Source organism: Triturus cristatus, chromosome 1_2, assembly GCF_964204655.1.
Source record: "Triturus cristatus chromosome 1_2, aTriCri1.1, whole genome shotgun sequence".
NCBI lineage: Eukaryota > Metazoa > Chordata > Amphibia > Caudata > Salamandridae > Triturus > Triturus cristatus.
In genome coordinates this window covers 240,387,347-240,457,904 of record NC_140580.1, presented here as the reverse complement: position 1 = coordinate 240,457,904, position 70,558 = coordinate 240,387,347, and positions in this window count along the sequence as shown.

The window sequence follows — 70,558 nt, the reverse complement described above, 5'->3', positions numbered from 1 at the left end:
TACTCCCCTTCATCATCTCTCTTCCCTCCACGGCATTCTATTTTCCCAATTGTTCTTCTCCTTCCTACGTATTACCTAGTTCCTATAACCTTAATTCTACATTTCTCCACCCCTCTATCATTACTGACTTCATCACGTACCTGCTCACTAACATCCTCTTTTTCCTTCATCAAAAAAGAATTCTCCATTTCTCTTTCTCTATGTGGGTGCTAACTCCATTAAGGCCGTTTTTTATTAACATCAAATAGTTGCGGGTTGCGACACCATATTTTATTTAATTTCTCCAAGTTTTAAAAAGGTCCTGTTTTTCATAGCGTGTTCAGTAGTATCGTGACAGGCACAGCTAAAGTTAGAACCTTCAACCCTGATATTAAAACAAGCCTTTGTACTGGCACATTGACTCATTGAATCATAAGAAGGCACAACCTGTAAATATAGATCAAACCTAAACGTATGCATTTACTGAAGTCTGAGACACTTTAAAAAGTACTCTGAATGGAAGAAAATGCAGTTCAAACAGTGTTTTCTACCCAAATTCGACTTTCATTCTTTTGGCATTAAAAAATGAATATCCTACAATTTTTTTGCATAATATGCATTACCAGAATGTTTATTACATAACCCATGAGTCAGGCATTGGAAATATTAACTTATACTTTATAGAAATGGGCTTGTTTGCGCCTGCGCCAAGGGAAAATTGTACACGCGAATGCTTGTCATTTTAGTGATGCAACACAACTTAAATCAAATTTTAATGCTAGGAGGTCATAGTATGAGTATTAAGCTTTATAAATATTAAAAAACGATTTTGAAAAGCACTTATTTTTTTTAAAAATAATTTTTCCATGATTAATAATTTTCTTTTTTTTAAAAAATCCCAATTATTCGTTTTTGTGATAAATCCATGTATAAAAAACAAGCTGCATCCCTTGCCTATCATTTTGGACACATTAACTCACACGCCTAAGCGCATAAGCCCAACTTGAAACGCGTCACATTTTTTCGCCACTTTCATTTAAAAGGACGGTTCTGCAAAATTCCACCCGTGTTCAACTGGGAAGGTGCTGGCTGAATGAACATTTCTATCAAATATACTTCAGCTGAAAAGTTTGCCTGTGAACATCTAATCTAAGGAAAATGCTGTAAATTTATTTACTTTTGCAAAAATAGATAATTTCGTTTTTGGGGCCTGATTTATATCTAATGAATGTGTTTCTTTTATCCTTTAAGCATTTAACGGCAGTTTTGTATATGTGCACAATTGCTCATTCTATAAATTAAAGAGCACCATATAGCTATTTTAGCACGTCACATTGTTCGTTTCTGGATTTCTTTTTTAAGTTTCTACTTGATATTAATTAACCAGCAATTTACTTAACAGACTGGAAACATCAGAAGACCCACAAACACATATTGAGCTCATTTCAGACATAAACAGAAAGGGGTTAAACAGACAATACAGCGCGCTTTAGCCATTTTTCATAAATAGCGCCGTCGCAATTTACTTACAGAAGTTGCACTAATGAAAAAAAAAACCACAGACATTTAAACACACAGTTGACTTACAAATCAATACGCATGACAGAAAGAAAGAACAGCTCACAGACTATACTTGAAACAAACCATTTGCAAATACTAGTTGTAGGTCATATTTACAAGCAACGCTTTTCAATAGTGTTCCAAAAGGCTGCATAAACAGCCCCACAGACAGATACATGTCCAAGAAGTAGTGAATGCGCTCAATTCACTAGCTTTGCCTAGCAGAACACCACACAAAATCGTTCTGCATATCTTCATTCATGAAACTGCGCAGAACGAAGGATCCTTGTTTTGTATTATGTCATATTTTAATTCCCTGGGGATACAAAATCACCAAGGAAGAAATATGTTTTTAAATTTAACCTATTTAGATATTTCCCACACTATGGTCCCTTTCAAAACAAAAAGCAACGCATTTTTCCATGTGAGCTTACAAACAGGCATGCCAAAAATACTGCGGAAAACGCAAGTATTATAATCAAAACCAAATGGAGAAATATCTCCTCATTACCTGCCTACACAAATTGCAATTCGCATATCCAAACCTATACAAACCAAAAGCTACATTTCCAAATTTGCTAAGATCAGGCATCTTATAGCTCACCAATCTAGCTTCAAACTTCAAGGGGTTATCTCTACCAATACACTCGCAAATATGCGAGACCCTCGGTTTTGGTAAGTGCAATGACCATATCAGAAACCAAGAAACCAACCCCTCGGCTTTGGTAATTGCGATAACCAAAGTAAAGACCCAAAGAACCAAAGGACTGGGAGCGACCCACTTATACTTAATTCTTATTCTTAATAATCAAAAGGTTATCCAAATTCTAATTGTCAAGTTCTACATGACCAAACGTCTTCTATAATACTCGCGCCAAAAGGGTTCTTTTTCTCACCTTTTGAGTGACATCATGTGGAGGATCAAAATCAGGAAGAGCAGAAATATACCGGGCTACATAATCAAAGAATCTCCAGAATCCCTGTGCACAGAGTACCTTCTTGGTAGAATCCCGTTCTGTCCTCCTCAGTAGATTTCAGTCTCCTGACAAGATCACTCCCACAGAAAGTCACTTCTCTGATGAGGCGGCGCTGGTGGGCGCCAACTGAAGTACTCCAATTTTTGAGACCCCAGAGGTGCTAGGGATAGCACCCTATGACTTCGAGTACTTCCTGATGTGGTATTATAAATTCTGCATATCTTGATAATATAACAAAGAACTTGGCAACAGAAGTTGAAATATGAAAAGACATCTTTATTAAACTCAAATGAGTGAGACTACGTCTCACAGAAGCCTTAGCAACTGAATGAGGCAGTCTGCAGAACAGAAACCAGTCTCCTCTTTTATGGAGAATGTTACGCTCTGGGCAACACCGCCCTTCTCTTGCAGTTGGTCATTCACATGTATACATTGCAAACGAAAAGGCAGAGTCATGATGACCATCCCACATTCCAGTTAAGCCAGCCCATAATTATTTACCCAGCAAGGCTCAGATCCCACATCAGATATCGATAGGCCCCAATAAACATGAGCATCTCCTGTTTTGGGAAACAAGCCATAAAGCAGGAACAGTCAGGTGTGAAAGAGATTAGCCGGAGGCTTGTGTAGGATGAAAAGACTCTATGGTGTGTCAAGCCCTGATGCTAATCACAGGTGGCCAGAGGACGGGGAACTCGTGAGACCAGTTTGACCTGGGGTGGCGGAGCCAAGCTGCCCAGGTCACAGAAAAGTCAAAGAAAGGCACATGTGCTCTAAAAGGCCCGTTTTCGCTTCATGCTATATAGCCTATGTGAGGGCAACCATAAGATGGCCACCGCTACAAAATGGAACACACGGAGTCAATGTATAATAACGTATACATAGTGCATTCATAGCTAAAACGTTACACAAAGCACTTGTACATACCGCATTGACCATTCGCGGTTCGCTAATACCGGGATAGACAGGGGTAGGGCCCTGCCTCCTACGCGGTCCCAAATTTTAAAGTACAACAAGTTAATACCTTAACCTGTAGGCCATAGTACGAGTCTAAGACCTTAGCTATTAGGCCAGAGTAAGAGTTAAGACCTTAACAATTAGGCGAGAGTACGAGTATAAGACCTTAGCTATTAGGCCAGAGTAAGAGTTAAGACATTAACCAGTAGGCCAGAGTAAGAGTTAAGACCTTAACCAGTAGGCCAGAGTACGAGTCTAAGACCTTAGCTATTAGGCCAGAGTAAGGGTTAAGACCTTAACAATTAGGCCAGAGTACGAGTCTAAGACCTTAGCTATTAGGCCAGAGTAAGAGTTAAGACATTAACCAATAGGCCAGAGTAAGAGTTAAGACCTTAACCAGTAGGCCAGAGTACGAGTCTAAGACCTTAGCTGTTAGGCCAGAGTAAGAGTTAAGACCTTAACCAGTAGGCCAGAGTAAGAGTTAAGACCTTAACCATTAGGCCAGAGTAAGAGTCTCAGACCTTAGCTATTAGGCCAGAGTAAGAGTTAAGACCTTAGCTATTAGGCCAGAGTAAGAGTTAAGACCTTAACCAGTAGGCCAGAGTACGAGTCTAAGACCTTAGGTATTAGGCCAGAGTAAGAGTTAAGACCTTAACCCGTAGGCCACAGTACGAGTCTAAGACCTTAGCTATTAGGCCAGAGTAAGAGTTAAGACCTTAACTATTAGGCCAGAGTAAGAGATACGACCTTAACCTGTAGGCCAGGGTACGAGTCTAAGACCTTCGCTATTAGGCCAGAGTAAGAGTTAAGACCTTAACCATTAAGCCAGAGTACGAGTCTAAGACCTTAGCTATTAGGCCAGAGTAAGAGTTAGGACCTTAAGCAGTAGGCCAGAGTAAGAGTTAAGACCTTAACCAATAGGCCAGAGTAAGAGTTAAGACCTTAACCAGTAGGCCAGAGTACGAGTCTAAGACCTTGGCTGTTAGGCCAGAGAAAGAGTTAAGACCTTAACCAGTAGGCCAGAGTAAGAGTTAAGACCTTAACCAATAGGCCAGAGTAAGAGTTAAGACCTTAACCAGTAGGCCAGAGTACGAGTCTAAGACCTTATCTATTAGGCCAGAGTAAGGGTTAAGACATTAACCAATAGGCCAGAGTAAGAGTTAAGACCTTAACCAGTAGGCCAGAGTACGAGTCTAAGACCTTAGCTGTTAGGCCAGAGTAAGAGTTAAGACTTTAACCAGTAGGCCAGAGTAAGAGTTAAGACCTTAACCATTAGGCCACACTACGAGTCTAAGACCTTAGCTATTAGGCCAGGGTAAGAGTTAAGACCTTAGCTATTAGGCCAGAGTGAGAGTTAAGACCTTAACCATTAGGCCAGAGTATGAGTCTAAGACCTTAGCTATTAGGCCAGAGTAAGAGTTAAGACCTTAGCTATTATGTCAGAGTAAGAGTTAAGACCTTAACCAGTAGGCAAGAGTAAGAGTTAAGACCTTAACCAGTAGGCCAGAGTAAGAGTTAAGACCTTAACCATTAGGCCAGAGTACGAGTCTAAGACCTTATCTATTAGGCCAGAGTAAGAGTTAAGACCTTAGCTATTAGGCCAGAGTAAGAGTTAAGACCTTAACATTAGGCCAGTGTACGAGTTTAAGACCTTAGCTATTAGGCTAGAGTTAGAGTTAAGACCTTAGCTATTAGGCCAGAGTAAGAGTTAAGACCTTAACCAGTAGGCCAGAGTAAGAGTTAAGACCTTAACCAGTAGGCCAGAGTACGAGTCTAAGACCTTAGCTATTAGGCCAGAGTAAGAGTTAAGACATTAACCAGTAGGCCAGAGTACGAGTCTAAGACCTTAGCAATTAGGCCAGAGTACGAGTCTAAGACCTTAGTTATTAGCCAGAGTAAGAGTTAAGACCTTAACCAGTAGGCCAGAGTACGAGTCTAAGACCTTAGCTATTAGGCAAGAGTACGAGTCTAAGACCTTAGCTATTAGGCCAGAGTAAGAGTTAAGACCTTAGCTATTAGGCCAGAGTAAGAGTTAAGACCTTAACCAGTAGGCCAGAGTACGAGTCTAAGACCTTAGCTATTAGGCCAGAGTAAGAGTTAAGACCTTAACCCGTAGGCCATAGTACGAGTCTAAGACCTTAGCTATTAGGCCAGAGTAAGAGTTAAGACCTTAACTATTAGGCCAGAGTAAGAGTTACGACCTTAACCTGTAGGCCAGAGTACGAGTCTAAGACCTCAGCTATTAGGCCAGAGTAAGAGTTAGGACCTTAAGCAGTAGGCCAGAGTAAGAGTTAAGACCTTAACCAATAGGCCAGAGTAAGAGTTAAGACCTTAACCAGTAGGCCAGAGTACGAGTCTAAGACCTTAGCTGTTAGGCCAGAGTAAGAGTTAAGACCTTAACCAGTAGGCCAGAGTAAGAGTTAAGACCTTAACCATTAGGCCAGAGTAAGAGTCTAAGACCTTAGCTATTAGGCCAGAGTAAGAGTTAAGACCTTAGCTATTAGGCCAGAGTAAGAGTTAAGACCTTAACCAGTAGGCCAGAGTACGAGTCTAAGACCTTAGCTATTAGGCCAGAGTAAGAGTTAAGACCTTAACCCGTAGGCCATAGTACGAGTCTAAGACCTTAGCTATTAGGCCAGAGTAAGAGTTAAGACCTTAACCAGTAGGCCAGAGTAAGAGGTAAGACCTTAACCATTAGGCCAAACTACGAGTCTAAGACCTTAGCTATTAGGCCAGGGTAAGAGTTAAGACCTTAGCTATTAGGCCAGAGTAAGAGTTAAGACCTTAATCATTAGGCCAGAGTATGAGTCTAAGACCTTAGCTATTAGGCCAGAGTAAGAGTTAAGACCTTAGCTATTAGGTCAGAGTAAGAGTTAAGACCTTAACCAGTAGGCCAGAGTAAGAGTTAAGACCTTAACCAGTAGGCCAGAGTAAGAGTTAAGACCTTAACCATTAGGCCAGAGTACGAGTCTAAGACCTTAGCTATTAGGCCAGAGTAAGAGTTAAGACCTTAGCTGTTAGGCCAGAGTAAGAGTTAAGACCTTACCATTAGGCCAGTGTACGAGTTTAAGACCTTAGCTATTAGGCTAGAGTTAGAGTTAAGACCTTAGCTATTAGGCCAGAGTAAGAGTTAAGACCTTAACCAGTAGGCCAGAGTAAGAGTTAAGACCTTAACCAGTAGGCCAGAGTACGAGTCTAAGACCTTAGCTATTAGGCCAGAGTAAGAGTTAAGACATTAACCAGTAGGCCAGAGTACGAGTCTAAGACCTTAGCAATTAGGCCAGAGTACGAGTCTAAGACCTTAGTTATTAGCCAGAGTAAGAGTTAAGACCTTAACCAGTAGGCCAGAGTACGAGTCTAAGACCTTAGCTATTAGGCAAGAGTACGAGTCTAAGACCTTAGCTATTAGGCCAGAGTAAGAGTTAAGACCTTAGCTATTAGGCCAAAGTAAGAGTTAAGACCTTAACCAGTAGGCCAGAGTACGAGTCTAAGACCTTAGCTATTAGGCCAGAGTAAGAGTTAAGACCTTAACCCGTAGGCCATAGTACGAGTCTAAGACCTTAGCTATTAGGCCAGAGTAAGAGTTAAGACCTTAACTATTAGGCCAGAGTAAGAGTTACGACCTTAACCTGTAGGCCAGGGTACGAGTCTAAGACCTTCGCTATTAGGCCAGAGTAAGAGTTAAGACCTTAACCATTAAGCCAGAGTACGAGTCTAAGACCTTAGCTATTAGGCCAGAGTAAGAGTTAGGACCTTAAGCAGTAGGCCAGAGTAAGAGTTAAGACCTTAACCAATAGGCCAGAGTAAGAGTTAAGACCTTAACCAGTAGGCCAGAGTACGAGTCTAAGACCTTAGCTGTTAGGCCAGAGTAAGAGTTAAGACCTTAACCAGTAGGCCAGAGTAAGAGTTAAGACCTTAACCATTAGGCCAGAGTACGGGTCTAAGACCTTAGCTATTAGGCCAGAGTAAGAGTTAAGACCTTAGCTATTAGGCAGAGTAAGAGTTAAGACCTTAACCAGTAGGCCAGAGTACGAGTCTAATACCTTAGCTATTAGGCCAGAGTACGAGTCTAAGACCTTAGCTATTAGGCCAGAGTAAGAGTTAAGACCTTAACCATTAGGCCAGAGTATGAGTCTAAGACCTTAGCTATTAGGCCAGAGTAAGAGTTAAGACCTTAGCTATTTGGCCAGAGTAAGAGTTAAGACCTTAGCTATTAGGTCAGAGTAAGAGTTAAGACCTTAACCAGTAGGCCAGAGTAAGAGTTAAGACCTTAACCAGTAGGCCAGAGTAAGAGTTAAGACCTTAACCATTAGGCCAGAGTACGAGTCTAAGACCTTAGCTATTAGGCCAGAGTAAGAGTTAAGACCTTAGCTATTAGGCCAGAGTAAGAGTTAAGACCTTACCATTAGGCCAGTGTACGAGTTTAAGACCTTAGCTATTAGGCTAGAGTTAGAGTTAAGACCTTAGCTATTAGGCCAGAGTAAGAGTTAAGACCTTAACCAGTAGGCCAGAGTAAGAGTTAAGACCTTAACCAGTAGGCCAGAGTACGAGTCTAAGACCTTAGCTATTAGGCCAGAGTACGAGTCTAAGACCTTAGTTATTAGGCCAGAGTAAGAGTTAAGACCTTAACCAGTAGGCCAGAGTACGAGTCTAAGACCTTAGCTATTAGGCAAGAGTACGGGTCTAAGACCTTAGCTATTAGGCCAGAGTAAGAGTTAAGACCTTAGCTATTAGGCCAGAGTAAGAGTTAAGACCTTAACCAGTAGGCCAGAGTACGAGTTTAAGACCTTAGCTATTAGGCCAGAGTAAGAGTTAAGACCTTAACCCGTAGGCCATAGTACGAGTCTAAGACCTTAGCTATTAGGCCAGAGTAAGAGTTAAGACCTTAACTATTAGGCCAGAGTAAGAGTTACGACCTTAACCTGTAGGCCAGGGTACGAGTCTAAGACCTTCGCTATTAGGCCAGAGTAAGAGTTAAGACCTTAACCATTAAGCCAGAGTACGAGTCTAAGACCTTAGCTATTAGGCCAGAGTAAGAGTTAGGACCTTAAGCAGTAGGCCAGAGTAAGAGTTAAGACCTTAACCAATAGGCCAGAGTAAGAGTTAAGACCTTAACCAGTAGGCCAGAGTACGAGTCTAAGACCTTAGCTGTTAGGCCAGAGTAAGAGTTAAGACCTTAACCAGTAGGCCAGAGTAAGAGTTAAGACCTTAACCATTAGGCCAGAGTAAGAGTCTAAGACCTTAGCTATTAGGCCAGAGTAAGAGTTAAGACCTTAGCTATTAGGCCAGAGTAAGAGTTAAGACCTTAACCAGTAGGCCAGAGTACGAGTCTAAGACCTTAGCTATTAGGCCAGAGTAAGAGTTAAGACCTTAACCCGTAGGCCATAGTACAAGTCTGAGACCTTAGCTATTAGGCCAGAGTAAGAGTTAAGACCTTAACTATTAGGCCAGAGTAAGAGTTACGACCTTAACCTGTAGGCCAGGGTACGAGTATAAGACCTTCGCTATTAGGCCAGAGTAAGAGTTAAGACCTTAACCATTAAGCCAGAGTACGAGTCTAAGACCTTAGCTATTAGGCCAGAGTATGAGTTAGGACCTTAAGCAGTAGGCCAGAGTAAGAGTTAAGACCTTAACCAATAGGCCAGAGTAAGAGTTAAGACCTTAACCAGTAGACCAGAGTACGAGTCTAAGACCTTAGCTGTTAGGCCAGAGTAAGAGTTAAGACATTAACCAATAGGCCAGAGTAAGAGTTAAGACCTTAACCAGTAGGCCAGAGTACGAGTCTAAGACCTTAGCTGTTAGGCCAGAGTAAGAGTTAAGACCTTAACCAGTAGGCCAGAGTAAGAGTTAAGACCTTAACCAATAGGCCAGAGTAAGAGTTAAGACCTTAACCAGTAGGCCAGAGTACGAGTCTAAGACCTTAGCTATTAGGCCAGAGTAAGGGTTAAGACATTAACCAATAGGCCAGAGTAAGAGTTAAGACCTTAACCAGTAGGCCAGAGTACGAGTCTAAGACCTTAGCTGTTAGGCCAGAGTAACAGTTAAGACCTTAACCAGTAGGCCAGAGTAAGAGTTAAGACCTTAACCATTAGGCCAGAGTACGAGTCTAAGACCTTAACCATTAGGCCAGAGTAAGAGTCTAAGACCTTAGCTATTAGGCCAGAGTAAGAGTTAAGACCTTAGCTATTAGGCCAGAGTAAGAGTTAAGACCTTAACTAGTAGGCCAGAGTACGAGTCTAAGACCTTCGCTATTAGGCCAGAGTAAGAGTTAAGACCTTAACCATTAAGCCAGAGTACGAGTCTAAGACCTTAGCTATTAGGCCAGAGTAAGAGTTAGGACCTTAAGCAGTAGGCCAGAGTAAGAGTTAAGACCTTAACCAATAGGCCAGAGTAAGAGTTAAGACCTTAACCAGTAGGCCAGAGTACGAGTCTAAGACCTTAGCTGTTAGGCCAGAGTAAGAGTTAAGACCTTAACCAGTAGGCCAGAGTAAGAGTTAAGACCTTAACCATTAGGCCAGAGTAAGAGTCTAAGACCTTAGCTATTAGGCCAGAGTAACAGTTAAGACCTTAGCTATTAGGCCAGAGTAAGAGTTAAGACCTTAACCAGTAGGCCAGAGTACGAGTCTAAGACCTTAGCTATTAGGCCAGAGTAAGAGTTAAGACCTTAACCCGTAGGCCATAGTACGAGTCTAAGACCTTAGCTATTAGGCCAGAGTAAGAGCTAAGACCTTAACTATTAGGCCAGAGTAAGAGTTACGACCTTAACCTGTAGGCCAGGGTACGAGTATAAGACCTTCGCTATTAGGCCAGAGTAAGAGTTAAGACCTTAACCATTAAGCCAGAGTACGAGTCTAAGACCTTAGCTATTAGGCCAGAGTATGAGTTAGGACCTTAAGCAGTAGGCCAGAGTAAGAGTTAAGAACTTAACCAATAGGCCAGAGTAAGAGTTAAGACCTTAACCAGTTGACCAGAGTACGAGTCTAAGACCTTAGCTGTTAGGCCAGAGTAAGAGTTAAGACATTAACCAATAGGCCAGAGTAAGAGTTAAGACCTTAACCAGTAGGCCAGAGTACGAGTCTAAGACCTTAGCTGTTAGGCCAGAGTAAGAGTTAAGACCTTAACCAGTAGGCCAGAGTAAGAGTTAAGACCTTAACCAATAGGCCAGAGTAAGAGTTAAGACCTTAACCAGTAGGCCAGAGTACGAGTCTAAGACCTTAGCTATTAGGCCAGAGTAAGGGTTAAGACATTAACCAATAGGCCAGAGTAAGAGTTAAGACCTTAACCAGTAGGCCAGAGTACGAGTCTAAGACCTTAGCTGTTAGGCCAGAGTAAGAGTTAAGACCTTAACCAGTAGGCCAGAGTAAGAGTTAAGACCTTAACCATTAGGCCAGAGTAAGAGTCTAAGACCTTAGCTATTAGGCCAGAGTAAGAGTTAAGACCTTAGCTATTAGGCCAGAGTAAGAGTTAAGACCTTAACTAGTAGGCCAGAGTACGAGTCTAAGACCTTAGCTATTAGGCCAGAGTAAGAGTTAAGACCTTAACCCGTAGGCCATAGTACGAGTCTAAGACCTTAGCTATTAGACCAGAGTAAGAGTTAAGACCTTAACTATTAGGCCAGAGTAAGAGTTACAACCTTAACCTGTAGGCCAGGGTACGAGTCTAAGACCTTCGCTATTAGGCCAGAGTATGAGTCTAATACCTTAGCTATTAGGCCAGAGTACGAGTCTAAGACCTTAGCTATTAGGCCAGAGTACGAGTCAAGACCTTACCTACTAGGCCAGAGTACGAGTCTAAGACCTTAGCTATTAGGCCAGTGTAAGAGTTAAGACCTTAACCAGTAGGCCAGAGTAAGAGTTAAGACCTTAACAATTAGGCCAGAGTACGAGTCTAAGACCTTAGCTATTAGGCCAGGGTAAGAGTTAAGACCTTAGCTATTAGGCCAGTGTAAGAGTTAAGACCTTAACCATTGGGCCAGAGTACGAGTCTAAGATCTTAGCTATTAGTCCAGAGTAAGAGTTAAGACTTTAACCAGTAGGCCAGAGTAAGAGTTAAGACCTTAACCATTAGGCCAGAGTACGAGTCTAAGACCTTAGCTATTAGGCCAGGGTAAGAGTTAAGACCTTAGCTATTAGGCCAGAGTAAGAGTTAAGACCTTAACCATTAGGCCAGAGTATGAGTCTAAGACCTTAGCTATTAGGCCAGAGTAAGAGTTAAGACCTTAGCTATTAGGCCAGAGTAAGAGTTAAGACCTTAGCTATTAGGTCAGAGTAAGAGTTAAGACCTTAACCAGTAGGGCAGAGTAAGAGTTAAGACCTTAACCATTAGGCCAGAGTACGAGTCTAAGACCTTAGCTATTAGGCCAGAGTAAGAGTTAAGACCTTAGCTATTAGGCTAGAGTAAGAGTTAAGACCTTACCATTAGGCCAGCTTACGAGTTTAAGACCTTAGCTATTAGGCTAGAGTGAGAGTTAAGACCTTAGCTATTAGGCCAGAGTAAGAGTTAAGACCTTAACCAGTAGGCCAGAGTAAGAGTTAAGACCTTAACCAGTAGGCCAGAGTACGAGTCTAAGACCTTAGCTATTAGGCCAGAGTAAGAGTTAATACATTAACCAGTAGGCCAGAGTACGAGTCTAAGACCTTAGCTATTAGGCCAGAGTACGAGTCTAGACCTTAGTTATTAGGCCAAAGTAAGAGTTAAGACCTTAACCAGTAGGCCAGAGTACGAGTCTAAGACCTTAGCTATTAGGCCAGAGTAAGAGTTAAGACCTTAACCCGTAGGCCATAGTACGAGTCTAAGACCTTAGCTATTAGGCCAGAGTTAGAGTTAAGACCTTAACTATTAGGCCAGAGTAAGAGTTACGACCTTAACCTGTAGGCCAGGGTACGAGTCTAAGACCTTCGCTATTAGGCCAGAGTAAGAGTTAAGACCTTAACCATTAAGCCAGAGTACGAGTCTAAGACCTTAGCTATTAGGCCAGAGTAAGAGTTAGGACCTTAAGCAGTAGGCCAGAGTAAGAGTTAAGACCTTAACCAATAGGCCAGAGTAAGAGTTAAGACCTTAACCAGTAGGCCAGAGTACGAGTCTAAGACCTTAGCTGTTAGGCCAGAGTAAGAGTTAAGACATTAACCAATAGGCCAGAGTAAGAGTTAAGACCTTAACCAGTAGGCCAGAGTACGAGTCTAAGACCTTAGCTGTTAGGCCAGAGTAAGAGTTAAGACCTTAACCAGTAGGCCAGAGTAAGAGTTAAGACCTTAACCAATAGGCCAGAGTAAGAGTTAAGACCTTAACCAGTAGGCCAGAGTATGAGTCTAAGACCTTAGCTATTAGGCCAGAGTAAGAGTTAAGACCTTAGCTATTAGGCCAGAGTAAGAGTTAAGACCTTAACCAGTAGGCCAGAGTACGAGTCTAAGACCTTAGCTATTAGGCCAGAGTAAGAGTTAAGACCTTAACCCCTAGGCCATAGTACGAGTCTAAGACCTTAGCTATTAGGCCAGAGTAAGAGTTAAGACCTTAACTATTAGGCCAGAGTAAGAGTTACGACCTTAACCTGTAGGCCAGGGTACGAGTCTAAGACCTTCGCTATTAGGCCAGAGTAAGAGTTAAGACCTTAACCATTAAGCCAGAGTACGAGTCTAAGACCTTAGCTATTAGGCCAGAGTAAGAGTTAGGACCTTAAGCAGTAGGCCAGAGTAAGAGTTAAGACCTTAACCAATAGGCTAGAGTAAGAGTTAAGACCTTAACCAGTAGGCCAGAGTACGAGTCTAAGACCTTAGCTGTTAGGCCAGAGTACGAGTTAAGACATTAACCAATAGGCCAGAGTAAGAGTTAAGACCTTAACCAGTAGGCCAGAGTAAGAGTCTAAGACCTTAGCTGTTAGGCCAGAGTAAGAGTTAAGACCTTAACCAGTAGGCCAGAGTAAGAGTTAAGACCTTAACCAATAGGCCAGAGTAAGAGTTAAGACCTTAACCAGTAGGCTAGAGTACGAGTCTAAGACCTTAGCTATTAGGCCAGAGTAAGAGTTAAGACCATAGCTATTAGGCCAGAGTAAGAATTAAGACCTTAACCAGTAGGCCAGAGTACGAGTCTAAGACCTTAGCTATTAGGCCAGAGTAAGAGTTAAGACCTTAACTATTAGGCCAGAGTAAGAGTTACGACCTTAACCTGTAGGCCAGGGTACGAGTCTAAGACCTTCGCTATTAGGCCAGAGTAAGAGTTAAGACCTTAACCATTAAGCCAGAGTACGAGTCTAAGGCCTTAGCTATTAGGCCAGAGTAAGAGTTAGGACCTTAGGCAGTAGGCCAGAGTAAGAGTTAAGACCTTAACCAATAGGCCAGAGTAAGAGTTAAGACCTTAACCAGTAGGCCAGAGTACGAGTCTAAGACCTTAGCTGTTAGGCCAGAGTAAGAGTTAAGACATTAACCAATAGGCCAGAGTAAGAGTTAAGACCTTAACCAGTAGGCCAGAGTACGAGTCTAAGACCTTAGCTGTTAGGCCAGAGTAAGAGTTAAGACCTTAACCAGTAGGCCAGAGTAAGAGTTAAGACCTTAACCAATAGGCCAGAGTAAGAGTTAAGACCTTAACCAGTAGGCCAGAGTACGAGTCTAAGACCTTAGCTATTAGGCCAGAGTAAGAGTTAAGACCTTAGCTATTAGGCCAGAGTAAGAGTTAAGACCTTAACCAGTAGGCCAGAGTACGAGTCTAAGACCTTAGCTATTAGGCCAGAGTAAGAGTTAAGACCTTAACCCGTAGGCCATAGTATGAGTCTAAGACCTTAGCTATTAGGCCAGAGTAAGAGTTAAGACCTTAACTATTAGGCCAGAGTAAGAGTTACGACCTTAACCTGTAGGCCAGGGTACGAGTCTAAGACCTTCGCAATTAGGCCAGAGTAAGAGTTAAGACCTTAACCATTAAGCCAGAGTACGAGTCTAAGACCTTAGCTATTAGGCCAGAGTAAGAGTTAGGACCTTAAGCAGTAGGCCAGAGTCAGAGTTAAGACCTTAACCAATAGGCCAGAGTAAGAGTCAAGACCTTAACCAGTAGGCCAGAGTACGAGTCTAAGACCTTAGCTATTAGGCCAGAGTAAGGGTTAAGACATTAACCAATAGGCCAGAGTAAGAGTTAAGACCTTAACCAGTAGGCCAGAGTACGAGTCTAAGACCTTAGCTGTTAGGCCAGAGTACGAGTCTAAGACCTTAGCTATTAGGCCAGTGTAAGAGATAAGACCTTAACCCGTAGGCCATAGTACGAGTCTAAGACCTTAGCTATTAGGCCAGAGTAAGAGTTAAGACCTTAACTATTAGGCCAGAGTAAGAGTTACGACCTTAACCTGTAGGCCAGGGTACGAGTCTAAGACCTTCGCTATTAGGCCAGAGTAAGAGTTAAGACCTTAACCATTAAGCCAGAGTACGAGTCTAAGACCTTAGCTATTAGGCCAGAGTAAGAGTTAGGACCTTAAGCAGTAGGCCAGAGTAAGAGTTAAGACCTTAACCAATAGGCCAGAGTAAGAGTTAAGACCTTAACCAGTAGGCCAGAGTACGAGTCTAAGACCTTAGCTGTTAGTCCAGAGTAAGAGTTAAGACATTAACCAATAGGCCAGAGTAAGAGTTAAGACCTTAACCAGTAGGCCAGAGTACGAGTCTAAGACCTTAGCTGTTAGGCCAGAGTAAGAGTTAAGACCTTAACCAGTAGGCCAGAGTAAGAGTTAAGACCTTAACCAATAGGCCAGAGTAAGAGTTAAGACCTTAACCAGTAGGCCAGAGTATGAGTCTAAGACCTTAGCTATTAGGCCAGAGTAAGAGTTAAGACCTTAGCTATTAGGCCAGAGTAAGAGTTAAGACCTTAACCAGTAGGCCAGAGTACGAGTCTAAGACCTTAGCTATTAGGCCAGAGTAAGAGTTAAGACCTTAACCCCTAGGCCATAGTACGAGTCTAAGACCTTAGCTATTAGGCCAGAGTAAGAGTTAAGACCTTAACTATTAGGCCAGAGTAAGAGTTACGACCTTAACCTGTAGGCCAGGGTACGAGTCTAAGACCTTCGCTATTAGGCCAGAGTAAGAGTTAAGACCTTAACCATTAAGCCAGAGTACGAGTCTAAGACCTTAGCTATTAGGCCAGAGTAAGAGTTAGGACCTTAAGCAGTAGGCCAGAGTAAGAGTTAAGACCTTAACCAATAGGCTAGAGTAAGAGTTAAGACCTTAACCAGTAGGCCAGAGTACGAGTCTAAGACCTTAGCTGTTAGGCCAGAGTACGAGTTAAGACATTAACCAATAGGCCAGAGTAAGAGTTAAGACCTTAACCAGTAGGCCAGAGTAAGAGTCTAAGACCTTAGCTGTTAGGCCAGAGTAAGAGTTAAGACCTTAACCAGTAGGCCAGAGTAAGAGTTAAGACCTTAACCCATAGGCCAGAGTAAGAGTTAAGACCTTAACCAGTAGGCTAGAGTACGAGTCTAAGACCTTAGCTATTAGGCCAGAGTAAGAGTTAAGACCTTAGCTATTAGGCCAGAGTAAGAATTAAGACCTTAACCAGTAGGCCAGAGTACGAGTCTAAGACCTTAGCTATTAGGCCAGAGTAAGAGTTAAGACCTTAACTATTAGGCCAGAGTAAGAGTTACGACCTTAACCTGTAGGCCAGGGTACGAGTCTAAGACCTTCGCTATTAGGCCAGAGTAAGAGTTAAGACCTTAACCATTAAGCCAGAGTACGAGTCTAAGACCTTAGCTATTAGGCCAGAGTAAGAGTTAGGACCTTAAGCAGTAGGCCAGAGTAAGAGTTAAGACCTTAACCAATAGGCCAGAGTAAGAGTTAAGACCTTAACCAGTAGGCCAGAGTACGAGTCTAAGACCTTAGCTGTTAGGCCAGAGTAAGAGTTAAGACATTAACCAATAGGCCAGAGTAAGAGTTAAGACCTTAACCAGTAGGCCAGAGTACGAGTCTAAGACCTTAGCTGTTAGGCCAGAGTAAGAGTTAAGACCTTAACCAGTAGGCCAGAGTAAGAGTTAAGACCTTAGCTATTAGGCCAGAGTAAGAGTTAAGACCTTAACCAGTAGGCCAGAGTACGAGTCTAAGACCTTAGCTATTAGGCCAGAGTAAGAGTTAAGACCTTAACCCGTAGGCCATAGTATGAGTCTAAGACCTTAGCTATTAGGCCAGAGTAAGAGTTAAGACCTTAACTATTAGGCCAGAGTAAGAGTTACGACCTTAACCTGTAGGCCAGGGTACGAGTCTAAGACCTTCGCAATTAGGCCAGAGTAAGAGTTAAGACCTTAACCATTAAGCCAGAGTACGAGTCTAAGACCTTAGCTATTAGGCCAGAGTAAGAGTTAGGACCTTAAGCAGTAGGCCAGAGTAAGAGTTAAGACCTTAACCAATAGGCCAGAGTAAGAGTTAAGACCTTAACCAGTAGGCCAGAGTACGAGTCTAAGACCTTAGCTATTAGGCCAGAGTAAGGGTTAAGACATTAACCAATAGGCCAGAGTAAGAGTTAAGACCTTAACCAGTAGGCCAGAGTACGAGTCTAAGACCTTAGCTGTTAGGCCAGAGTACGAGTCTAAGACCTTAGCTATTAGGCCAGTGTAAGAGTTAAGACCTTAACCAGTAGGCCAGAGTAAGAGTTAAGACCTTAACCATTAGGCCAGAGTACGAGTCTAAGATCTTAGATATTAGGCCAGAGTAAGAGTTAAGACCTTAACCAGTAGGCCAGAGTAAGAGTTAAGACCTTAACCATTAGGCCAGACTACGAGTCTAAGACCTTAGCTATTAGGCCAGGGTAAGAGTTAAGACCTTAGCTATTAGGCCAGAGTAAGAGTTAAGACCTTAACCATTAGGCCAGAGTATGAGTCTAAGACCTTAGCTATTAGGCCAGAGTAAGAGTTAAGACCTTAGCTATTAGGTCAGAGTAAGAGTTAAGACCTTAACCAGTAGGCAAGAGTAAGAGTTAAGACCTTAACCAGTAGGCCAGAGTAAGAGTTAAGACCTTAACCATTAGGCCAGAGTACGAGTCTAAGACCTTATCTATTAGGCCAGAGTAAGAGTTAAGACCTTAGCTATTAGGCCAGAGTAAGAGTTAAGACCTTAACATTAGGCCAGTGTACGAGTTTAAGACCTTAGCTATTAGGCTAGAGTTAGAGTTAAGACCTTAGCTATTAGGCCAGAGTGAGAGTTAAGACCTTAACCAGTAGGCCAGAGTAAGAGTTAAGACCTTAACCAGTAGGCCAGAGTACGAGTCTAAGACCTTAGCTATTAGGCCAGAGTAAGAGTTAAGACATTAACCAGTAGGCCAGAGTACGAGTCTAAGACCTTAGCAATTAGGCCAGAGTACGAGTCTAAGACCTTAGTTATTAGCCAGAGTAAGAGTTAAGACCTTAACCAGTAGGCCAGAGTACGAGTCTAAGACCTTAGCTATTAGGCAAGAGTACGAGTCTAAGACCTTAGCTATTAGGCCAGAGTAAGAGTTAAGACCTTAGCTATTAGGCCAGAGTAAGAGTTAAGACCTTAACCAGTAGGCCAGAGTACGAGTCTAAGACCTTAGCTATTAGGCCAGAGTAAGAGTTAAGACCTTAACCCGTAGGCCATAGTACGAGTCTAAGACCTTAGCTATTAGGCCAGAGTAAGAGTTAAGACCTTAACTATTAGGCCAGAGTAAGAGTTACGACCTTAACCTGTAGGCCAGGGTACGAGTCTAAGACCTTCGCTATTAGGCCAGAGTAAGAGTTAAGACCTTAACCATTAAGCCAGAGTACGAGTCTAAGACCTTAGCTATTAGGCCAGAGTAAGAGTTAGGACCTTAAGCAGTAGGCCAGAGTAAGAGTTAAGACCTTAACCAATAGGCCAGAGTACGAGTCTAAGACCTTAGCTGTTAGGCCAGAGTAAGAGTTAAGACCTTAACCAGTAGGCCAGAGTAAGAGTTAAGACCTTAACCAATAGGCCAGAGTCAGAGTTAAGACCTTAACCAGTAGGCCAGAGTACGAGTCTAAGACCTTAGCTATTAGGCCAGAGTAAGAGTTAAGACCTTAGCTATTAGGCCAGAGTAAGAGTTAAGACCTTAACCAGTAGGCCAGAGTACGAGTCTAAGACCTTAGCTATTAGGCCAGAGTAAGAGTTAAGACCTTAACCCGTAGGCCATAGTATGAGTCTAAGACCTTAGCTATTAGGCCAGAGTAAGAGTTAAGACCTTAACTATTAGGCCAGAGTAAGAGTTACGACCTTAACCTGTAGGCCAGGGTACGAGTCTAAGACCTTCGCAATTAGGCCAGAGTAAGAGTTAAGACCTTAACCATTAAGCCAGAGTACGAGTCTAAGACCTTAGCTATTAGGCCAGAGTAAGAGTTAGGACCTTAGGCAGTAGGCCAGAGTAAGAGTTAAGACCTTAACCAATAGGCCAGAGTAAGAGTTAAGACCTTAACCAGTAGGCCAGAGTACGAGTCTAAGACCTTAGCTATTAGGCCAGAGTAAGGGTTAAGACATTAACCAGTAGGCCAGAGTAAGAGTTAAGACCTTAACCAGTAGGCCAGAGTACGAGTCTAAGACCTTAGCTGTTAGGCCAGAGTACGAGTCTAAGACCTTAGCTATTAGGCCAGTGTAAGAGTTAAGACCTTAACCAGTAGGCCAGAGTAAGAGTTAAGACCTTAACCATTAGGCCAGAGTACGAGTCTAAGATCTTAGATATTAGGCCAGAGTAAGAGTTAAGACCTTAACCAGTAGGCCAGAGTAAGAGTTAAGACCTTAACCATTAGGCCAGACTACGAGTCTAAGACCTTAGCTATTAGGCCAGGGTAAGAGTTAAGACCTTAGCTATTAGGCCAGAGTAAGAGTTAAGACCTTAACCATTAGGCCAGAGTATGAGTCTAAGACCTTAGCTATTAGGCCAGAGTAAGAGTTAAGACCTTAGCTATTAGGTCAGAGTAAGAGTTAAGACCTTAACCAGTAGGCAAGAGTAAGAGTTAAGACCTTAACCAGTAGGCCAGAGTAAGAGTTAAGACCTTAACCATTAGGCCAGAGTACGAGTCTAAGACCTTATCTATTAGGCCAGAGTAAGAGTTAAGATCTTAGCTATTAGGCCAGAGTAAGAGTTAAGACCTTAACATTAGGCCAGTGTACGAGTTTAAGACCTTAGCTATTAGGCTAGAGTAAGAGTTAAGACCTTAACCAGTAGGCCAGAGTAAGAGTTAAGACCTTAACCAGTAGGCCAGAGTACGAGTCTAAGACCTTAGCTATTAGGCCAGAGTAAGAGTTAAGACATTAACCAGTAGGCCAGAGTACGAGTCTAAGACCTTAGCAATTAGGCCAGAGTACGAGTCTAAGACCTTAGTTATTAGCCAGAGTAAGAGTTAAGACCTTAACCAGTAGGCCAGAGTACGAGTCTAAGACCTTAGCTATTAGGCAAGAGTACGAGTCGAAGACCTTAGCTATTAGGCCAGAGTAAGAGTTAAGACCTTAACCAGTAGGCCAGAGTACGAGTCTAAGACCTTAGCTATTAGGCCAGAGTAAGAGTTAAGACCTTAACCCGTAGGCCATAGTACGAGTCTAAGACCTTAGCTATTAGGCCAGAGTAAGAGTTAAGACCTTAACTATTAGGCCAGAGTAAGAGTTACGACCTTAACCTGTAGGCCAGGGTACGAGTCTAAGACCTTCGCTATTAGGCCAGAGTAAGAGTTAAGACCTTAACCATTAAGCCAGAGTACGAGTCTAAGACCTTAGCTATTAGGCCAGAGTAAGAGTTAGGACCTTAAGCAGTAGGCCAGAGTAAGAGTTAAGACCTTAACCAATAGGCCAGAGTAAGAGTTAAGACCTTAACCAGTAGGCCAGAGTACGAGTCTAAGACCTTAGCTGTTAGGCCAGAGTAAGAGTTAAGACCTTAACCAGTAGGCCAGAGTAAGAGTTAAGACCTTAACCATTAGGCCAGAGTAAGAGTCTAAGACCTTAGCTATTAGGCCAGAGTAAGAGTTAAGACCTTAGCTATTAGGCCAGAGTAAGAGTTAAGACCTTAACCAGTAGGCCAGAGTACGAGTCTAAGACCTTAGCTATTAGGCCAGAGTAAGAGTTAAGACCTTAACCCGTAGGCCATAGTACGAGTCTAAGACCTTAGCTATTAGGCCAGAGTAAGAGTTAAGACCTTAACCAGTAGGCCAGAGTAAGAGGTAAGACCTTAACCATTAGGCCAAACTACGAGTCTAAGACCTTAGCTATTAGGCCAGGGTAAGAGTTAAGACCTTAGCTATTAGGCCAGAGTAAGAGTTAAGACCTTAACCATTAGGCCAGAGTATGAGTCTAAGACCTTAGCTATTAGGCCAGAGTAAGAGTTAAGACCTTAGCTATTAGGTCAGAGTAAGAGTTAAGACCTTAACCAGTAGGCCAGAGTAAGAGTTAAGACCTTAACCAGTAGGCCAGAGTAAGAGTTAAGACCTTAACCATTAGGCCAGAGTACGAGTCTAAGACCTTAGCTATTAGGCCAGAGTAAGAGTTAAGACCTTAGCTGTTAGGCCAGAGTAAGAGTTAAGACCTTACCATTAGGCCAGTGTACGAGTTTAAGACCTTAGCTATTAGGCTAGAGTTAGAGTTAAGACCTTAGCTATTAGGCCAGAGTAAGAGTTAAGACCTTAACCAGTAGGCCAGAGTAAGAGTTAAGACCTTAACCAGTAGGCCAGAGTACGAGTCTAAGACCTTAGCTATTAGGCCAGAGTAAGAGTTAAGACATTAACCAGTAGGCCAGAGTACGAGTCTAAGACCTTAGCAATTAGGCCAGAGTACGAGTCTAAGACCTTAGTTATTAGCCAGAGTAAGAGTTAAGACCTTAACCAGTAGGCCAGAGTACGAGTCTAAGACCTTAGCTATTAGGCAAGAGTACGAGTCTAAGACCTTAGCTATTAGGCCAGAGTAAGAGTTAGGACCTTAGCTATTAGGCCAGAGTAAGAGTTAAGACCTTAACCAGTAGGCCAGAGTACGAGTCTAAGACCTTAGCTATTAGGCCAGAGTAAGAGTTAAGACCTTAACCCGTAGGCCATAGTACGAGTCTAAGACCTTAGCTATTAGGCCAGAGTAAGAGTTAAGACCTTAACTATTAGGCCAGAGTAAGAGTTACGACCTTAACCTGTAGGCCAGGGTACGAGTCTAAGACCTTCGCTATTAGGCCAGAGTAAGAGTTAAGACCTTAACCATTAAGCCAGAGTACGAGTCTAAGACCTTAGCTATTAGGCCAGAGTAAGAGTTAGGACCTTAAGCAGTAGGCCAGAGTAAGAGTTAAGACCTTAACCAATAGGCCAGAGTAAGAGTTAAGACCTTAACCAGTAGGCCAGAGTACGAGTCTAAGACCTTAGCTGTTAGGCCAGAGTAAGAGTTAAGACCTTAACCAGTAGGCCAGAGTAAGAGTTAAGACCTTAACCATTAGGCAAGAGTAAGAGTCTAAGACCTTAGCTATTAGGCCAGAGTAAGAGTTAAGACCTTAGCTATTAGGCCAGAGTAAGAGTTAAGACCTTAACCAGTAGGCCAGAGTACGAGTCTAAGACCTTAGCTATTAGGCCAGAGTAAGAGTTAAGACCTTAACCCGTAGGCCATAGTACGTGTCTAAGACCTTAGCTATTAGGCCAGAGTAAGAGTTAAGACCTTAACTATTAGGCCAGAGTAAGAGTTACGACCTTAACCTGTAGGCCAGGGTACGAGTCTAAGACCATCGCTATTAGGCCAGAGTAAGAGTTAAGACCTTAACCATTAAGCCAGAGTACGAGTCTAAGACCTTAGCTATTAGGCCAGAGTATGAGTTAGGACCTTAAGCAGTAGGCCAGAGTAAGAGTTAAGACCTTAACCAATAGGCCAGAGTAAGAGTTAAGACCTTAACCAGTAGACCAGAGTACGAGTCTAAGACCTTAGCTGTTAGGCCAGAGTAAGAGTTAAGACATTAACCAATAGGCCAGAGTAAGAGTTAAGACCTTAACCAGTAGGCCAGAGTACGAGTCTAAGACCTTAGCTGTTAGGCCAGAGTAAGAGTTAAGACCTTAACCAGTAGGCCAGAGTAAGAGTTAAGACCTTAACCAATAGGCCAGAGTAAGAGTTAAGACCTTAACCAGTAGGCCAGAGTAAGAGTTAAGACCTTAACCATTAGGCCAGACTACGAGTCTAAGACCGTAGCTATTAGGCCAGAGTAAGAGTTAGGACCTTAAGCAGTAGGCCAGAGTAAGAGTTAAGACCTTAACCAATAGGCCAGAGTAAGAGTTAAGACCTTAACCAGTAGGCCAGAGTACGAGTCTAAGACCTTAGCTGTTAGGCCAGAGTAAGAGTTAAGACCTTAACCAGTAGGCCAGAGTAAGAGTTAAGACCTTAACCATTAGGCCAGAGTAAGAGTCTAAGACCTTAGCTATTAGGCCAGAGTAAGAGTTAAGACCTTAGCTATTAGGCCAGAGTAAGAGTTAAGACCTTAACCAGTAGGCCAGAGTACGAGTCTAAGACCTTAGCTATTAGGCCAGAGTAAGAGTTAAGACCTTAACCCGTAGGCCATAGTACGAGTCTAAGACCTTAGCTATTAGGCCAGAGTAAGAGTTAAGACCTTCACCAGTAGGCCAGAGTAAGAGGTAAGACCTTAACCATTAGGCCAAACTACGAGTCTAAGACCTTAGCTATTAGGCCAGGGTAAGAGTTAAGACCTTAGCTATTAGGCCAGAGTAAGAGTTAAGACCTTAGCTATTAGGTCAGAGTAAGAGTTAAGACCTTAACCAGTAGGCAAGAGTAAGAGTTAAGACCTTAACCAGTAGGCCAGAGTAAGAGTTAAGACCTTAACCATTAGGCCAGAGTACGAGTCTAAGACCTTATCTATTAGGCCAGAGTAAGAGTTAAGACCTTAGCTATTAGGCCAGAGTAAGAGTTAAGACCTTAACATTAGGCCAGTGTACGAGTTTAAGACCTTAGCTATTAGGCTAGAGTTAGAGTTAAGACCTTAGCTATTAGGCCAGAGTGAGAGTTAAGACCTTAACCAGTAGGCCAGAGTAAGAGTTAAGACCTTAACCAGTAGGCCAGAGTACGAGTCTAAGACCTTAGCTATTAGGCCAGAGTAAGAGTTAAGACATTAACCAGTAGGCCAGAGTACGAGTCTAAGACCTTAGCAATTAGGCCAGAGTACGAGTCTAAGACCTTAGTTATTAGCCAGAGTAAGAGTTAAGACCTTAACCAGTAGGCCAGAGTACGAGTCTAAGACCTTAGCTATTAGGCAAGAGTACGAGTCTAAGACCTTAGCTATTAGGCCAGAGTAAGAGTTAAGACCTTAGCTATTAGGCCAGAGTAAGAGTTAAGACCTTAACCAGTAGGCCAGAGTAAGAGTTAAGACCTTAACCAATAGGCCAGAGTACGAGTCTAAGACCTTAGCTGTTAGGCCAGAGTAAGAGTTAAGACCTTAACCAGTAGGCCAGAGTAAGAGTTAAGACCTTAACCAATAGGCCAGAGTCAGAGTTAAGACCTTAACCAGTAGGCCAGAGTACGAGTCTAAGACCTTAGCTTTTAGGCCAGAGTAAGAGTTAAGACCTTAGCTATTAGGCCAGAGTAAGAGTTAAGACCTTAACCAGTAGGCCAGAGTACGAGTCTAAGACCTTAGCTATTAGGCCAGAGTAAGAGTTAAGACCTTAACCCGTAGGCCATAGTATGAGTCTAAGACCTTAGCTATTAGGCCAGAGTAAGAGTTAAGACCTTAACTATTAGGCCAGAGTAAGAGTTACGACCTTAACCTGTAGGCCAGGGTACGAGTCTAAGACCTTCGCAATTAGGCCAGAGTAAGAGTTAAGACCTTAACCATTAAGCCAGAGTACGAGTCTAAGACCTTAGCTATTAGGCCAGAGTAAGAGTTAGGACCTTAAGCAGTAGGCCAGAGTAAGAGTTAAGACCTTAACCAATAGGCCAGAGTAAGAGTTAAGACCTTAACCAGTAGGCCAGAGTACGAGTCTAAGACCTTAGCTATTAGGCCAGAGTAAGGGTTAAGACATTAACCAATAGGCCAGAGTAAGAGTTAAGACCTTAACCAGTAGGCCAGAGTACGAGTCTAAGACCTTAGCTGTTAGGCCAGAGTACGAGTCTAAGACCTTAGCTATTAGGCCAGTGTAAGAGTTAAGACCTTAACCAGTAGGCCAGAGTAAGAGTTAAGACCTTAACCATTAGGCCAGAGTACGAGTCTAAGATCTTAGATATTAGGCCAGAGTAAGAGTTAAGACCTTAACCAGTAGGCCAGAGTAAGAGTTAAGACCTTAACCATTAGGCCAGACTACGAGTCTAAGACCTTAGCTATTAGGCCAGGGTAAGAGTTAAGACCTTAGCTATTAGGCCAGAGTAAGAGTTAAGACCTTAACCATTAGGCCAGAGTATGAGTCTAAGACCTTAGCTATTAGGCCAGAGTAAGAGTTAAGACCTTAGCTATTAGGTCAGAGTAAGAGTTAAGACCTTAACCAGTAGGCAAGAGTAAGAGTTAAGACCTTAACCAGTAGGCCAGAGTAAGAGTTAAGACCTTAACCATTAGGCCAGAGTACGAGTCTAAGACCTTATCTATTAGGCCAGAGTAAGAGTTAAGACCTTAGCTATTAGGCCAGAGTAAGAGTTAAGACCTTAACATTAGGCCAGTGTACGAGTTTAAGACCTTAGCTATTAGGCTAGAGTTAGAGTTAAGACCTTAGCTATTAGGCCAGAGTGAGAGTTAAGACCTTAACCAGTAGGCCAGAGTAAGAGTTAAGACCTTAACCAGTAGGCCAGAGTACGAGTCTAAGACCTTAGCTATTAGGCCAGAGTAAGAGTTAAGACATTAACCAGTAGGCCAGAGTACGAGTCTAAGACCTTAGCAATTAGGCCAGAGTACGAGTCTAAGACCTTAGTTATTAGCCAGAGTAAGAGTTAAGACCTTAACCAGTAGGCCAGAGTACGAGTCTAAGACCTTAGCTATTAGGCAAGAGTACGAGTCTAAGACCTTAGCTATTAGGCCAGAGTAAGAGTTAAGACCTTAGCTATTAGGCCAGAGTAAGAGTTAAGACCTTAACCAGTAGGCCAGAGTACGAGTCTAAGACCTTAGCTATTAGGCCAGAGTAAGAGTTAAGACCTTAACCCGTAGGCCATAGTACGAGTCTAAGACCTTAGCTATTAGGCCAGAGTAAGAGTTAAGACCTTAACTATTAGGCCAGAGTAAGAGTTACGACCTTAACCTGTAGGCCAGGGTACGAGTCTAAGACCTTCGCTATTAGGCCAGAGTAAGAGTTAAGACCTTAACCATTAAGCCAGAGTACGAGTCTAAGACCTTAGCTATTAGGCCAGAGTAAGAGTTAGGACCTTAAGCAGTAGGCCAGAGTAAGAGTTAAGACCTTAACCAATAGGCCAGAGTAAGAGTTAAGACCTTAACCAGTAGGCCAGAGTACGAGTCTAAGACCTTAGCTGTTAGGCCAGAGTAAGAGTTAAGACCTTAACCAGTAGGCCAGAGTAAGAGTTAAGACCTTAACCATTAGGCCAGAGTAAGAGTCTAAGACCTTAGCTATTAGGCCAGAGTAAGAGTTAAGACCTTAGCTATTAGGCCAGAGTAAGAGTTAAGACCTTAACCAGTAGGCCAGAGTACGAGTCTAAGACCTTAGCTATTAGGCCAGAGTAAGAGTTAAGACCTTAACCCGTAGGCCATAGTACGAGTCTAAGACCTTAGCTATTAGGCCAGAGTAAGAGTTAAGACCTTAACCAGTAGGCCAGAGTAAGAGGTAAGACCTTAACCATTAGGCCAAACTACGAGTCTAAGACCTTAGCTATTAGGCCAGGGTAAGAGTTAAGACCTTAGCTATTAGGCCAGAGTAAGAGTTAAGACCTTAACCATTAGGCCAGAGTATGAGTCTAAGACCTTAGCTATTAGGCCAGAGTAAGAGTTAAGACCTTAGCTATTAGGTCAGAGTAAGAGTTAAGACCTTAACCAGTAGGCCAGAGTAAGAGTTAAGACCTTAACCAGTAGGCCAGAGTAAGAGTTAAGACCTTAACCATTAGGCCAGAGTACGAGTCTAAGACCTTAGCTATTAGGCCAGAGTAAGAGTTAAGACCTTAGCTGTTAGGCCAGAGTAAGAGTTAAGACCTTACCATTAGGCCAGTGTACGAGTTTAAGACCTTAGCTATTAGGCCAGAGTAAGAGTTAAGACCTTAACCAGTAGGCCAGAGTACGAGTCTAAGACCTTAGCTATTAGGCCAGAGTAAGAGTTAAGACCTTAACCCGTAGGCCATAGTACGAGTCTAAGACCTTAGCTATTAGGCCAGAGTAAGAGTTAAGACCTTAACCAGTAGGCCAGAGTAAGAGGTAAGACCTTAACCATTAGGCCAAACTACGAGTCTAAGACCTTAGCTATTAGGCCAGGGTAAGAGTTAAGACCTTAGCTATTAGGCCAGAGTAAGAGTTAAGACCTTAACCATTAGGCCAGAGTATGAGTCTAAGACCTTAGCTATTAGGCCAGAGTAAGAGTTAAGACCTTAGCTATTAGGTCAGAGTAAGAGTTAAGACCTTAACCAGTAGGCCAGAGTAAGAGTTAAGACCTTAACCAGTAGGCCAGAGTAAGAGTTAAGACCTTAACCATTAGGCCAGAGTACGAGTCTAAGACCTTAGCTATTAGGCCAGAGTAAGAGTTAAGACCTTAGCTGTTAGGCCAGAGTAAGAGTTAAGACCTTACCATTAGGCCAGTGTACGAGTTTAAGACCTTAGCTATTAGGCTAGAGTTAGAGTTAAGACCTTAGCTATTAGGCCAGAGTAAGAGTTAAGACCTTAACCAGTAGGCCAGAGTAAGAGTTAAGACCTTAACCAGTAGGCCAGAGTACGAGTCTAAGACCTTAGCTATTAGGCCAGAGTAAGAGTTAAGACATTAACCAGTAGGCCAGAGTACGAGTCTAAGACCTTAGCAATTAGGCCAGAGTACGAGTCTAAGACCTTAGTTATTAGCCAGAGTAAGAGTTAAGACCTTAACCAGTAGGCCAGAGTACGAGTCTAAGACCTTAGCTATTAGGCAAGAGTACGAGTCTAAGACCTTAGCTATTAGGCCAGAGTAAGAGTTAAGACCTTAGCTATTAGGCCAGAGTAAGAGTTAAGACCTTAACCAGTAGGCCAGAGTACGAGTCTAAGACCTTAGCTATTAGGCCAGAGTAAGAGTTAAGACCTTAACCCGTAGGCCATAGTACGAGTCTAAGACCTTAGCTATTAGGCCAGAGTAAGAGTTAAGACCTTAACTATTAGGCCAGAGTAAGAGTTACGACCTTAACCTGTAGGCCAGGGTACGAGTCTAAGACCTTCGCTATTAGGCCAGAGTAAGAGTTAAGACCTTAACCATTAAGCCAGAGTACGAGTCTAAGACCTTAGCTATTAGGCCAGAGTAAGAGTTAGGACCTTAAGCAGTAGGCCAGAGTAAGAGTTAAGACCTTAACCAATAGGCCAGAGTAAGAGTTAAGACCTTAACCAGTAGGCCAGAGTACGAGTCTAAGACCTTAGCTGTTAGGCCAGAGTAAGAGTTAAGACCTTAACCAGTAGGCCAGAGTAAGAGTTAAGACCTTAACCATTAGGCAAGAGTAAGAGTCTAAGACCTTAGCTATTAGGCCAGAGTAAGAGTTAAGACCTTAGCTATTAGGCCAGAGTAAGAGTTAAGACCTTAACCAGTAGGCCAGAGTACGAGTCTAAGACCTTAGCTATTAGGCCAGAGTAAGAGTTAAGACCTTAGCTATTAGGCCAGAGTAAGAGTTAAGACCTTAACCAGTAGGCCAGAGTACGAGTCTAAGACCTTAGCTATTAGGCCAGAGTAAGAGTTAAGACCTTAACCCGTAGGCCATAGTACGAGTCTAAGACCTTAGCTATTAGGCCAGAGTAAGAGTTAAGACCTTAACTATTAGGCCAGAGTAAGAGTTACGACCTTAACCTGTAGGCCAGGGTACGAGTCTAAGACCATCGCTATTAGGCCAGAGTAAGAGTTAAGACCTTAACCATTAAGCCAGAGTACGAGTCTAAGACCTTAGCTATTAGGCCAGAGTATGAGTTAGGACCTTAAGCAGTAGGCCAGAGTAAGAGTTAAGACCTTAACCAATAGGCCAGAGTAAGAGTTAAGACCTTAACCAGTAGACCAGAGTACGAGTCTAAGACCTTAGCTGTTAGGCCAGAGTAAGAGTTAAGACATTAACCAATAGGCCAGAGTAAGAGTTAAGACCTTAACCAGTAGGCCAGAGTACGAGTCTAAGACCTTAGCTGTTAGGCCAGAGTAAGAGTTAAGACCTTAACCAGTAGGCCAGAGTAAGAGTTAAGACCTTAACCAATAGGCCAGAGTAAGAGTTAAGACCTTAACCAGTAGGCCAGAGTAAGAGTTAAGACCTTAACCATTAGGCCAGACTACGAGTCTAAGACCGTAGCTATTAGGCCAGAGTAAGAGTTAGGACCTTAAGCAGTAGGCCAGAGTAAGAGTTAAGACCTTAACCAATAGGCCAGAGTAAGAGTTAAGACCTTAACCAGTAGGCCAGAGTACGAGTCTAAGACCTTAGCTGTTAGGCCAGAGTAAGAGTTAAGACCTTAACCAGTAGGCCAGAGTAAGAGTTAAGACCTTAACCATTAGGCCAGAGTAAGAGTCTAAGACCTTAGCTATTAGGCCAGAGTAAGAGTTAAGACCTTAGCTATTAGGCCAGAGTAAGAGTTAAGACCTTAACCAGTAGGCCAGAGTACGAGTCTAAGACCTTAGCTATTAGGCCAGAGTAAGAGTTAAGACCTTAACCCGTAGGCCATAGTACGAGTCTAAGACCTTAGCTATTAGGCCAGAGTAAGAGTTAAGACCTTCACCAGTAGGCCAGAGTAAGAGGTAAGACCTTAACCATTAGGCCAAACTACGAGTCTAAGACCTTAGCTATTAGGCCAGGGTAAGAGTTAAGACCTTAGCTATTAGGCCAGAGTAAGAGTTAAGACCTTAACCATTGGGCCAGAGTATGAGTCTAAGACCTTAGCTATTAGGCCAGAGTAAGAGTTAAGACCTTAGCTATTAGGTCAGAGTAAGAGTTAAGACCTTAACCAGTAGGCCAGAGTAAGAGTTAAGACCTTAACCAGTAGGCAAGAGTAAGAGTTAAGACCTTAACCATTAGGCCAGAGTACGAGTCTAAGACCTTAGCTATTAGGCCAGAGTAAGAGTTAAGACCTTAGCTGTTAGGCCGGAGTAAGAGTTAAGACCTTACCATTAGGCCAGTGTACGAGTTTAAGACCTTAGCTATTAGGCTAGAGTTAGAGTTAAGACCTTAGCTATTAGGCCAGAGTAAGAGTTAAGACCTTAACCAGTAGGCCAGAGTAAGAGTTAAGACCTTAACCAGTAGGCCAGAGTACAAGTCTAAGACCTTAGCTATTAGGCCAGAGTAAGAGTTAAGACATTAACCAGTAGGCCAGAGTACGAGTCTAAGACCTTAGCAATTAGGCCAGAGTACGAGTCTAAGACCTTAGTTATTAGCCAGAGTAAGAGTTAAGACCTTAACCAGTAGGCCAGAGTACGAGTCTAAGACCTTAGCTATTAGGCAAGAGTACGAGTCTAAGACCTTAGCTATTAGGCCAGAGTAAGAGTTAAGACCTTAGCTATTAGGCCAGAGTAAGAGTTAAGACCTTAACCAGTAGGCCAGAGTACGAGTCTAAGACCTTAGCTATTAGGCCAGAGTAAGAGTTAAGACCTTAACCCGTAGGCCATAGTACGAGTCTAAGACCTTAGCTATTAGGCCAGAGTAAGAGTTAAGACCTTAACTATTAGGCCAGAGTAAGAGATACGACCTTAACCTGTAGGCCAGGGTACGAGTCTAAGACCTTCGCTATTAGGCCAGAGTAAGAGTTAAGACCTTAACCATTAAGCCAGAGTAGGAGTCTAAGACCTTAGCTATTAGGCCAGAGTAAGAGTTAGGACCTTAAGCAGTAGGCCAGAGTAAGAGTTAAGACCTTAACCAATAGGCCAGAGTAAGAGTTAAGACCTTAACCAGTAGGCCAGAGTACGAGTCTAAGACCTTAGCTGTTAGGCCAGAGTAAGAGTTAAGACCTTAACCAGTAGGCCAGAGTAAGAGTTAAGACCTTAACCATTAGGCCAGAGTAAGAGTCTAAGACCTTAGCTATTAGGCCAGAGTAAGAGTTAAGACCTTAGCTATTAGGCCAGAGTAAGAGTTAAGACCTTAACCAGTAGGCCAGAGTACGAGTCTAAGACCTTAGCTATTAGGCCAGAGTAAGAGTTAAGACCTTAACCCGTAGGCCATAGTACGAGTCTAAGACCTTAGCTATTAGGCCAGAGTAAGAGTTAAGACCTTAACTATTAGGCCAGAGTAAGAGTTACGACCTTAACCTGTAGGCCAGGGTACGAGTCTAAGACCATCGCTATTAGGCCAGAGTAAGAGTTAAGACCTTAACCATTAAGCCAGAGTACGAGTCTAAGACCTTAGCTATTAGGCCAGAGTATGAGTTAGGACCTTAAGCAGTAGGCCAGAGTAAGAGTTAAGACCTTAACCAATAGGCAAGAGTAAGAGTTAAGACCTTAACCAGTAGGCCAGAGTACGAGTCTAAGACCTTAGCTGTTAGGCCAGAGTAGGAGTTAAGACCTTAACCAGTAGGCCAGAGTAAGAGTTAAGACCTTAACCAATAGGCCAGAGTAAGAGTTAAGACCTTAACCAGTAGGCCAGAGTACGAGTCTAAGACCTTAGCTATTAGGCCAGAGTAAGGGTTAAGACATTAACCAATAGGCCAGAGTAAGAGTTAAGACCTTATCCATTAGGCCAGAGTAAGAGTCTAAGACCTTAGCTATTAGGCCAGAGTAAGAGTTAAGACCTTAGCTATTAGGCCAGAGTAAGAGTTAAGACCTTAACTAGTAGGCCAGAGTACGAGTCTAAGACCTTAGCTATTAGGCCAGAGTAAGAGTTAAGACCTTAACCCGTAGGCCATAATATGAGTCTAAGACCTTAGCTATTAGACCAGAGTAAGAGTTAAGACCTTAACTATTAGGCCAGAGTAAGAGTTACAACCTTAACCTGTAGGCCAGGGTACGAGTCTAAGACCTTCGCTATTAGGCCAGAGTATGAGTCTAATACCTTAGCTATTAGGCCAGAGTACGAGTCTAAGACCTTAGCTATTAGGCCAGAGTACGAGTCAAGACCTTACCTACTAGGCCAGAGTACGAGTCTAAGACCTTAGCTATTAGGCCAGTGTAAGAGTTAAGACCTTAACCAGTAGGCCAGAGTAAGAGTTAAGACCTTAACCATTAGGCCAGAGTACGAGTCTAAGACCTTAGCTGTTAGGCCAGGGTAAGAGTTAAGAACTTAGCTATTAGGCCAGTGTAAGAGTTAAGACCTTAACCATTGGGCCAGAGTACGAGTCTAAGATCTTAGCTATTAGGCCAGAGTAAGAGTTAAGACTTTAAACAGTAGGCCAGAGTAAGAGTTAAGACCTTAACCATTAGGCCCGAGTACGAGTCTAAGACCTTAGCTATTAGGCCAGGGTAAGAGTTAAGACCTTAGCTATTAGGCCAGAGTAAGAGTTAAGACCTTAACCATTAGGCCAGAGTATGAGTCTAAGACCTTAGCTATTAGGCCAGAGTAAGAGTTAAGACCTTAGCTATTAGGCCAGAGTAAGAGTTAAGACCTTAACCATTAGGCCAGAGTACGAGTCTAAGACCTTAGCTATTAGGCCAGAGTAAGAGTTAAGACCTTAGCTATTAGGCCAGAGTAAGAGTTAAGACCTTACCATTAGGCCAGTGTACGAGTTTAAGACCTTAGCTATTAGGCTAGAGTTAGAGTTAAGACCTTAGCTATTAGGCCAGGGTAAGAGTTAAGACCTTAACCAGTAGGCCAGAGTAAGAGTTAAGACCTTAACCAGTAGGCCAGAGTAAGAGTTAAGACTTTAACCATTAGGCCAGAGTACGAGTCTAAGACCTTAGCTATTAGGCCAGAGTAAGAGTTAAGACCTTAGCTATTAGGCCAGAGTAAGAGTTAAGACCTTAGCTATTAGGCAAGAGTACGGGTCTAAGACCTTAGCTATTAGGCCAGAGTAAGAGTTAAGACCTTAGCTATTAGGCCAGAGTAAGAGTTAAGACCTTAACCAGTAGGCCAGAGTACGAGTCTAAGACCTTATCTATTAGGCCAGAGTAAGAGTTAAGACCTTAACCCGTAGGCCATAGTACGAGTCTAAGACCTTAGCTATTAGGCCAGAGTAAGAGTTAAGACCTTACATATTAGGCCAGAGTAAGAGTTACGACCTTAACCTGTAGGCCAGGGTACGAGTCTAAGACCTTCGCTATTAGGCCAGAGTAAGAGTTAAGACCTTAACCATTAAGCCAGAGTACGAGTCTAAGACCTTAGCTATTAGGCCAGAGTAAGAGTTAGGACCTTAAGCAGTAGGCCAGAGTAAGAGTTAAGACCTTAACCAATAGGCCAGAGTAAGAGTTAAGACCTTAACCAGTAGGCCAGAGTACGAGTCTAAGACCTTAGCTGTTAGGCCAGAGTAAGAGTTAAGACCTTAACCAGTAGGCCAGAGTAAGAGTTAAGACCTTAACCATTAGGCCAGAGTAAGAGTCTAAGACCTTAGCTATTAGGCCAGAGTAAGAGTTAAGACCTTAGCTATTAGGCCAGAGTAAGAGTTAAGACCTTAACCAGTAGGCCAGAGTACGAGTCTAAGACCTTAGCTATTAGGCCAGAGTAAGAGTTAAGACCTTAACCCGTAGGCCATAGTACGAGTCTAAGACCTTAGCTATTAGGCCAGAGTAAGAGTTAAGACCTTAACTATTAGACCAGAGTAAGAGTTACGACCTTAACCTGTAGGCCAGGGTACGAGTATAAGACCTTCGCTATTAGGCCAGAGTAAGAGTTAAGACCTTAACCATTAAGCCAGAGTACGAGTCTAAGACCTTAGCTATTAGGCCAGAGTATGAGTTAGGACCTTAAGCAGTAGGCCAGAGTAAGAGTTAAGACCTTAACCAATAGGCCAGAGTAAGAGTTAAGACCTTAACCAGTAGACCAGAGAACGAGTCTAAGACCTTAGCTGTTAGGCCAGAGTAAGAGTTAAGACATTAACCAATAGGCCAGAGTAAGAGTTAAGACCTTAACCAGTAGGCCAGAGTACGATTCTAAGACCTTAGCTGTTAGGCCAGAGTAAGAGTTAAGACCTTAACCAGTAGGCCAGAGTAAGAGTTAAGACCTTAACCAGTAGGCCAGAGTACGAGTCTAAGACCTTAGCTATTAGGCCAGAGTAAGGGTTAAGACATTAACCAATAGGCCAGAGTAAGAGTTAAGACCTTAACCAGTAGGCCAGAGTACGAGTCTAAGACCTTAGCTGTTAGGCCAGAGTAAGAGTTAAGACCTTAACCAGTAGGCCAGAGTAAGAGTTAAGACCTTAACCATTAGGCCAGAGTAAGAGTCTAAGACCTTAGCTATTAGGCCAGAGTAAGAGTTAAGACCTTAGCTATTAGGCCAGAGTAAGAGTTAAGACCTTAACTAGTAGGCCAGAGTACGAGTCTAAGACCTTCGCTATTAGGCCAGAGTAAGAGTTAAGACCTTAACCATTAAGCCAGAGTACGAGTCTAAGACCTTAGCTATTAGGCCAGAGTAAGAGTTAGGACCTTAAGCAGTAGGCCAGAGTAAGAGTTAAGACCTTAACCAATAGGCCAGAGTAAGAGTTAAGACCTTAACCAGTAGGCCAGAGTACGAGTCTAAGACCTTAGCTGTTAGGCCAGAGTAAGAGTTAAGACCTTAACCAGTAGGCCAGAGTAAGAGTTAAGACCTTAACCATTAGGCCAGAGTAAGAGTCTAAGACCTTAGCTATTAGGCCAGAGTAAGAGTTAAGACCTTAGCTATTAGGACAGAGTAAGAGTTAAGACCTTAACCAGAAGGCCAGAGTACGAGTCTGAGACCTTAGCTATGAGGCCAGAGTAAGAGTTAAGACCTTAACCCGTAGGCCATAGTACGAGTCTAAGACCTTAGCTATTAGGCCAGAGTAAGTGTTAAGACCTTAACTATTAGGCCAGAGTAAGAGTTACGACCTTAACCTGTAGGCCAGGGTACGAGTATAAGACCTTCGCTATTAGGCCGGAGTAAGAGTTAAGACCTTAACCATTAAGCCAGAGTACGAGTCTAAGACCTTAGCTATTAGGCCAGAGTATGAGTTAGGACCTTAAGCAGTAGGCCAGAGTAAGAGTTAAGACCTTAACCAATAGGCCAGAGTAAGAGTTAAGACCTTAACCAGTAGACCAGAGTACGAGTCTAAGACCTTAGCTGTTAGGCCAGAGTAAGAGATAAGACATTAACCAATAGGCCAGAGTAAGAGTTAAGACCTTAACCAGTAGGCCAGAGTACGAGTCTAAGACCTTAGCTGTTAGGCCAGAGTAAGAGTTAAGACCTTAACCAGTAGGCCAGAGTAAGAGTTAAGACCTTAACCAATAGGCCAGAGTAAGAGTTAAGACCTTAACCAGTAGGCCAGAGTACGAGTCTAAGACCTTAGCTATTAGGCCAGAGTAAGGGTTAAGACATTAACCAATAGGCCAGAGTAAGAGTTCAGACCTTAACCAGTAGGCCAGAGTACGAGTCTAAGACCTTAGCTGTTAGGCCAGAGTAAGAGTTAAGACCTTAACCAGTAGGCCAGAGTAAGAGTCTAAGACCTTAGCTATTAGGCCAGAGTAAGAGTTAAGACCTTAGCTATTAGGCCAGAGTAAGAGTTAAGACCTTAACTAGTAGGCCAGAGTACGAGTCTAAGACCTTAGCTATTAGGCCAGAGTAAGAGTTAAGACCTTAACCCGTAGGCCATAGTACGAGTCTAAGACCTTAGCTATTAGACCAGAGTAAGAGTTAAGACCTTAACTATTAGGCCAGAATAAGAGTTACAACCTTAACCTGTAGGCCAGGGTACGAGTCTAAGACCTTCGCTATTAGGCCAGAGTATGAGTCTAATACCTTAGCTATTAGGCCAGAGTACGAGTCTAAGACCTTAGCTATTAGGCCAGAGTACGAGTCAAGACCTTACCTACTAGGCCAGAGTACGAGTCTAAGACCTTAGCTATTAGGCCAGTGTAAGAGTTAAGACCTTAACCAGTAGGCCAGAGTAAGAGTTAAGACCTTAACAATTAGGCCAGAGTACGAGTCTAAGACATTAGCTATTAGGCCAGGGTAAGAGTTAAGACCTTAGCTATTAGGCCAGTGTAAGAGTTAAGACCTTAACCATTGGGCCAGAGTACGAGTCTAAGATCTTAGCTATTAGTCCAGAGTAAGAGTTAAGACTTTAACCAGTAGGCCAGAGTAAGAGTTAAGACCTTAACCATTAGGCCAGAGTACGAGTCTAAGACCTTAGCTATTAGGCCAGGGTAAGAGTTAAGACCTTAGCTATTAGGCCAGAGTTAGAGTTAAGACCTTAACCATTAGGCCAGAGTATGAGTCTAAGACCTTAGCTATTAGGCCAGAGTAAGAGTTAAGACCTTAGCTATTAGGCCAGAGTAAGAGTTAAGACCTTAGCTATTAGGTCAGAGTAAGAGTTAAGACCTTAACCAGTAGGCCAGAGTAAGAGTTAAGACCTTAACCATAAGGCCAGAGTACGAGTCTAAGACCTTAGCTATTAGGCCAGAGTAAGAGTTAAGACCTTAGCTATTAGGCTAGAGTAAGAGTTAAGACCTTACCATTAGGCCAGTGTACGAGTTTAAGACCTTAGCTATTAGGCTAGAGTTAGAGTTAAGACCTTAGCTATTAGGCCAGAGTAAGAGTTAAGACCTTAACCAGTAGGCCAGAGTAAGAGTTAAGACCTTAACCAGTAGGCCAGAGTACGAGTCTAAGACCTTAGCTATTAGGCCAGAGTAAGAGTTAAGACATTAACCAGTAGGCCAGAGTACGTGTCTAAGACCTTAGCTATTAGGCCAGAGTACGAGTCTAGACCTTAGTTATTAGGCCAGAGTAAGAGTTAAGACCTTAACCAGTAGGCCAGAGTACGAGTCTAAGACCTTAGCTATTAGGCAAGAGTACGGGTCTAAGACCTTAGCTATTAGGCCAGATTAAGAGTTAAGACCTTAGCTATTAGGCCAGAGTAAGAGTTAAGACCTTAACCAGTAGGCCAGAGTACGAGTCTAAGACCTTAGCTATTAGGCCAGAGTAAGAGTTAAGACCTTAACCCGTAGGCCATAGTACGAGTCTAAGACCTTAGCTATTAGGCCAGAGTTAGAGTTAAGACCTTAACTATTAGGCCAGAGTAAGAGTTACGACCTTAACCTGTAGGCCAGGGTACGAGTCTAAGACCTTCGCTATTAGGCCAGAGTAAGAGTTAAGACCTTAACCATTAAGCCAGAGTACGAGTCTAAGACCTTAGCTATTAGGCCAGAGTAAGAGTTAGGACCTTAAGCAGTAGGCCAGAGTAAGAGTTAAGACCTTAACCAATAGGCCAGAGTAAGAGTTAAGACCTTAACCAGTAGGCCAGAGTACGAGTCTAAGACCTTAGCTGTTAGGCCAGAGTAAGAGTTAAGACCTTAACCAGTAGGCCAGAGTAAGAGTTAAGACCTTAACCAATAGGCCAGAGTAAGAGTTCAGACCTTAACCAGTAGGCCAGAGTACGAGTCTAAGACCTTAGCTGTTAGGCCAGAGTAAGAGTTAAGACCTTAACCAGTAGGCCAGAGTAAGAGTTAAGACCTTAACCAGTAGGCCAGAGTACGAGTCTAAGACCTTAGCTGTTAGGCCAGAGTAAGAGTTAAGACCTTAACCAGTAGGCCAGAGTAAGAGTTAAGACCTTAACCAATAGGCCAGAGTAAGAGTTAAGACCTTAACCAGTAGGCCAGAGTACGAGTCTAAGACCTTAGCTATTAGGCCAGAGTAAGGGTTAAGACATTAACCAATAGGCCAGAGTAAGAGTTCAGACCTTAACCAGTAGGCCAGAGTACGAGTCTAAGACCTTAGCTGTTAGGCCAGAGTAAGAGTTAAGACCTTAACCAGTAGGCCAGAGTAAGAGTCTAAGACCTTAGCTATTAGGCCAGAGTAAGAGTTAAGACCTTAGCTATTAGGCCAGAGTAAGAGTTAAGACCTTAACTAGTAGGCCAGAGTACGAGTCTAAGACCTTAGCTATTAGGCCAGAGTAAGAGTTAAGACCTTAACCCGTAGGCCATAGTACGAGTCTAAGACCTTAGCTATTAGACCAGAGTAAGAATTAAGACCTTAACTATTAGGCCAGAATAAGAGTTACAACCTTAACCTGTAGGCCAGGGTACGAGTCTAAGACCTTCGCTATTAGGCCAGAGTATGAGTCTAATACCTTAGCTATTAGGCCAGAGTATGAGTCTAAGACCTTAGCTATTAGGCCAGAGTACGAGTCAAGACCTTACCTACTAGGCCAGAGTACGAGTCTAAGACCTTAGCTATTAGGCCAGTGTAAGAGTTAAGACCTTAACCAGTAGGCCAGAGTAAGAGTTAAGACCTTAACAATTAGGCCAGAGTACGAGTCTAAGACATTAGCTATTAGGCCAGGGTAAGAGTTAAGACCTTAGCTATTAGGCCAGTGTAAGAGTTAAGACCTTAACCATTGGGCCAGAGTACGAGTCTAAGATCTTAGCTATTAGTCCAGAGTAAGAGTTAAGACTTTAACCAGTAGGCCAGAGTAAGAGTTAAGACCTTAACCATTAGGCCAGAGTACGAGTCTAAGACCTTAGCTATTAGGCCAGGGTAAGAGTTAAGACCTTAGCTATTAGGCCAGAGTTAGAGTTAAGACCTTAACCATTAGGCCAGAGTATGAGTCTAAGACCTTAGCTATTAGGCCAGAGTAAGAGTTAAGACCTTAGCTATTAGGCCAGAGTAAGAGTTAAGACCTTAGCTATTAGGTCAGAGTAAGAGTTAAGACCTTAACCAGTAGGCCAGAGTAAGAGTTAAGACCTTAACCATAAGGCCAGAGTACGAGTCTAAGACCTTAGCTATTAGGCCAGAGTAAGAGTTAAGACCTTAGCTATTAGGCTAGAGTAAGAGTTAAGACCTTACCATTAGGCCAGTGTACGAGTTTAAGACCTTAGCTATTAGGCTAGAGTTAGAGTTAAGACCTTAGCTATTAGGCCAGAGTAAGAGTTAAGACCTTAACCAGTAGGCCAGAGTAAGAGTTAAGACCTTAACCAGTAGGCCAGAGTACGAGTCTAAGACCTTAGCTATTAGGCCAGAGTAAGAGTTAAGACATTAACCAGTAGGCCAGAGTACGTGTCTAAGACCTTAGCTATTAGGCCAGAGTACGAGTCTAGACCTTAGTTATTAGGCCAGAGTAAGAGTTAAGACCTTAACCAGTAGGCCAGAGTACGAGTCTAAGACCTTAGCTATTAGGCAAGAGTACGGGTCTAAGACCTTAGCTATTAGGCCAGATTAAGAGTTAAGACCTTAGCTATTAGGCCAGAGTAAGAGTTAAGACCTTAACCAGTAGGCCAGAGTACGAGTCTAAGACCTTAGCTATTAGGCCAGAGTAAGAGTTAAGACCTTAACTATTAGGCCAGAGTAAGAGTTACGACCTTAACCTGTAGGCCAGGGTACGAGTCTAAGACCTTCGCTATTAGGCCAGAGTAAGAGTTAAGACCTTAACCATTAAGCCAGAGTACGAGTCTAAGACCTTAGCTATTAGGCCAGAGTAAGAGTTAGGACCTTAAGCAGTAGGCCAGAGTAAGAGTTAAGACCTTAACCAATAGGCCAGAGTAAGAGTTAAGACCTTAACCAGTAGGCCAGAGTACGAGTCTAAGACCTTAGCTGTTAGGCCAGAGTAAGAGTTAAGACATTAACCAATAGGCCAGAGTAAGAGTTAAGACCTTAACCAGTAGGCCAGAGTACGAGTCTAAGACCTTAGCTGTTAGGCCAGAGTAAGAGTTAAGACCTTAACCAGTAGGCCAGAGTAAGAGTTAAGACCTTAACCAATAGGCCAGAGTAAGAGTTAAGACCTTAACCAGTAGGCTAGAGTACGAGTCTAAGACCTTAGCTATTAGGCCAGAGTAAGAGTTAAGACCTTAGCTATTAGGCCAGAGTAAGAGTTAAGACCTTAACCAGTAGGCCAGAGTACGAGTCTAAGACCTTAGCTATTAGGCCATAGTAAGAGTTAAGACCTTAACCCGTAGGCCATAGTACGAGTCTAAGACCTTAGCTATTAGGCCAGAGTAAGAGTTAAGACCTTAACTATTAGGCCAGAGTAAGAGTTACGACCTTAACCTGTAGGCCAGGGTACGAGTCTAAGACCTTCGCTATTAGGCCAGAGTAAGAGTTAAGACCTTAACCATTAAGCCAGAGTACGAGTCTAAGACCTTAGCTATTAGGCCAGAGTAAGAGTTAGGACCTTAAGCAGTAGGCCAGAGTAAGAGTTAAGACCTTAACCAATAGGCCAGAGTAAGAGTTAAGACCTTAACCAGTAGGCCAGAGTACGAGTCTAAGACCTTAGCTGTTAGGCCAGAGTAAGAGTTAAGACATTAACCAATAGGCCAGAGTAAGAGTTAAGACCTTAACCAGTAGGCCAGAGTACGAGTCTAAGACCTTAGCTGTTAGGCCAGAGTAAGAGTTAAGACCTTAACCAGTAGGCCAGAGTAAGAGTTAAGACCTTAACCAGTAGGCCAGAGTATGAGTCTAAGACCTTAGCTATTAGGCCAGAGTAAGAGTTAAGACCTTAGCTATTAGGCCAGAGTAAGAGTTAAGACCTTAACCAGTAGGCCAGAGTACGAGTCTAAGACCTTAGCTATTAGGCCAGAGTAAGAGTTAAGACCTTAACCCGTAGGCCATAGTACGAGTCTAAGACCTTAGCTATTAGGCCAGAGTAAGAGTTAAGACCTTAACTATTAGGCCAGAGTAAGAGTTACAACCTTAACCTGTAGGCCAGGGTACGAGTCTAAGACCTTCGCTATTAGGCCAGAGTAAGAGTTAAGACCTTAACCATTAAGCCAGAGTACGAGTCTAAGACCTTAGCTATTAGGCCAGAGTAAGAGTTAGGACCTTAAGCAGTAGGCCAGAGTAAGAGTTAAGACCTTAACCAATAGGCCAGAGTAAGAGTTAAGACCTTAACTAGTAGGCCAGAGTACGAGTCTAAGACCTTAGCTATTAGGCCAGAGTAAGAGTTAAGACCTTAGCTATTAGGCCAGAGTAAGAGTTAAGACCTTAACCAGTAGGCCAGAGTAAGAGTTAAGACCTTAACCAGTAGGCCAGAGTACGAGTCTAAGACCTTAGCTATTAGGCCAGAGTAAGAGTTAAGACCTTAACCCGTAGGCCATAGTACGAGTCTAAGACCTTAGCTATTAGGCCAGAGTAAGAGTTAAGACCTTAACTATTAGGCCAGAGTAAGAGTTACAACCTTAACCTGTAGGCCAGGGTACGAGTCTAAGACCTTCGCTATTAGGCCAGAGTAAGAGTTAAGACCTTAACCATTAAGCCAGAGTACGAGTCTAAGACCTTAGCTATTAGGCCAGAGTAAGAGTTAGGACCTTAAGCAGTAGGCCAGAGTAAGAGTTAAGACCTTAACCAATAGGCCAGAGTAAGAGTTAAGACCTTAACCAGTAGGCCAGAGTACGAGTCTAAGACCTTAGCTGTTAGGCCAGAGTACGAGTTAAGACATTAACCAATAGGCCAGAGTAAGAGTTAAGACCTTAACCAGTAGGCCAGAGTAAGAGTCTAAGACCTTAGCTGTTAGGCCAGAGTAAGAGTTAAGACCTTAACCAGTAGGCCAGAGTAAGAGTTAAGACCTTAACCAATAGGCCAGAGTAAGAGTTAAGACCTTAACCAGTAGGCTAGAGTACGAGTCTAAGACCTTAGCTATTAGGCCAGAGTAAGAGTTAAGACCTTAGCTATTAGGCCAGAGTAAGAATTAAGACCTTAACCAGTAGGCCAGAGTACGAGTCTAAGACCTTAGCTATTAGGCCAGAGTAAGAGTTAAGACCTTAACTATTAGGCCAGAGTAAGAGTTACGACCTTAACCTGTAGGCCAGGGTACGAGTCTAAGACCTTCTCTATTAGGCCAGAGTAAGAGTTAAGACCTTAACCATTAAGCCAGAGTACGAGTCTAAGACCTTAGCTATTAGGCCAGAGTAAGAGTTAGGACCTTAAGCAGTAGGCCAGAGTAAGAGTTAAGACCTTAACCAATAGGCCAGAGTAAGAGTTAAGACCTTAACCAGTAGGCCAGAGTACGAGTCTAAGACCTTAGCTATTAGGCCAGAGTAAGAGTTAAGACCTTAGCTATTAGGCCAGAGTAAGAGTTAAGACCTTAACCAGTAGGCCAGAGTACGAGTCTAAGACCTTAGCTGTTAGGCCAGAGTAAGAGTTAAGACCTTAACCAGTAGGCCAGAGTAAGAGTTAAGACCTTAACCAATAGGCCAGAGTAAGAGTTAAGACCTTAACCAGTAGGCCAGAGTACGAGTCTAAGACCTTAGCTATTAGGCCAGAGTAAGAGTTAAGACCTTAGCTATTAGGCCAGAGTAAGCGTTAAGACCTTAACCAGTAGGCCAGAGTACGAGTCTAAGACCTTAGCTATTAGGCCAGAGTAAGAGTTAAGACCTTAACCCGTAGGCCATAGTATGAGTCTAAGACCTTAGCTATTAGGCCAGAGTAAGAGTTAAGACCTTAACTATTAGGCCAGAGTAAGAGTTACGACCTTAACCTGTAGGCCAGGGTACGAGTCTAAGACCTTCGCAATTAGGCCAGAGTAAGAGTTAAGACCTTAACCATTAAGCCAGAGTACGAGTCTAAGACCTTAGCTATTAGGCCAGAGTAAGAGTTAGGACCTTAAGCAGTAGGCCAGAGTAAGAGTTAAGACCTTAACCAATAGGCCAGAGTAAGAGTTAAGACCTTAACCAGTAGGCCAGAGTAGGAGTCTAAGACCTTAGCTGTTAGGCCAGAGTAAGAGTTAAGACCTTAACCAGTAGGCCAGAGTAAGAGTTAAGACCTTAACCATTAGGTCACAGTAAGAGTCTAAGACCTTAGCTATTAGGCCAGAGTAAGAGTTAAGACCTTAGCTATTAGGCCAGAGTAAGAGTTAAGACCTTAACCAGTAGGCCAGAGTACGAGTCTAAGACCCGTAGGCCATAGTACGAGTCTAAGACCTTAGCTATTAGGCCAGAGTAAGAGTTAAGACCTTAACTATTAGGCCAGAGTAAGAGTTACGACCTTAACCTGTAGGCCAGGGTACGAGTCTAAGACCTTCGCTATTAGGCCAGAGTAAGAGTTAAGACCTTAACCATTAAGCCAGAGTACGAGTCTAAGACCTTAGCTATTAGGCCAGAGTAAGAGTTAAGACCTTAACCCGTAGGCCATAGTACGAGTCTAAGACCTTAGCTATTAGGCCAGAGTAAGAGTTAAGACCTTAACTATTAGGCCAGAGTAAGAGTTACGACCTTAACCTGTAGGCCAGGGTACGAGTCTAAGACCTTCGCTATTAGGCCAGAGTAAGAGTTAAGACCTTAACCATTAAGCCAGAGTACGAGTCTAAGACCTTAGCTATTAGGCCAGAGTAAGAGTTAGGACCTTAAGCAGTAGGCCAGAGTAAGAGTTAAGACCTTAACCAATAGGCCAGAGTAAGAGTTAAGACCTTAACCAGTAGGCCAGAGTACGAGTCTAAGACCTTAGCTGTTAGGCCAGAGTAAGAGTTAAGACATTAACCAATAGGCCAGAGTAAGATTTAAGACCTTAACCAGTAGGCCAGAGTACGAGTCTAAGACCTTAGCTGTTAGGCCAGAGTAAGAGTTAAGACCTTAACCAGTAGGCCAGAGTACGAGTCTAAGTCCTTAGCTGTTAGGCCAGAGTAAGAGTTAAGACCTTAACCAGTAGGCCAGAGTAAGAGTTAAGACCTTAACCATTAGGTCACAGTAAGAGTCTAAGACCTTAGCTATTAGGCCAGAGTAAGAGTTAAGACCTTAACCAGTAGGCCAGAGTACGAGTCTAAGACCCGTAGGCCATAGTACGAGTCTAAGACCTTAGCTATTAGGCCAGAGTAAGAGTTAAGACCTTAACTATTAGGCCAGAGTAAGAGTTACGACCTTAACCTGTAGGCCAGGGTACGAGTCTAAGACCTTCGCTATTAGGTCAGAGTAAGAGTTAAGACCTTAACCATTAAGCCAGAGTACGAGTCTAAGACCTTAGCTATTAGGCCAGAGTAAGAGTTAAGACCTTAACCCGTAGGCCATAGTACGAGTCTAAGACCTTAGCTATTAGGCCAGAGTAAGAGTTAAGACCTTAACTATTAGGCCAGAGTAAGAGTTACAACCTTAACCTGTAGGCCAGGGTACGAGTCTAAGACCTTCGCTATTAGGCCAGAGTATGAGTCTAATACCTTAGCTATTAGGCCAGGGTACGAGTCTAAGACCTTAGCTATTAGGCCAGAGTAAGAGTTAAGACCTTAACCAGTAGGCCAGAGTATGAGTCTAAGACCTTAGCTATTAGGCCAGAGTACAAGTCTAAGACCTTACCTACTAGGCCAGAGTACGAGTCTAAGACCTTAGCTATTAGGCCAGTGTAAGAGTTAAGACCTTAACCAGTAGGCCAGAGTAAGAGTTAAGACCTTAACCATTAGGCCAGAGTACGAGTCTAAGATCTTAGATATTAGGCCAGAGTAAGAGTTAAGACCTTAACCAGTAGGCCAGAGTAAGAGTTAAGACCTTAACCATTAGGCCAGACTACGAGTCTAAGACCTTAGCTATTAGGCCAGGGTAAGAGTTAAGACCTTAGCTATTAGGCCAGAGTAAGAGTTAAGACCTTAACCATTAGGCCAGAGTACGAGTCTAAGACCTTAGCTATTAGGCCAGAGTACGAGTCTAGACCTTAGTTATTAGGCCAGAGTAAGAGTTAAGACCTTAACCAGTAGGCCAGAGTACGAGTCTAAGACCTTAGCTATTAGGCAAGAGTACGGGTCTAAGACCTTAGCTATTAGGCCAGAGTAAGAGTTAAGACCTTAGCTATTAGGCCAGAGTAAGAGTTAAGACCTTAACCAGTAGGCCAGAGTACGAGTCTAAGACCTTAGCTATTAGGCCAGAGTAAGAGTTAAGACCTTAACCCGTAGGCCATAGTACGAGTCTAAGACCTTAGCTATTAGGCCAGAGTAAGAGTTAAGACCTTAAATATTAGGCCAGAGTAAGAGTTACGACCTTAACCTGTAGGCCAGGGTACGAGTCTAAGACCTTCGCTATTAGGCCAGAGTAAGAGTTAAGACCTTAACCATTAAGCCAGAGTACGAGTCTAAGACCTTAGCTATTAGGCCAGAGTAAGAGTTAGGACCTTAAGGAGTAGGCCAGAGTAAGAGTTAAGACCTTAACCAATAGGCCAGAGTAAGAGTTAAGACCTTAACCAGTAGGCCAGAGTACGAGTCTAAGACCTCAGCTGTTAGGCCAGAGTAAGAGTTAAGACCTTAACCAGTAGGCCAGAGTAAGAGTTAAGACCTTAACCATTAGGCCAGAGTAAGAGTCTAAGACCTTAGCTATTAGGCCAGAGTAAGAGTTAAGACCTTAGCTATTAGGCCAGAGTAAGAGTTAAGACCTTAACCAGTAGGCCAGAGTACGAGTCTAAGACCTTAGCTATTAGGCCAGAGTAAGAGTTAAGACCTTAACCCGTAGGCCATAGTACGAGTCTAAGACCTTAGCTATTAGGCCAGAGTAAGAGTTAAGACCTTAACTATTAGGCCAGAGTAAGAGTTACGACCTTAACCTGTAGGCCAGGGTACGAGTATAAGACCTTCGCTATTAGGCCAGAGTAAGAGTTAAGACCTTAACCAGTAGGCCAGAGTAAGAGTTAAGACCTTAACCAATAGGCCAGAGTAAGAGTTAAGACCTTAACCAGTAGGCCAGAGTACGAGTCTAAGACCTTAGCTATTAGGCCAGAGTAAGAGTTAAGGCCTTAGCTATTAGGCCAGAGTAAGAGTTAAGACCTTAACCAGTAGGCCAGAGTACGAGTCTAAGACCTTAGCTATTAGGCCAGAGTAAGAGTTAAGACATTAACCATAAGGCCAGAGTACGAGTCTAAGACCTTAGCTATTAGGCCAGAGTACGAGTCTAGACCTTAGTTATTAGGCCAGAGTAAGAGTTAAGACCTTAACCAGTAGGCCAGAGTACGAGTCTAAGACCTTAGCTATTAGGCAAGAGTACGGGTCTAAGACCTTAGCTATTAGGCCAGATTAAGAGTTAAGACCTTAGCTATTAGGCCAGAGTAAGAGTTAAGACCTTAACCAGTAGGCCAGAGTACGAGTCTAAGACCTTAGCTATTAGGCCAGAGTAAGAGTTAAGACCTTAACCCGTAGGCCATAGTACGAGTCTAAGACCTTAGCTATTAGGCCAGAGTTAGAGTTAAGACCTTAACTATTAGGCCAGAGTAAGAGTTACGACCTTAACCTGTAGGCCAGGGTACGAGTCTAAGACCTTCGCTATTAGGCCAGAGTAAGAGTTAAGACCTTAACCATTAAGCCAGAGTACGAGTCTAAGACCTTAGCTATTAGGCCAGAGTAAGAGTTAGGACCTTAAGCAGTAGGCCAGAGTAAGAGTTAAGACCTTAACCAATAGGCCAGAGTAAGAGTTAAGACCTTAACCAGTAGGCCAGAGTACGCGTCTAAGACCTTAGCTGTTAGGCCAGAGTAAGAGTTAAGACATTAACCAATAGGCCAGAGTAAGAGTTAAGACCTTAACCAGTAGGCCAGAGTACGAGTCTAAGACCTTAGCTGTTAGGCCAGAGTAAGAGTTAAGACCTTAACCAGTAGGCCAGAGTAAGAGTTAAGACCTTAACCAATAGGCCAGAGTAAGAGTTAAGACCTTAACCAGTAGGCTAGAGTACGAGTCTAAGACCTTAGCTATTAGGCCAGAGTAAGAGTTAAGACCTTAGCTATTAGGCCAGAGTAAGAGTTAAGACCTTAACCAGTAGGCCAGAGTACGAGTCTAAGACCTTAGCTATTAGGCCAGAGTAAGAGTTAAGACCTTAACCCGTAGGCCATAGTACGAGTCTAAGACCTTAGCTATTAGGCCAGAGTAAGAGTTAAGACCTTAACTATTAGGCCAGAGTAAGAGTTACTACCTTAACCTGTAGGCCAGGGTACGAGTCTAAGACCTTCGCTATTAGGCCAGAGTAAGAGTTAAGACCTTAACCCTTAAGCCAGAGTACGAGTCTAAGACCTTAGCTATTAGGCCAGAGTAAGAGTTAGGACCTTAAGCAGTAGGCCAGAGTAAGAGTTAAGACCTTAACCAATAGGCCAGAGTAAGAGTTAAGACCTTAACCAGTAGGCCAGAGTACGAGTCTAAGACCTTAGCTGTTAGGCCAGAGTAAGAGTTAAGACATTAACCAATAGGCCAGAGTAAGAGTTAAGACCTTAACCAGTAGGCCAGAGTACGAGTCTAAGACCTTAGCTGTTAGGCCAGAGTAAGAGTTAAGACCTTAACCAGTAGGCCAGAGTAAGAGTTAAGACCTTAACCAGTAGGCCAGAGTATGAGTCTAAGACCTTAGCTATTAGGCCAGAGTAAGAGTTAAGACCTTAGCTATTAGGCCAGAGTAAGAGTTAAGACCTTAACCAGTAGGCCAGAGTACGAGTCTAAGACCTTAGCTATTAGGCCAGAGTAAGAGTTAAGACCTTAACCCGTAGGCCATAGTACGAGTCTAAGACCTTAGCTATTAGGCCAGAGTAAGAGTTAAGACCTTAACTATTAGGCCAGAGTAAGAGTTACAACCTTAACCTGTAGGCCAGGGTACGAGTCTAAGACCTTCGCTATTAGGCCAGAGTAAGAGTTAAGACCTTAACCATTAAGCCAGAGTACGAGTCTAAGACCTTAGCTATTAGGCCAGAGTAAGAGTTAGGACCTTAAGCAGTAGGCCAGAGTAAGAGTTAAGACCTTAACCAATAGGCCAGAGTAAGAGTTAAGACCTTAACCAGTAGGCCAGAGTACGAGTCTAAGACCTTAGCTGTTAGGCCAGAGTACGAGTTAAGACATTAACCAATAGGCCAGAGTAAGAGTTAAGACCTTAACCAGTAGGCCAGAGTAAGAGTCTAAGACCTTAGCTGTTAGGCCAGAGTAAGAGTTAAGACCTTAACCAGTAGGCCAGAGTAAGAGTTAAGACCTTAACCAATAGGCCAGAGTAAGAGTTAAGACCTTAACCAGTAGGCTAGAGTACGAGTCTAAGACCTTAGCTATTAGGCCAGAGTAAGAGTTAAGACCTTAGCTATTAGGCCAGAGTAAGAATTAAGACCTTAACCAGTAGGCCAGAGTACGAGTCTAAGACCTTAGCTATTAGGCCAGAGTAAGAGTTAAGACCTTAACTATTAGGCCAGAGTAAGAGTTACGACCTTAACCTGTAGGCCAGGGTACGAGTCTAAGACCTTCTCTATTAGGCCAGAGTAAGAGTTAAGACCTTAACCATTAAGCCAGAGTACGAGTCTAAGACCTTAGCTATTAGGCCAGAGTAAGAGTTAGGACCTTAAGCAGTAGGCCAGAGTAAGAGTTAAGACCTTAACCAATAGGCCAGAGTAAGAGTTAAGACCTTAACCAGTAGGCCAGAGTACGAGTCTAAGACCTTAGCTGTTAGGCCAGAGTAAGAGTTAAGACATTAACCAATAGGCCAGAGTAAGAGTTAAGACCTTAACCAGTAGGCCAGAGTACGAGTCTAAGACCTTAGCTGTTAGGCCAGAGTAAGAGTTAAGACATTAACCAATAGGCCAGAGTAAGAGTTAAGACCTTAACCAGTAGGCCAGAGTACGAGTCTAAGACCTTAGCTGTTAGGCCAGAGTAAGAGTTAAGACCTTAACCAGTAGGCCAGAGTAAGAGTTAAGACCTTAACCAGTAGGCCAGAGTATGAGTCTAAGACCTTAGCTATTAGGCCAGAGTAAGAGTTAAGACCTTAGCTATTAGGCCAGAGTAAGAGTTAAGACCTTAACCAGTAGGCCAGAGTACGAGTCTAAGACCTTAGCTATTAGGCCAGAGTAAGAGTTAAGACCTTAACCCGTAGGCCATAGTACGAGTCTAAGACCTTAGCTATTAGGCCAGAGTAAGAGTTAAGACCTTAACTATTAGGCCAGAGTAAGAGTTACAACCTTAACCTGTAGGCCAGGGTACGAGTCTAAGACCTTCGCTATTAGGCCAGAGTAAGAGTTAAGACCTTAACCATTAAGCCAGAGTACGAGTCTAAGACCTTAGCTATTAGGCCAGAGTAAGAGTTAGGACCTTAAGCAGTAGGCCAGAGTAAGAGTTAAGACCTTAACCAATAGGCCAGAGTAAGAGTTAAGACCTTAACTAGTAGGCCAGAGTACGAGTCTAAGACCTTAGCTATTAGGCCAGAGTAAGAGTTAAGACCTTAGCTATTAGGCCAGAGTAAGAGTTAAGACCTTAACCAGTAGGCCAGAGTAAGAGTTAAGACCTTAACCAGTAGGCCAGAGTACGAGTCTAAGACCTTAGCTATTAGGCCAGAGTAAGAGTTAAGACCTTAACCCGTAGGCCATAGTACGAGTCTAAGACCTTAGCTATTAGGCCAGAGTAAGAGTTAAGACCTTAACTATTAGGCCAGAGTAAGAGTTACAACCTTAACCTGTAGGCCAGGGTACGAGTCTAAGACCTTCGCTATTAGGCCAGAGTAAGAGTTAAGACCTTAACCATTAAGCCAGAGTACGAGTCTAAGACCTTAGCTATTAGGCCAGAGTAAGAGTTAGGACCTTAAGCAGTAGGCCAGAGTAAGAGTTAAGACCTTAACCAATAGGCCAGAGTAAGAGTTAAGACCTTAACCAGTAGGCCAGAGTACGAGTCTAAGACCTTAGCTGTTAGGCCAGAGTACGAGTTAAGACATTAACCAATAGGCCAGAGTAAGAGTTAAGACCTTAACCAGTAGGCCAGAGTAAGAGTCTAAGACCTTAGCTGTTAGGCCAGAGTAAGAGTTAAGACCTTAACCAGTAGGCCAGAGTAAGAGTTAAGACCTTAACCAATAGGCCAGAGTAAGAGTTAAGACCTTAACCAGTAGGCTAGAGTACGAGTCTAAGACCTTAGCTATTAGGCCAGAGTAAGAGTTAAGACCTTAGCTATTAGGCCAGAGTAAGAATTAAGACCTTAACCAGTAGGCCAGAGTACGAGTCTAAGACCTTAGCTATTAGGCCAGAGTAAGAGTTAAGACCTTAACTATTAGGCCAGAGTAAGAGTTACGACCTTAACCTGTAGGCCAGGGTACGAGTCTAAGACCTTCTCTATTAGGCCAGAGTAAGAGTTAAGACCTTAACCATTAAGCCAGAGTACGAGTCTAAGACCTTAGCTATTAGGCCAGAGTAAGAGTTAGGACCTTAAGCAGTAGGCCAGAGTAAGAGTTAAGACCTTAACCAATAGGCCAGAGTAAGAGTTAAGACCTTAACCAGTAGGCCAGAGTACGAGTCTAAGACCTTAGCTATTAGGCCAGAGTAAGAGTTAAGACCTTAGCTATTAGGCCAGAGTAAGAGTTAAGACCTTAACCAGTAGGCCAGAGTACGAGTCTAAGACCTTAGCTGTTAGGCCAGAGTAAGAGTTAAGACCTTAACCAGTAGGCCAGAGTAAGAGTTAAGACCTTAACCAATAGGCCAGAGTAAGAGTTAAGACCTTAACCAGTAGGCCAGAGTACGAGTCTAAGACCTTAGCTATTAGGCCAGAGTAAGAGTTAAGACCTTAGCTATTAGGCCAGAGTAAGCGTTAAGACCTTAACCAGTAGGCCAGAGTACGAGTCTAAGACCTTAGCTATTAGGCCAGAGTAAGAGTTAAGACCTTAACCCGTAGGCCATAGTATGAGTCTAAGACCTTAGCTATTAGGCCAGAGTAAGAGTTAAGACCTTAACTATTAGGCCAGAGTAAGAGTTACGACCTTAACCTGTAGGCCAGGGTACGAGTCTAAGACCTTCGCAATTAGGCCAGAGTAAGAGTTAAGACCTTAACCATTAAGCCAGAGTACGAGTCTAAGACCTTAGCTATTAGGCCAGAGTAAGAGTTAGGACCTTAAGCAGTAGGCCAGAGTAAGAGTTAAGACCTTAACCAATAGGCCAGAGTAAGAGTTAAGACCTTAACCAGTAGGCCAGAGTACGAGTCTAAGACCTTAGCTATTAGGCCAGAGTAAGGGTTAAGACATTAACCAATAGGCCAGAGTAAGAGTTAAGACCTTAACCAGTAGGCCAGAGTAGGAGTCTAAGACCTTAGCTGTTAGGCCAGAGTAAGAGTTAAGACCTTAACCAGTAGGCCAGAGTAAGAGTTAAGACCTTAACCATTAGGTCACAGTAAGAGTCTAAGACCTTAGCTATTAGGCCAGAGTAAGAGTTAAGACCTTAGCTATTAGGCCAGAGTAAGAGTTAAGACCTTAACCAGTAGGCCAGAGTACGAGTCTAAGACCCGTAGGCCATAGTACGAGTCTAAGACCTTAGCTATTAGGCCAGAGTAAGAGTTAAGACCTTAACTATTAGGCCAGAGTAAGAGTTACGACCTTAACCTGTAGGCCAGGGTACGAGTCTAAGACCTTCGCTATTAGGCCAGAGTAAGAGTTAAGACCTTAACCATTAAGCCAGAGTACGAGTCTAAGACCTTAGCTATTAGGCCAGAGTAAGAGTTAAGACCTTAACCCGTAGGCCATAGTACGAGTCTAAGACCTTAGCTATTAGGCCAGAGTAAGAGTTAAGACCTTAACTATTAGGCCAGAGTAAGAGTTACGACCTTAACCTGTAGGCCAGGGTACGAGTCTAAGACCTTCGCTATTAGGCCAGAGTAAGAGTTAAGACCTTAACCATTAAGCCAGAGTACGAGTCTAAGACCTTAGCTATTAGGCCAGAGTAAGAGTTAGGACCTTAAGCAGTAGGCCAGAGTAAGAGTTAAGACCTTAACCAATAGGCCAGAGTAAGAGTTAAGACCTTAACCAGTAGGCCAGAGTACGAGTCTAAGACCTTAGCTGTTAGGCCAGAGTAAGAGTTAAGACATTAACCAATAGGCCAGAGTAAGATTTAAGACCTTAACCAGTAGGCCAGAGTACGAGTCTAAGACCTTAGCTGTTAGGCCAGAGTAAGAGTTAAGACCTTAACCAGTAGGCCAGAGTACGAGTCTAAGTCCTTAGCTGTTAGGCCAGAGTAAGAGTTAAGACCTTAACCAGTAGGCCAGAGTAAGAGTTAAGACCTTAACCATTAGGTCACAGTAAGAGTCTAAGACCTTAGCTATTAGGCCAGAGTAAGAGTTAAGACCTTAACCAGTAGGCCAGAGTACGAGTCTAAGACCCGTAGGCCATAGTACGAGTCTAAGACCTTAGCTATTAGGCCAGAGTAAGAGTTAAGACCTTAACTATTAGGCCAGAGTAAGAGTTACGACCTTAACCTGTAGGCCAGGGTACGAGTCTAAGACCTTCGCTATTAGGTCAGAGTAAGAGTTAAGACCTTAACCATTAAGCCAGAGTACGAGTCTAAGACCTTAGCTATTAGGCCAGAGTAAGAGTTAAGACCTTAACCCGTAGGCCATAGTACGAGTCTAAGACCTTAGCTATTAGGCCAGAGTAAGAGTTAAGACCTTAACTATTAGGCCAGAGTAAGAGTTACAACCTTAACCTGTAGGCCAGGGTACGAGTCTAAGACCTTCGCTATTAGGCCAGAGTATGAGTCTAATACCTTAGCTATTAGGCCAGGGTACGAGTCTAAGACCTTAGCTATTAGGCCAGAGTAAGAGTTAAGACCTTAACCAGTAGGCCAGAGTATGAGTCTAAGACCTTAGCTATTAGGCCAGAGTACAAGTCTAAGACCTTACCTACTAGGCCAGAGTACGAGTCTAAGACCTTAGCTATTAGGCCAGTGTAAGAGTTAAGACCTTAACCAGTAGGCCAGAGTAAGAGTTAAGACCTTAACCATTAGGCCAGAGTACGAGTCTAAGATCTTAGATATTAGGCCAGAGTAAGAGTTAAGACCTTAACCAGTAGGCCAGAGTAAGAGTTAAGACCTTAACCATTAGGCCAGACTACGAGTCTAAGACCTTAGCTATTAGGCCAGGGTAAGAGTTAAGACCTTAGCTATTAGGCCAGAGTAAGAGTTAAGACCTTAACCATTAGGCCAGAGTACGAGTCTAAGACCTTAGCTATTAGGCCAGAGTACGAGTCTAGACCTTAGTTATTAGGCCAGAGTAAGAGTTAAGACCTTAACCAGTAGGCCAGAGTACGAGTCTAAGACCTTAGCTATTAGGCAAGAGTACGGGTCTAAGACCTTAGCTATTAGGCCAGAGTAAGAGTTAAGACCTTAGCTATTAGGCCAGAGTAAGAGTTAAGACCTTAACCAGTAGGCCAGAGTACGAGTCTAAGACCTTAGCTATTAGGCCAGAGTAAGAGTTAAGACCTTAACCCGTAGGCCATAGTACGAGTCTAAGACCTTAGCTATTAGGCCAGAGTAAGAGTTAAGACCTTAAATATTAGGCCAGAGTAAGAGTTACGACCTTAACCTGTAGGCCAGGGTACGAGTCTAAGACCTTCGCTATTAGGCCAGAGTAAGAGTTAAGACCTTAACCATTAAGCCAGAGTACGAGTCTAAGACCTTAGCTATTAGGCCAGAGTAAGAGTTAGGACCTTAAGGAGTAGGCCAGAGTAAGAGTTAAGACCTTAACCAATAGGCCAGAGTAAGAGTTAAGACCTTAACCAGTAGGCCAGAGTACGAGTCTAAGACCTCAGCTGTTAGGCCAGAGTAAGAGTTAAGACCTTAACCAGTAGGCCAGAGTAAGAGTTAAGACCTTAACCATTAGGCCAGAGTAAGAGTCTAAGACCTTAGCTATTAGGCCAGAGTAAGAGTTAAGACCTTAGCTATTAGGCCAGAGTAAGAGTTAAGACCTTAACCAGTAGGCCAGAGTACGAGTCTAAGACCTTAGCTATTAGGCCAGAGTAAGAGTTAAGACCTTAACCCGTAGGCCATAGTACGAGTCTAAGACCTTAGCTATTAGGCCAGAGTAAGAGTTAAGACCTTAACTATTAGGCCAGAGTAAGAGTTACGACCTTAACCTGTAGGCCAGGGTACGAGTATAAGACCTTCGCTATTAGGCCAGAGTAAGAGTTAAGACCTTAACCATTAAGCCAGAGTACGAGTCTAAGACCTTAGCTATTAGGCCAGAGTATGAGTTAGGACCTTAAGCAGTAGGCCAGAGTAAGAGTTAAGACCTTAACCAATAGGCCAGAGTAAGAGTTAAGACCTTAACCAGTAGACCAGAGTACGAGTCTAAGACCTTAGCTGTTAGGCCAGAGTAAGAGTTAAGACATTAACCAATAGGCCAGAGTAAGAGTTAAGACCTTAACCAGTAGGCCAGAGTACGATTTTAAGACCTTAGCTGTTAGGCCAGAGTAAGAGTTAAGACCTTAACCAGTAGGCCAGAGTAAGAGTTAAGACCTTAACCAGTAGGCCAGAGTACGAGTCTAAGACCTTAGCTATTAGGCCAGAGTAAGGGTTAAGACATTAACCAATAGGCCAGAGTAAGAGTTAAGACCTTAACCAGTAGGCCAGAGTACGAGTCTAAGACCTTAGCTGTTAGGCCAGAGTAAGAGTTAAGACCTTAACCAGTAGGCCAGAGTAAGAGTTAAGACCTTAACCATTAGGCCAGAGTAAGAGTCTAAGACCTTAGCTATTAGGCCAGAGTAAGAGTTAAGACCTTAGCTATTAGGCCAGAGTAAGAGTTAAGACCTTAACTAGTAGGCCAGAGTACGAGTCTAAGACCTTCGCTATTAGGCCAGAGTAAGAGTTAAGACCTTAACCATTAAGCCAGAGTACGAGTCTAAGACCTTAGCTATTAGGCCAGAGTAAGAGTTAGGACCTTAAGCAGTAGGCCAGAGTAAGAGTTAATACCTTAACCAATAGGCCAGAGTAAGAGTTAAGACCTTAACCAGTAGGCCAGAGTACGAGTCTAAGACCTTAGCTGTTAGGCCAGAGTAAGAGTTAAGACCTTAACCAGTAGGCCAGAGTAAGAGTTAAGACCTTAACCATTAGGCCAGAGTAAGAGTCTAAGACCTTAGCTATTAGGCCAGAGTAAGAGTTAAGACCTTAGCTATTAGGCCAGAGTAAGAGTTAAGACCTTAACCAGAAGGCCAGAGTACGAGTCTGAGACCTTAGCTATGAGGCCAGAGTAAGAGTTAAGACCTTAACCCGTAGGCCATAGTACGAGTCTAAGACCTTAGCTATTAGGCCAGAGTAAGTGTTAAGACCTTAACTATTAGGCCAGAGTAAGAGTTACGACCTTAACCTGTAGGCCAGGGTACGAGTATAAGAACTTCGCTATTAGGCCAGAGTAAGAGTTAAGACCTTAACCATTAAGCCAGAGTACGAGTCTAAGACCTTAGCTATTAGGCCAGAGTATGAGTTAGGACCTTAAGCAGTAGGCCAGAGTAAGAGTTAAGACCTTAACCAATAGGCCAGAGTAAGAGTTAAGACCTTAACCAGTAGACCAGAGTATGAGTCTAAGACCTTAGCTGTTAGGCCAGAGTAAGAGTTAAGACATTAACCAATAGGCCAGAGTAAGAGTTAAGACCTTAACCAGTAGGCCAGAGTACGAGTCTAAGACCTTAGCTGTTAGGCCAGAGTAAGAGTTAAGACCTTAACCAGTAGGCCAGAGTAAGAGTTAAGACCTTAACCAATAGGCCAGAGTAAGAGTTAAGACCTTAACCAGTAGGCCAGAGTACGAGTCTAAGACCTTAACTATTAGGCCAGAGTAAGAGTTACAACCTTAACCTGTAGGCCAGGGTACGAGTCTAAGACCTTCGCTATTAGGCCAGAGTATGAGTCTAATACCTTAGCTATTAGGCCAGAGTACGAGTCTAAGACCTTAGCTATTAGGCCAGAGTACGAGTCAAGACCTTACCTACTAGGCCAGAGTACGAGTCTAAGACCTTAGCTATTAGGCCAGTGTAAGAGTTAAGACCTTAACCAGTAGGCCAGAGTAAGAGTTAAGACCTTAACAATTAGGCCAGAGTACGAGTCTAAGACCTTAGCTATTAGGCCAGGGTAAGAGTTAAGACCTTAGCTATTAGGCCAGTGTAAGAGTTAAGACCTTAACCATTGGGCCAGAGTACGAGTCTAAGATCTTAGCTATTAGTCCAGAGTAAGAGTTAAGACTTTAACCAGTAGGCCAGAGTAAGAGTTAAGACCTTAACCATTAGGCCAGAGTACGAGTCTAAGACCTTAGCTATTAGGCCAGGGTAAGAGTTAAGACCTTAGCTATTAGGCCAGAGTAAGAGTTAAGACCTTAACCATTAGGCCAGAGTATGAGTCTAAGACCTTAGCTATTAGGCCAGAGTAAGAGTTAAGACCTTAGCTATTAGGCCAGAGTAAGAGTTAAGACCTTAGCTATTAGGTCAGAGTAAGAGTTAAGACCTTAACCAGTAGGCCAGAGTAAGAGTTAAGACCTTAACCATAAGGCCAGAGTACGAGTCTAAGACCTTAGCTATTAGGCCAGAGTAAGAGTTAAGACCTTAGCTATTAGGCTAGAGTAAGAGTTAAGACCTTACCATTAGGCCAGTGTACGAGTTTAAGACCTTAGCTATTAGGCTAGAGTTAGAGTTAAGACCTTAGCTATTAGGCCAGAGTAAGAGTTAAGACCTTAACCAGTAGGCCAGAGTAAGAGTTAAGACCTTAACCAGTAGGCCAGAGTACGAGTCTAAGACCTTAGCTATTAGGCCAGAGTAAGAGTTAAGACATTAACCATAAGGCCAGAGTACGAGTCTAAGACCTTAGCTATTAGGCCAGAGTACGAGTCTAGACCTTAGTTATTAGGCCAGAGTAAGAGTTAAGACCTTAACCAGTAGGCCAGAGTACGAGTCTAAGACCTTAGCTATTAGGCAAGAGTACGGGTCTAAGACCTTAGCTATTAGGCCAGATTAAGAGTTAAGACCTTAGCTATTAGGCCAGAGTAAGAGTTAAGACCTTAACCAGTAGGCCAGAGTACGAGTCTAAGACCTTAGCTATTAGGCCAGAGTAAGAGTTAAGACCTTAACCCGTAGGCCATAGTACGAGTCTAAGACCTTAGCTATTAGGCCAGAGTTAGAGTTAAGACCTTAACTATTAGGCCAGAGTAAGAGTTACGACCTTAACCTGTAGGCCAGGGTACGAGTCTAAGACCTTCGCTATTAGGCCAGAGTAAGAGTTAAGACCTTAACCATTAAGCCAGAGTACGAGTCTAAGACCTTAGCTATTAGGCCAGAGTAAGAGTTAGGACCTTAAGCAGTAGGCCAGAGTAAGAGTTAAGACCTTAACCAATAGGCCAGAGTAAGAGTTAAGACCTTAACCAGTAGGCCAGAGTACGCGTCTAAGACCTTAGCTGTTAGGCCAGAGTAAGAGTTAAGACATTAACCAATAGGCCAGAGTAAGAGTTAAGACCTTAACCAGTAGGCCAGAGTACGAGTCTAAGACCTTAGCTGTTAGGCCAGAGTAAGAGTTAAGACCTTAACTAGTAGGCCAGAGTAAGAGTTAAGACCTTAACCAATAGGCCAGAGTAAGAGTTAAGACCTTAACCAGTAGGCTAGAGTACGAGTCTAAGACCTTAGCTATTAGGCCAGAGTAAGAGTTAAGACCTTAGCTATTAGGCCAGAGTAAGAGTTAAGACCTTAACCAGTAGGCCAGAGTACGAGTCTAAGACCTTAGCTATTAGGCCAGAGTAAGAGTTAAGACCTTAACCCGTAGGCCATAGTACGAGTCTAAGACCTTAGCTATTAGGCCAGAGTAAGAGTTAAGACCTTAACTATTAGGCCAGAGTAAGAGTTACTACCTTAACCTGTAGGCCAGGGTACGAGTCTAAGACCTTCGCTATTAGGCCAGAGTAAGAGTTAAGACCTTAACCCTTAAGCCAGAGTACGAGTCTAAGACCTTAGCTATTAGGCCAGAGTAAGAGTTAGGACCTTAAGCAGTAGGCCAGAGTAAGAGTTAAGACCTTAACCAATAGGCCAGAGTAAGAGTTAAGACCTTAACCAGTAGGCCAGAGTACGAGTCTAAGACCTTAGCTGTTAGGCCAGAGTAAGAGTTAAGACATTAACCAATAGGCCAGAGTAAGAGTTAAGACCTTAACCAGTAGGCCAGAGTACGAGTCTAAGACCTTAGCTGTTAGGCCAGAGTAAGAGTTAAGACCTTAACCAGTAGGCCAGAGTAAGAGTTAAGACCTTAACCAGTAGGCCAGAGTATGAGTCTAAGACCTTAGCTATTAGGCCAGAGTAAGAGTTAAGACCTTAGCTATTAGGCCAGAGTAAGAGTTAAGACCTTAACCAGTAGGCCAGAGTACGAGTCTAAGACCTTAGCTATTAGGCCAGAGTAAGAGTTAAGACCTTAACCCGTAGGCCATAGTACGAGTCTAAGACCTTAGCTATTAGGCCAGAGTAAGAGTTAAGACCTTAACTATTAGGCCAGAGTAAGAGTTACAACCTTAACCTGTAGGCCAGGGTACGAGTCTAAGACCTTCGTTATTAGGCCAGAGTAAGAGTTAAGACCTTAACCATTAAGCCAGAGTACGAGTCTAAGACCTTAGCTATTAGGCCAGAGTAAGAGTTAGGACCTTAAGCAGTAGGCCAGAGTAAGAGTTAAGACCTTAACCAATAGGCCAGAGTAAGAGTTAAGACCTTAACCAGTAGGCCAGAGTACGAGTCTAAGACCTTAGCTGTTAGGCCAGAGTACGAGTTAAGACATTAACCAATAGGCCAGAGTAAGAGTTAAGACCTTAACCAGTAGGCCAGAGTAAGAGTCTAAGACCTTAGCTGTTAGGCCAGAGTAAGAGTTAAGACCTTAACCAGTAGGCCAGAGTAAGAGTTAAGACCTTAACCAATAGGCCAGAGTAAGAGTTAAGACCTTAACCAGTAGGCTAGAGTACGAGTCTAAGACCTTAGCTATTAGGCCAGAGTAAGAGTTAAGACCTTAGCTATTAGGCCAGAGTAAGAATTAAGACCTTAACCAGTAGGCCAGAGTACGAGTCTAAGACCTTAGCTATTAGGCCAGAGTAAGAGTTAAGACCTTAACTATTAGGCCAGAGTAAGAGTTACGACCTTAACCTGTAGGCCAGGGTACGAGTCTAAGACCTTCTCTATTAGGCCAGAGTAAGAGTTAAGACCTTAACCATTAAGCCAGAGTACGAGTCTAAGACCTTAGCTATTAGGCCAGAGTAAGAGTTAGGACCTTAAGCAGTAGGCCAGAGTAAGAGTTAAGACCTTAACCAATAGGCCAGAGTAAGAGTTAAGACCTTAACCAGTAGGCCAGAGTACGAGTCTAAGACCTTAGCTGTTAGGCCAGAGTAAGAGTTAAGACATTAACCAATAGGCCAGAGTAAGAGTTAAGACCTTAACCAGTAGGCCAGAGTACGAGTCTAAGACCTTAGCTGTTAGGCCAGAGTAAGAGTTAAGACCTTAACCAGTAGGCCAGAGTAAGAGTTAAGACCTTAACCAATAGGCCAGAGTAAGAGTTAAGACCTTAACCAGTAGGCCAGAGTACGAGTCTAAGACCTTAGCTATTAGGCCAGAGTAAGAGTTAAGGCCTTAGCTATTAGGCCAGAGTAAGAGTTAAGACCTTAACCAGTAGGCCAGAGTACGAGTCTAAGACCTTAGCTATTAGGCCAGAGTAAGAGTTAAGACCTTAACCCGTAGGCCATAGTATTAGTCTAAGACCTTAGCTATTAGGCCAGAGTAAGAGTTAAGACCTTAACTATTAGGCCAGAGTAAGAGTTACGACCTTAACCTGTAGGCCAGGGTACGAGTCTAAGACCTTCGCTATTAGGCCAGAGTAAGAGTTAAGACCTTAACCATTAAGCCAGAGTACGAGTCTAAGACCTTAGCTATTAGGCCAGAGTAAGAGTTAGGACCTTAAGCAGTAGGCCAGAGTAAGAGTTAAGACCTTAACCAATAGGCCAGAGTAAGAGTTAAGACCTTAACCAGTAGGCCAGAGTACGAGTCTAAGACCTTAGCTATTAGGCCAGAGTAAGGGTTAAGACATTAACCAATAGGCCAGAGTAAGAGTTAAGACCTTAACCAGTAGGCCAGAGTAGGAGTCTAAGACCTTAGCTATTAGGCCAGAGTAAGAGTTAAGACATTAACCATAAGGCCAGAGTACGAGTCTAAGACCTTAGCTATTAGGCCAGAGTACGAGTCTAGACCTTAGTTATTAGGCCAGAGTAAGAGTTAAGACCTTAACCAGTAGGCCAGAGTACGAGTCTAAGACCTTAGCTATTAGGCAAGAGTACGGGTCTAAGACCTTAGCTATTAGGCCAGATTAAGAGTTAAGACCTTAGCTATTAGGCCAGAGTAAGAGTTAAGACCTTAACCAGTAGGCCAGAGTACGAGTCTAAGACCTTAGCTATTAGGCCAGAGTAAGAGTTAAGACCTTAACCCGTAGGCCATAGTACGAGTCTAAGACCTTAGCTATTAGGCCAGAGTTAGAGTTAAGACCTTAACTATTAGGCCAGAGTAAGAGTTACGACCTTAACCTGTAGGCCAGGGTACGAGTCTAAGACCTTCGCTATTAGGCCAGAGTAAGAGTTAAGACCTTAACCATTAAGCCAGAGTACGAGTCTAAGACCTTAGCTATTAGGCCAGAGTAAGAGTTAGGACCTTAAACAGTAGGCCAGAGTAAGAGTTAAGACCTTAACCAATAGGCCAGAGTAAGAGTTAAGACCTTAACCAGTAGGCCAGAGTACGCGTCTAAGACCTTAGCTGTTAGGCCAGAGTAAGAGTTAAGACATTAACCAATAGGCCAGAGTAAGAGTTAAGACCTTAACCAGTAGGCCAGAGTACGAGTCTAAGACCTTAGCTGTTAGGCCAGAGTAAGAGTTAAGACCTTAACCAGTAGGCCAGAGTAAGAGTTAAGACCTTAACCAATAGGCCAGAGTAAGAGTTAAGACCTTAACCAGTAGGCCAGAGTACGAGTCTAAGACCTTAGCTGTTAGGCCAGAGTAAGAGTTAAGACATTAACCAATAGGCCAGAGTAAGAGTTAAGACCTTAACCAGTAGGCCAGAGTACGAGTCTAAGACCTTAGCTGTTAGGCCAGAGTAAGAGTTAAGACCTTAACCAGTAGGCCAGAGTAAGAGTTAAGACCTTAACCAGTAGGCCAGAGTATGAGTCTAAGACCTTAGCTATTAGGCCAGAGTAAGAGTTAAGACCTTAGCTATTAGGCCAGAGTAAGAGTTAAGATCTTAACCAGTAGGCCAGAGTACGAGTCTAAGACCTTAGCTATTAGGCCAGAGTAAGAGTTAAGACCTTAACCCGTAGGCCATAGTACGAGTCTAAGACCTTAGCTATTAGGCCAGAGTAAGAGTTAAGACCTTAACTATTAGGCCAGAGTAAGAGTTACAACCTTAACCTGTAGGCCAGGGTACGAGTCTAAGACCTTCGCTATTAGGCCAGAGTAAGAGTTAAGACCTTAACCATTAAGCCAGAGTACGAGTCTAAGACCTTAGCTATTAGGCCAGAGTAAGAGTTAGGACCTTAAGCAGTAGGCCAGAGTAAGAGTTAAGACCTTAACCAATAGGCCAGAGTAAGAGTTAAGACCTTAACCAGTAGGCCAGAGTACGAGTCTAAGACCTTAGCTGTTAGGCCAGAGTACGAGTTAAGACATTAACCAATAGGCCAGAGTAAGAGTTAAGACCTTAACCAGTAGGCCAGAGTAAGAGTCTAAGACCTTAGCTGTTAGGCCAGAGTAAGAGTTAAGACCTTAACCAGTAGGCCAGAGTAAGAGTTAAGACCTTAACCAATAGGCCAGAGTAAGAGTTAAGACCTTAACCAGTAGGCTAGAGTACGAGTCTAAGACCTTAGCTATTAGGCCAGAGTAAGAGTTAAGACCTTAGCTATTAGGCCAGAGTAAGAATTAAGACCTTAACCAGTAGGCCAGAGTACGAGTCTAAGACCTTAGCTATTAGGCCAGAGTAAGAGTTAAGACCTTAACTATTAGGCCAGAGTAAGAGTTACGACCTTAACCTGTAGGCCAGGGTACGAGTCTAAGACCTTCTCTATTAGGCCAGAGTAAGAGTTAAGACCTTAACAATTAAGCCAGAGTACGAGTCTAAGACCTTAGCTATTAGGCCAGAGTAAGAGTTAGGACCTTAAGCAGTAGGCCAGAGTAAGAGTTAAGACCTTAACCAATAGGCCAGAGTAAGAGTTAAGACCTTAACCAGTAGGCCAGAGTACGAGTCTAAGACCTTAGCTGTTAGGCCAGAGTAAGAGTTAAGACATTAACCAATAGGCCAGAGTAAGAGTTAAGACCTTAACCAATAGGCCAGAGTAAGAGTTAAGACCTTAACCAGTAGGCCAGAGTACGAGTCTAAGACCTTAGCTGTTAGGCCAGAGTAAGAGTTAAGACCTTAACCAGTAGGCCAGAGTAAGAGTTAAGACCTTAACCAATAGGCCAGAGTAAGAGTTAAGACCTTAACCAGTAGGCCAGAGTATGAGTCTAAGACCTTAGCTATTAGGCCAGAGTAAGAGTTAAGGCCTTAGCTATTAGGCCAGAGTAAGAGTTAAGACCTTAACCAGTAGGCCAGAGTACGAGTCTAAGACCTTAGCTATTAGGCCAGAGTAAGAGTTAAGACCTTAACCCGTAGGCCATAGTATGAGTCTAAGACCTTAGCTATTAGGCCAGAGTAAGAGTTAAGACCTTAACTATTAGGCCAGAGTAAGAGTTACGACCTTAACCTGTAGGCCAGGGTACGAGTCTAAGACCTTCGCAATTAGGCCAGAGTAAGAGTTAAGACCTTAACCATTAAGCCAGAGTACGAGTCTAAGACCTTAGCTATTAGGCCAGAGTAAGAGTTAGGACCTTAAGCAGTAGGCCAGAGTAAGAGTTAAGACCTTAACCAATAGGCCAGAGTAAGAGTTAAGACCTTAACCAGTAGGCCAGAGTACGAGTCTAAGACCTTAGCTATTAGGCCAGAGTAAGGGTTAAGACATTAACCAATAGGCCAGAGTAAGAGTTAAGACCTTAACCAGTAGGCCAGAGTAGGAGTCTAAGACCTTAGCTGTTAGGCCAGAGTAAGAGTTAAGACCTTAACCAGTAGGCCAGAGTAAGAGTTAAGACCTTAACCATTAGGTCACAGTAAGAGTCTAAGACCTTAGCTATTAGGCCAGAGTAAGAGTTAAGACCTTAGCTATTAGGCCAGAGTAAGAGTTAAGACCTTAACCAGTAGGCCAGAGTACGAGTCTAAGACCCGTAGGCCATAGTACGAGTCTAAGACCTTAGCTATTAGGCCAGAGTAAGAGTTAAGACCTTAACTATTAGGCCAGAGTAAGAGTTACGACCTTAACCTGTAGGCCAGGGTACGAGTCTAAGACCTTCGCTATTAGGCCAGAGTAAGAGTTAAGACCTTAACCATTAAGCCAGAGTACGAGTCTAAGACCTTAGCTATTAGGCCAGAGTAAGAGTTAAGACCTTAACCCGTAGGCCATAGTACGAGTCTAAGACCTTAGCTATTAGGCCAGAGTAAGAGTTAAGACCTTAACTATTAGGCCAGAGTAAGAGTTACGACCTTAACCTGTAGGCCAGGGTACGAGTCTAAGACCTTCGCTATTAGGCCAGAGTAAGAGTTAAGACCTTAACCATTAAGCCAGAGTACGAGTCTAAGACCTTAGCTATTAGGCCAGAGTAAGAGTTAGGACCTTAAGCAGTAGGCCAGAGTAAGAGTTAAGACCTTAACCAATAGGCCAGAGTAAGAGTTAAGACCTTAACCAGTAGGCCAGAGTACGAGTCTAAGACCTTAGCTGTTAGGCCAGAGTAAGAGTTAAGACATTAACCAATAGGCCAGAGTAAGATTTAAGACCTTAACCAGTAGGCCAGAGTACGAGTCTAAGACCTTAGCTGTTAGGCCAGAGTAAGAGTTAAGACCTTAACCAGTAGGCCAGAGTACGAGTCTAAGTCCTTAGCTGTTAGGCCAGAGTAAGAGTTAAGACCTTAACCAGTAGGCCAGAGTAAGAGTTAAGACCTTAACGATTAGGTCACAGTAAGAGTCTAAGACCTTAGCTATTAGGCCAGAGTAAGAGTTAAGACCTTAGCTATTAGGCCAGAGTAAGAGTTAAGACCTTAACCAGTAGGCCAGAGTACGAGTCTAAGACCCGTAGGCCATAGTACGAGTCTAAGACCTTAGCTATTAGGCCAGAGTAAGAGTTAAGACCTTAACTATTAGGCCAGAGTAAGAGTTACGACCTTAACCTGTAGGCCAGGGTACGAGTCTAAGACCTTCGCTATTAGGCCAGAGTAAGAGTTAAGACCTTAACCATTAAGCCAGAGTACGAGTCTAAGACCTTAGCTATTAGGCCAGAGTAAGAGTTAAGACCTTAACCCGTAGGCCATAGTACGAGTCTAAGACCTTAGCTATTAGGCCAGAGTAAGAGTTAAGACCTTAACTATTAGGCCAGAGTAAGAGTTACAACCTTAACCTGTAGGCCAGGGTACGAGTCTAAGACCTTCGCTATTAGGCCAGAGTATGAGTCTAATACCTTAGCTATTAGGCCAGAGTACGAGTCTAAGACCTTAGCTATTAGGCCAGAGTAAGAGTTAAGACCTTAACCAGTAGGCCAGAGTATGAGTCTAAGACCTTAGCTATTAGGCCAGAGTACAAGTCTAAGACCTTACCTACTAGGCCAGAGTACGAGTCTAAGACCTTAGCTATTAGGCCAGTGTAAGAGTTAAGACCTTAACCAGTAGGCCAGAGTAAGAGTTAAGACCTTAACCATTAGGCCAGAGTACGAGTCTAAGATCTTAGATATTAGGCCAGAGTAAGAGTTAAGACCTTAACCAGTAGGCCAGAGTAAGAGTTAAGACCTTAACCATTAGGCCAGACTACGAGTCTAAGACCTTAGCTATTAGGCCAGAGTACGAGTCTAAGACCTTAGCTATTAGGCCAGAGTAAGAGTTAAGACCTTAACTATTAGGCCAGAGTAAGAGTTACGACCTTAACCTGTAGGCCATGGTACGAGTCTAAGACCTTCTCTATTAGGCCAGAGTAAGAGTTAAGACCTTAACCATTAAGCCAGAGTACGAGTCTAAGACCTTAGCTATTAGGCCAGAGTAAGAGTTAGGACCTTAAGCAGTAGGCCAGAGTAAGAGTTAAGACCTTAACCAATAGGCCAGAGTAAGAGTTAAGACCTTAACCAGTAGGCCAGAGTACGAGTCTAAGACCTTAGCTGTTAGGCCAGAGTAAGAGTTAAGACATTAACCAATAGGCCAGAGTAAGAGTTAAGACCTTAACCAATAGGCCAGAGTAAGAGTTAAGACCTTAACCAGTAGGCCAGAGTACGAGTCTAAGACCTTAGCTGTTAGGCCAGAGTAAGAGTTAAGACCTTAACCAGTAGGCCAGAGTAAGAGTTAAGACCTTAATCAATAGGCCAGAGTAAGAGTTAAGACCTTAACCAGTAGGCCAGAGTACGAGTCTAAGACCTTAGCTATTAGGCCAGAGTAAGAGTTAAGGCCTTAGCTATTAGGCCAGAGTAAGAGTTAAGACCTTAACCAGTAGGCCAGAGTACGAGTCTAAGACCTTAGCTATTAGGCCAGAGTAAGAGTTAAGACCTTAACCCGTAGGCCATAGTATGAGTCTAAGACCTTAGCTATTAGGCCAGAGTAAGAGTTAAGACCTTAACTATTAGGCCAGAGTAAGAGTTACGACCTTAACCTGTAGGCCAGGGTACGAGTCTAAGACCTTCGCAATTAGGCCAGAGTAAGAGTTAAGACCTTAACCATTAAGCCAGAGTACGAGTCTAAGACCTTAGCTATTAGGCCAGAGTAAGAGTTAGGACCTTAAGCAGTAGGCCAGAGTAAGAGTTAAGACCTTAACCAATAGGCCAGAGTAAGAGTTAAGACCTTAACCAGTAGGCCAGAGTACGAGTCTAAGACCTTAGCTATTAGGCCAGAGTAAGGGTTAAGACATTAACCAATAGGCCAGAGTAAGAGTTAAGACCTTAACCAGTAGGCCAGAGTAGGAGTCTAAGACCTTAGCTGTTAGGCCAGAGTAAGAGTTAAGACCTTAACCAGTAGGCCAGAGTAAGAGTTAAGACCTTAACCATTAGGTCACAGTAAGAGTCTAAGACCTTAGCTATTAGGCCAGAGTAAGAGTTAAGACCTTAGCTATTAGGCCAGAGTAAGAGTTAAGACCTTAACCAGTAGGCCAGAGTACGAGTCTAAGACCCGTAGGCCATAGTACGAGTCTAAGACCTTAGCTATTAGGCCAGAGTAAGAGTTAAGACCTTAACTATTAGGCCAGAGTAAGAGTTACGACCTTAACCTGTAGGCCAGGGTACGAGTCTAAGACCTTCGCTATTAGGCCAGAGTAAGAGTTAAGACCTTAACCATTAAGCCAGAGTACGAGTCTAAGACCTTAGCTATTAGGCCAGAGTAAGAGTTAAGACCTTAACCCGTAGGCCATAGTACGAGTCTAAGACCTTAGCTATTAGGCCAGAGTAAGAGTTAAGACCTTAACTATTAGGCCAGAGTAAGAGTTACGACCTTAACCTGTAGGCCAGGGTACGAGTCTAAGACCTTCGCTATTAGGCCAGAGTAAGAGTTAAGACCTTAACCATTAAGCCAGAGTACGAGTCTAAGACCTTAGCTATTAGGCCAGAGTAAGAGTTAGGACCTTAAGCAGTAGGCCAGAGTAAGAGTTAAGACCTTAACCAATAGGCCAGAGTAAGAGTTAAGACCTTAACCAGTAGGCCAGAGTACGAGTCTAAGACCTTAGCTGTTAGGCCAGAGTAAGAGTTAAGACATTAACCAATAGGCCAGAGTAAGATTTAAGACCTTAACCAGTAGGCCAGAGTACGAGTCTAAGACCTTAGCTGTTAGGCCAGAGTAAGAGTTAAGACCTTAACCAGTAGGCCAGAGTACGAGTCTAAGTCCTTAGCTGTTAGGCCAGAGTAAGAGTTAAGACCTTAACCAGTAGGCCAGAGTAAGAGTTAAGACCTTAACCATTAGGTCACAGTAAGAGTCTAAGACCTTAGCTATTAGGCCAGAGTAAGAGTTAAGACCTTAGCTATTAGGCCAGAGTAAGAGTTAAGACCTTAACCAGTAGGCCAGAGTACGAGTCTAAGACCCGTAGGCCATAGTACGAGTCTAAGACCTTAGCTATTAGGCCAGAGTAAGAGTTAAGACCTTAACTATTAGGCCAGAGTAAGAGTTACGACCTTAACCTGTAGGCCAGGGTACGAGTCTAAGACCTTCGCTATTAGGCCAGAGTAAGAGTTAAGACCTTAACCATTAAGCCAGAGTACGAGTCTAAGACCTTAGCTATTAGGCCAGAGTAAGAGTTAAGACCTTAACCCGTAGGCCATAGTACGAGTCTAAGACCTTAGCTATTAGGCCAGAGTAAGAGTTAAGACCTTAACTATTAGGCCAGAGTAAGAGTTACAACCTTAACCTGTAGGCCAGGGTACGAGTCTAAGACCTTCGCTATTAGGCCAGAGTATGAGTCTAATACCTTAGCTATTAGGCCAGAGTACGAGTCTAAGACCTTAGCTATTAGGCCAGAGTAAGAGTTAAGACCTTAACCAGTAGGCCAGAGTAAGAGTTAAGACCTTAACAATTAGGCCAGAGTACGAGTCTAAGACCTTAGCTATTAGGCCAGGGTAAGAGTTAAGACCTTAGCTATTAGGCCAGTGTAAGAGTTAAGACCTTAACCATTGGGCCAGAGTACGAGTCTAAGATCTTAGCTATTAGTCCAGAGTAAGAGTTAAGACTTTAACCAGTAGGCCAGAGTAAGAGTTAAGACCTTAACCATTAGGCCAGAGTACGAGTCTAAGACCTTAGCTATTAGGCCAGGGTAAGAGTTAAGACCTTAGCTATTAGGCCAGAGTAAGAGTTAAGACCTTAACCATTAGGCCAGAGTATGAGTCTAAGACCTTAGCTATTAGGCCAGAGTAAGAGTTAAGACCTTAGCTATTAGGCCAGAGTAAGAGTTAAGACCTTAGCTATTAGGTCAGAGTAAGAGTTAAGACCTTAACCAGTAGGCCAGAGTAAGAGTTAAGACCTTAACCATAAGGCCAGAGTACGAGTCTAAGACCTTAGCTATTAGGCCAGAGTAAGAGTTAAGACCTTAGCTATTAGGCTAGAGTAAGAGTTAAGACCTTACCATTAGGCCAGTGTACGAGTTTAAGACCTTAGCTATTAGGCTAGAGTTAGAGTTAAGACCTTAGCTATTAGGCCAGAGTAAGAGTTAAGACCTTAACCAGTAGGCCAGAGTAAGAGTTAAGACCTCAACCAGTAGGCCAGAGTACGAGTCTAAGACCTTAGCTATTAGGCCAGAGTAAGAGTTAAGACATTAACCATAAGGCCAGAGTACGAGTCTAAGACCTTAGCTATTAGGCCAGAGTACGAGTCTAGACCTTAGTTATTAGGCCAGAGTAAGAGTTAAGACCTTAACCAGTAGGCCAGAGTACGAGTCTAAGACCTTAGCTATTAGGCAAGAGTACGGGTCTAAGACCTTAGCTATTAGGCCAGATTAAGAGTTAAGACCTTAGCTATTAGGCCAGAGTAAGAGTTAAGACCTTAACCAGTAGGCCAGAGTACGAGTCTAAGACCTTAGCTATTAGGCCAGAGTAAGAGTTAAGACCTTAACCCGTAGGCCATAGTACGAGTCTAAGACCTTAGCTATTAGGCCAGAGTTAGAGTTAAGACCTTAACTATTAGGCCAGAGTAAGAGTTACGACCTTAACCTGTAGGCCAGGGTACGAGTCTAAGACCTTCGCTATTAGGCCAGAGTAAGAGTTAAGACCTTAACCATTAAGCCAGAGTACGAGTCTAAGACCTTAGCTATTAGGCCAGAGTAAGAGTTAGGACCTTAAGCAGTAGGCCAGAGTAAGAGTTAAGACCTTAACCAATAGGCCAGAGTAAGAGTTAAGACCTTAACCAGTAGGCCAGAGTACGCGTCTAAGACCTTAGCTGTTAGGCCAGAGTAAGAGTTAAGACATTAACCAATAGGCCAGAGTAAGAGTTAAGACCTTAACCAGTAGGCCAGAGTACGAGTCTAAGACCTTAGCTGTTAGGCCAGAGTAAGAGTTAAGACCTTAACCAGTAGGCCAGAGTAAGAGTTAAGACCTTAACCAATAGGCCAGAGTAAGAGTTAAGACCTTAACCAGTAGGCTAGAGTACGAGTCTAAGACCTTAGCTATTAGGCCAGAGTAAGAGTTAAGACCTTAGCTATTAGGCCAGAGTAAGAGTTAAGACCTTAACCAGTAGGCCAGAGTACGAGTCTAAGACCTTAGCTATTAGGCCAGAGTAAGAGTTAAGACCTTAACCCGTAGGCCATAGTACGAGTCTAAGACCTTAGCTATTAGGCCAGAGTAAGAGTTAAGACCTTAACTATTAGGCCAGAGTAAGAGTTACTACCTTAACCTGAAGGCCAGGGTACGAGTCTAAGACCTTCGCTATTAGGCCAGAGTAAGAGTTAAGACCTTAACCCTTAAGCCAGAGTACGAGTCTAAGACCTTAGCTATTAGGCCAGAGTAAGAGTTAGGACCTTAAGCAGTAGGCCAGAGTAAGAGTTAAGACCTTAACCAATAGGCCAGAGTAAGAGTTAAGACCTTAACCAGTAGGCCAGAGTACGAGTCTAAGACCTTAGCTGTTAGGCCAGAGTAAGAGTTAAGACATTAACCAATAGGCCAGAGTAAGAGTTAAGACCTTAACCAGTAGGCCAGAGTAAGAGTTAAGACCTTAACCAGTAGGCCAGAGTATGAGTCTAAGACCTTAGCTATTAGGCCAGAGTAAGAGTTAAGACCTTAGCTATTAGGCCAGAGTAAGAGTTAAGACCTTAACCAGTAGGCCAGAGTACGAGTCTAAGACCTTAGCTATTAGGCCAGAGTAAGAGTTAAGACCTTAACCCGTAGGCCATAGTACGAGTCTAAGACCTTAGCTATTAGGCCAGAGTAAGAGTTAAGACCTTAACTATTAGGCCAGAGTAAGAGTTACAACCTTAACCTGTAGGCCAGGGTACGAGTCTAAGACCTTCGCTATTAGGCCAGAGTAAGAGTTAAGACCTTAACCATTAAGCCAGAGTACGAGTCTAAGACCTTAGCTATTAGGCCAGAGTAAGAGTTAGGACCTTAAGCAGTAGGCCAGAGTAAGAGTTAAGACCTTAACCAATAGGCCAGAGTAAGAGTTAAGACCTTAACCAGTAGGCCAGAGTACGAGTCTAAGACCTTAGCTGTTAGGCCAGAGTACGAGTTAAGACATTAACCAATAGGCCAGAGTAAGAGTTAAGACCTTAACCAGTAGGCCAGAGTAAGAGTCTAAGACCTTAGCTGTTAGGCCAGAGTAAGAGTTAAGACCTTAACCAGTAGGCCAGAGTAAGAGTTAAGACCTTAACCAATAGGCCAGAGTAAGAGTTAAGACCTTAACCAGTAGGCTAGAGTACGAGTCTAAGACCTTAGCTATTAGGCCAGAGTAAGAGTTAAGACCTTAGCTATTAGGCCAGAGTAAGAATTAAGACCTTAACCAGTAGGCCAGAGTACGAGTCTAAGACCTTAGCTATTAGGCCAGAGTAAGAGTTAAGACCTTAACTATTAGGCCAGAGTAAGAGTTACGACCTTAACCTGTAGGCCAGGGTACGAGTCTAAGACCTTCTCTATTAGGCCAGAGTAAGAGTTAAGACTTTAACCATTAAGCCAGAGTACGAGTCTAAGACCTTAGCTATTAGGCCAGAGTAAGAGTTAGGACCTTAAGCAGTAGGCCAGAGTAAGAGTTAAGACCTTAACCAATAGGCCAGAGTAAGAGTTAAGACCTTAACCAGTAGGCCAGAGTACGAGTCTAAGACCTTAGCTGTTAGGCCAGAGTAAGAGTTAAGACATTAACCAATAGGCCAGAGTAAGAGTTAAGACCTTAACCAGTAGGCCAGAGTACGAGTCTAAGACCTTAGCTGTTAGGCCAGAGTAAGAGTTAAGACCTTAACCAGTAGGCCAGAGTAAGAGTTAAGACCTTAACCAATAGGCCAGAGTAAGAGTTAAGACCTTAACCAGTAGGCCAGAGTACGAGTCTAAGACCTTAGCTATTAGGCCAGAGTAAGAGTTAAGGCCTTAGCTATTAGGCCAGAGTAAGAGTTAAGACCTTAACCAGTAGGCCAGAGTACGAGTCTAAGACCTTAGCTATTAGGCCAGAGTAAGAGTTAAGACCTTAACCCGTAGGCCATAGTATGAGTCTAAGACCTTAGCTATTAGGCCAGAGTAAGAGTTAAGACCCTAACTATTAGGCCAGAGTAAGAGTTACGACCTTAACCTGTAGGCCAGGGTACGAGTCTAAGACCTTCGCTATT